General features: G+C 40.0%; 1 protein-coding gene and 1 long non-coding RNA gene across 3 annotated transcripts in view; one reads left to right on the forward strand and one right to left on the reverse strand.

Annotated features, from left to right (window-relative positions):
- Nucleotides 1–16,184: 16,184 nt before the first annotated feature.
- On the forward strand, nucleotides 16,185–36,482 carry LOC148132219 (uncharacterized). Its single transcript, XR_015747730.1, has 3 exons — nucleotides 16,185–16,283; nucleotides 19,678–19,803; nucleotides 33,085–36,482. It is a non-coding gene; the product is annotated as an uncharacterized LOC148132219 (long non-coding RNA).
- A 16,277-nt stretch (nucleotides 36,483–52,759) lies between these two features.
- Nucleotides 52,760–72,089, reverse strand: part of SOX9 (SRY-box transcription factor 9) — a 25,212-nt gene continuing 5,882 nt past the window's right edge. The window contains exons 2-4 of one of the 2 annotated variants that reach the window (XM_026675804.2): nucleotides 58,845–59,248; nucleotides 57,068–57,321; nucleotides 52,760–55,850 (exon numbers count right to left, since the gene is read on the reverse strand). In XM_026675804.2, coding sequence (XP_026531589.1) covers nucleotides 55,042–55,850; nucleotides 57,068–57,321; nucleotides 58,845–59,248 — 1,467 coding nt within the window. In that variant the 3' untranslated portion in view covers nucleotides 52,760–55,041. Of the gene's footprint in view, nucleotides 55,851–57,067; nucleotides 57,322–58,844; nucleotides 59,894–72,089 lie in introns of those variants that run through there. The other variant, XM_026675805.2, reaches the window with a different exon arrangement.

Genomic DNA, 72,089 nt, shown 5'->3' on the forward strand with positions numbered 1-72,089 from the left:
GAGACAGGGAGAGTGCAGGAGTGCGTAAAGCACACCCACCAAGTCACGCCCACCGAACCACTGGTAAACCAATTTCAATCCCACCACTGGCTATGTATGTACCATATACTGCGTATTAGAATAAGTGAGCATGTGTAGGTGGAAATTGAAAGTTGTTAACGAAAACCTGTCCATAGAAAAGCCTGGGGCTTGGTATTGTTTATTTACTTGTTTGAGGTAACAAACAGATCTCTAAAAACTTGACTGTTTTGCAGTATACAGTTTATAGTCTTTGCCTAGCAACAGAAAGGACTGTGTTCAGATCTTCACTCTGTGTTGAAAGATCTGCTTAAGTGACTATGGACCAGCCACTTTTTATACTGAGGATAAAGGCAAAGGGAAGGATGAAGTATGGTGCCTTGAACTCCTTGCAGAAAGACAGGCTTCAATAGAATTGATGAATGAACTATGAATTAATGAACTGATCCAATAATCTAGCAGTGAGTCATAGAGATCTTAATCAGTGCTCTTCAAAAAAAAAATCACGGGCTTTGAATCTCCATCAAATTCAGGCTTTCTTTTGAATACAAGGGGTAAAGAAAGGCCAATGTAAGTACTTTCAATAGGGTTTATCTCCAGTCCAAGTTCCATTCACCTGCTGAGGATTGTTGCATAACATAGTTGAGGCATGATGCTGCCCTAAGTGTATGTATCCTGCCTAAGCTATTTTTCCACATTCCTCAGTTTATAAGAACTTTTTGGCCATTTTTCTCTATACAAAACCTGCAATCTCTGTCCCTTCTGGGGTAAGGGTTGTTAGAATATCTATATTTTCAATAGGAGGATTTCTGTAACTCAGGATTGGAATCCATGGTGCTCTCTGAGCTTGGTTGTTTGTTTGCTGATGTGCCATTACCCAACTAGGGTAGGTGAGGTGTGATCTAGTCAGGTAATGAAGTATCTGCAAGCAACCAACTAAGCTCAGATGACTCCATAAGTATATCTACATTTATGTCCATCAGCAGCATAGTTCACTAAGGCCTTGATGACCATAAACCATGGGTGTTAAACTTGTGGTGTCACGTTGCCGTCACATGATGTATCACATTTTTCCCCTTTGTGGAGCTGGGGTGGGCATGGCCTGTGTGTGCCACATCGGGCCCCTAGGCCGCCAGTTTGACACCCCGGCCATAGACTATTTCCTATAATTGTGAGGACAGCATGGATGGGGATTGAGTTTTTTGAAAAAAACCTTTGAAGATTGCATGACATGATAAAAAGTAGCTGGGGAAAGGAGTTCTTGTGGAAACTGCGTTTGCAATTTTGAATGGATTACCTGACTCCATTGGATTGCAGACTCCAGTATGAGGTTGAATTTGTGACAATAATACATGAGATGCAATGTAAATGTACCATCAAAGGCTCAGAGTTACATTCTATAGAATGAGCAGGAAGATGCTTTATATTTTGAGGAAGGATAAAAACACAGGACTATCTAAAGCAAGGGTCTTCAAACTTGGCAAGTTCAAGACTTGTAGAGTTCAACTCCCAGAATTCCTGAGATAACACGACTGGAGGAGAAATTTTGGGAGTTGAAGTCCACAAGTCTTAAAGCTGTCAAGTTTGAAGACCCCTGATCTAAAGAATCTGCAATACAGTTGTGCCACCTGAAGTTACTGAACAACATAACAGTTGGAATTAATCATAGAATCACAGTTGTGGAAGGGACCTTGAAGATCTTCTAGTCCAACCACTGCTCAAGGCAGGAGTCCTTATATCATCCCAGACAAATGGATATCTAATCTACATAGCTTTTCCAGGATTGGATTCAAACCTTAGAAATGGAAGAGGGAAAACTTAACCACAGAAGTACCTAGAGTCAGAATTCAAGCAACTCAGAACTTTGTTTTGACTTGGGTGACCTAAGAAATCTGGAGTTTTCCTTGGGAACAGATGGGAGGAGGAGGAGGAAGAAGGAGAGCAGACTTGTACGAATTTAGCCAGCTTTTTGTTCTATGGCTTTTATTCACTCAGACCTCGATGGGGCTGATTTAGAAATCCTAATCAGGGAACAGTCTCAAGGCTTCCTCAGAGAGCCACAACTTGAACTGATCCTGGGCTGCTTTTGTTCTCCAGTGACAGCTGAGTTCATGCAGCACTGGGAACAGTTTGAACAGAGCTCCACACTGCAGGAGCCAGCAGCTGCAGACTTAACTCTTGCTTGTCCAGCTGTTAGTTGGAGCTTGCAGGCAGGAGTTGCAATGGGAGGAAAGCATCCGACCAATCACAGCCCAGCTTTGGTGGGAAAGATGCTTAAATGCTTCAACGGAGGATCAGGTTCTCTCACACTAATGAGAAGAGAAGAGAATTGGGGGAAGGGGGGACTGCAGAGACAAGACATGGCACGGGGAAAAAAGCAGAGCAATGTTTTCTGTCAGGATGGAACCAGATGATTGTATTAAGAATGTGGCACCTTTTCTCATTTTGGTTCCAGAAAGTGAAGTCTTAATGAGAAAACCTATTTTGCATTCAGTTGTTGCTGTGAAGATAAAGAAGGTGTGTGTCTATAAGAGATCAAGCAAGATAAAGAAGGTGTGTGTCTATGAGAGATCAATCAATCTCACCAGACAAAAGAAAACAGATAATTCAAAATTCTCCGAGCAGCTTGTTCACACATTTGACTCCTCGTAAGTCACAGTCATGTGCAGCAGGGCTCTTCTGCAGTTGTGAAAAAGTAGCACACCTGTGATAAGTGCATAAGCGCACCAACGTGCCTACCGTCCCTGTCCTATTGTTTCTCCTATTCTTTTATTTTTCTTGTATGTAACCATTTCATGTATTCACAACTATGTATACATTTATACTTATTATCTTGTAAACAATTGGCAAATCAAATAAATAAATAAAATAATCATGATCAGTCTTGCTTTCTTTAGAATTCCCACTGGTTACAGATTCCATTTTTTTTAGCCCATCAGTGTTAAAAAAAAACAGTCTTAGCATCATTTGGATATCTTCACTGGCCTTCTAGAGTTCCTAAAATAGAATAAAGAACATTTCATTGCAACTGAGTCATCGCTACAAATATGAGTATAATTATGTATCACCACAACTGTATATCACCTTAGAATCACTGTGTGGAAGCTGGTGAAAGTCACCTGGGACCTGTATAATGGAACAACATTTCAAAGATCCTGGTGCCCCACATCCTTATTACTAAAATTATTCAACATGTAACACATAATTGCATCCTATTTGAACATTTACTTACTATGCCAGCTGTTTGAACAGCACCTAAATGTTTCCATAATTATGTAATATTTGCTTCTAGTCAGAGTATATATACGTGTGCGCGCGCGCACACACACACACACACACACATATATATATATACATATATCACACATTCAAGCATGAATAAAAGACAGAATAACCTAGAGCTAAACTTCAGATTTATCTATAAAATTGCTGAAAGTAGTAGTCCTTAATTGACTATCTAAGAGTGCTAAAAATTATAAATTAATACTACTGCTATTTCTTATGCCTCTCTTCTTCACATGCGATTTGCAGGGGGAGAAATCTTTTAACATGCCTGCTGTCAATTAACCAGTCACATCTAATTAGTAAACCCCACCATGTTGATGTCTTAGCACCTGTGTCTGTTGTATCCCCCTTTCCTACTGAAGTTTTCTGGTTGCCCAATCATGCTTGGCTGATATCTCCATGGCAATGGAAACAGAGTCCATGGTACACAGTCCATTTGTCACCAATTGTCACTGGTTTGTTCTCCTTGCATAAGAACTAGACTGTGTGACAGGGGGAAAGACAGAGGTTTCTCAGCCATCCTTAGGCAGGAAATCTTGCAGTCAGAGGTGAGGTAGGTAAACTAGACATTGGGATTCAGGATTCTTATGTTTCTGATAAACTGTAATAAACCAACATATCATGACATATGTCATTGTGAGAGAAGCTATCTAACCAACCTGAATGAATCTTATATGGATTTACTAATTATAAGGAATCAGAGTGAATAGGGGCAAAAAAAAAAAGAACAAACAGCAATAGCGTAGCAGGAATATTTATGTGAGAATGGCCAACTAGACAAAAATTGCTGTGCCATCTTTCTTCCTGCCTTTCTTTCCCATGCTCTGCTGGCCTAGCAAGACCATTATCAAAGAACAGCATGAAGGAGGAGGAGGGAAAAAGAAATGTGGATGACAAGCAATGGAGCATTTCATGTGAGCAAATAGAGCAGCTGTGTAGAGGGAGCCATGATTAGGAGAAGATTTGGAGCAGGAGTTCCCAAACTGGTTTTTTTTTTTTAAGACATGTGGACTTCAATTCCCAGAATTCCCCAGCCACCATGAGAATTTCTGAGAACTGAAGCCCACACATCTTAAAGTTGTCAAGTTTGGGAACCCCTACTTTGGAAAGCAGTTTGAGTTCTGCTTTCCTGCCTCCACCCTCCCAAGAGTTGGTCTTGCAGTACTCTTGAGCAGAGGTGTCAAACATGATTTCATAGAAGGCTGCATCAGGTTGTGTTTGACCTGGGGGGGGGCAGGGGGGGCGTGGCCAGCTCAACATCACTCATGTCGGGGTGCCTGTGGTGGCCTGAGCACTCTGCCAGCAAAAACAGGCACCCAAGCTCCGTTTTCGGCTGCAATGGCCTCCTGCAACCCTCTGCCAGCAAAAATGGAGCTCAGGTCTATTTTCACTGGCAGAGGCACTGCAGGCCACTCCTTCACTGTTTCCAGGGTGGCCCCGCGGGCCAGATCTAAGCACCCTGCGGGCTGGATCTGGGCCCTGGGCCTTGAGTTTGACATCCCTGCTCTTGAGAATGGGAGAATAAGACTAATGAATTCCTGGGCAACAATTTACAATCCATTGTTACTGTGCAAGGCAACATCCATCTGAACATCTGAAACATCCATACCCCAATAAGGATTTCCTTGATTTTGTAGATATAACTCTAGGGTGAAAAGAAAATAGGAAGGAACTGGGGGATGATAGAAAGGACTTGAAAAGATTGACATTCTTGTGACTAACCATAAACCCATCCATTTAAAAAAGGCTAGTGCAGTGTAGTTTGGCTACTTTAGAATGAATTCTGATTCTCTTCCTAGGAAGGAGTTGCAAATCATCTTCATCCTTATCTGAAAGTGACCTTGAACCATACAAACTTCTATTACTATTACACCACCAGTGGGAAATCTGTGGCCTTCCCACAATTTTTGTTCTTGGCAAAAATGGCATAGGGTGAAAGACCAGGCTACTCAGAAAATTGCCAGCACCTCTGCTGCTTTCTGCCCTTCTCTGTAAGCCCTCTGCCCAGCTGCAGCATGGGGAAATTGGCTATAAAAGCTTTGCTGTGAAATAGCTTAGGGTGAGATAGTGAGTTGTGTGGTTGCTTTCTGTCTTTCATATGAGTAGTAGTAGTAGTAGCAGCAGCAGCAGCTGTGGGGAAGAATGGAGAAGAGTGGGTAATAGTACATGAGTATGTAAGGGCTTGTGGGTGCCAGTGTGGGTGGAGAAATGCCGAGTTAAAAACTAATAGCAGAATCTAAACACCCATAGTGTTCAGTTGAGCTTACTCCTAGGGAAGTGGGGATGAGCCTGCAGCTTGAATCAATATTAAACCATCTAAATAAAATGATTGTCAGTGGATAATTGCACAGGATTTGAGAATACATATTTGAAACAAGGAAATGCCAATTTTAAAGATTTAAAAGGAATTTATTGAGGATGTAAGTGACCAGTTTATCAACTTTTGGATAAGATATGACCTAATCCGCTTTGCCTTTCCGGGCATGTACTTTTCCATATTGTTTTACTTGGCATCAGTCAGTCGGAACCTCTCATTTTACAAAAGGCCCCCACCTTTTCTAGAAGTTTATCTGCCTAATTTGGTTTGGATTTTCCAAGAGGTGGGAGAAGAACTATAAATGTCTGTCCTGATAGAGTATTGCATGTCTTCCGTGCCTTCCTGAGTTTTCTATCAATGTGTTCAACTCAGGAGTCTGAAGTTCTACTTTTAAGCAGCATTATTTGAATTTATTTAATGATGGAGTAGGAATTCTAAGAGAACTACTGCATACAAAAAAGGTTGGTCTCTCCAGGTAACAAGAGAAAATTAGAACTAAGCAGCCCTTTATTTCTATTTCAGCAAACACCTGATGACTGAAATCACAAGGACGTGAACATAGTCATTTGTTAGCCATAGTTAGTTGATTAAGCTACAATTGACTGTACATCATACATTTTGCTAAGCCATAGTTTACAGATTCCTGGGAAAGGACTTGCGTTATAATCTAGTTAAAGTTTTAGGGGTCTGTGTAATATCTGAATCGAGTCAATGAACTTGCTAGGGAAGAGGATGAGAGAAGGATGCAAGGCCCTGAAAATCTTATTAAACTTCAGGACTTGAGCATGTTGGTTGACTGAATCTTTTAAAATCAAAGGCTCTTCCAAAAGTGCTTCCAAATGGATCTCAAATACCACTTTTGTGCATATTCTGCTAGCATTCATTAGATATATAAGCATCTAAAAAAACTAATGGATCATAACACCACCTTGTCAGCAATCAGCAACCAAATAAATCAAGATTAACACCAAGATTAATAGATCAACAATCAAGTAGTAAAAAAAATCCCCCAATCAAAGAACTACCAACTCAGAAACAAATGGTAAACAACAACCTAACAAGGGAACCACCAAGAAAACTCTCACCAGCACTGACTGGGCAAGTCACTTGAATATAAATGGGGTCAGCAAACCCCATTCTGTTCTAGAACTATGTTACCTAATTGGGTAATTAAACAACTGCAAGGGAAAAAAATCAAATTCTGAGAGCACCAAACATTCCTTGGACTAACATGTTTTATGGCATCTAGCTCTGTTTTGCTATCCATGTCAGTTCTGAATTATATGCTTCAGATTAACTTTTAGATTTGGAATACTATGATATGGTGATTAGATGCTCTAAATCCAGATTCCTCTTTTGCTATCAAGCAAATAGCTATATCAGCAAAGACAGGATTTCAGAAGCCAATCCCCACCCCTTTGAGACACAGTTGCTCCTGAAATCAAAGCAAAATCCCCTAATCTTTGGCTACATTCAGAAAGAGACATGTGATTTGGATTCAGCCTGGAAAGCTGGAGAGTAAAGTTCATTTGTATTTTCCCCTGACTATTTTCTATGGGTTTTCCCCCCTTAAAACAATAGCAGCTTTGGTGAGCAGAGTAATTGTACTGACACTTGTTAAAAATCTTCCGGGTTCAATTTTGAACTTGAGTTTTCTAGAATGAAACTTTTCTGGCAATGAAAGTTAGTATATGGCAGCTACCTGAAAGGTAGATGAGACTAGGAAACCATGTTAATGCATACTAATACTATCTTTAGTATAAGGTTATAGTAACAAAATATTGCAAATCTGAATGTGCTTTCCCTCTTTTATCTTTATGAAAATTAAGGAGAATCTCGTCTGAGATGCTTTCTCAAATTACAGTTCTGTCTCAGACTGTTTTATCTGACCCATCGTCTTGGTTGCAACTCTTTCTTCTGTTCCTCAAGGCTATTCCTTCTGCCTATTGCAGCATAAAGTTGAACCTTGTAAAAGAAATCAATGGGCCTTTCCTTCCTCACAGAATAAAATCAAGGCTATCAGCTGCTTAGGCCGAATGGGCATATTAAGAATTTTCAGTACTTATTGTGGACAAGCTCATAAAATTGTCAGGTGCAAGGAACCAGAACTACTTTGTAAGTAGGACAAAGTAGTTTATTGTTGTTCACCTACAGTATTTATAAGAATCTTTTTAGACTGCCTTCTCTAGGGAACAGGCAGATAAAGTCTTCAAGAGTCTGGCCTCTGTCATTTCCTCCCATGGAGCAACTCCAAGCTAACAGCCCCCCCCATTACTCCGTCTCTACTCTAGCAAGAGATTCCACCTCAGAATGGCTGCCATGGAGCCTCTGAGCAATCAGTCACTAATTTAATACCCTTCTCCCCAAATAATCTCTCCTATTTCTACTTGCCTTTGCCCTGGAAGAGGAGAACACATTTGGAAACATAACAACGGTTGTAGGCAGCTATCATGCTTAATTTTAATCATGCTTAATTAATTAGGGGGCATGAATAAGTGCACCAACGTGCCTACCATCCCTGTCCTGTTGTTTCTTTCTTTTTTCTTATATGTATCCATTTCATATATTCATAACCTTCTTATACTTATACCTGTTATCTTATAATTGCTTGACAAAATAAAATAAATAAATAAAAATAAATAAATAAATAAATTTCTCAATATGCATCTGAAATGGAGATCAGGAAATATTTTTGGAAATAATTCTAACATTTCATGCCTTACAGTGTTCTAGCCTTTGATTCTTTAACCAAAGTGTAATGAAACTTTTCTGGCAATGAAAGTTAGTATATGGCAGCTACCTGAAAGGTAGATGAGACTAGGAAACCATGTTAATGCATGCTAAGAAAGAAAGCAATATTATCCGGAGCCAAGGAAGGCATCACTGGGCATCTTAATGCCCACAGAATTCAAACAGAGAATTCTCCTCTTGGTTTATATGTCCCTAAGCTATATGCGACTATTATAAATCTGAAAAGGATATCTGGCTTCAGGGTTTGAAATTAAGTCAAATGAATTTTAATAGGAAATTAAGGAGGCAGAAAAGGCCTAGAAAACCTCAAACTCTTTGGACTGGTGGCAGGAGCATAAAAACCCAAGCTGGTGTTGACAGGCAGAGCTTCAAACCTATGTGTCTGGGATGGGTTGAGAGGTACTATAAAATAAGAATTTCAAGATCATATCTGACAGGTATACTTTGTTGATACTCAGGCCTTTGTTCCTGTTGGGCCCCATTTCCAGAAGGCAAATCACTGACTCCTGAGGCACTTATCTCAGTTTTGGCTAAAAGCTACAAATGGTTAAAATGGTTAGTACCTAGATTATACTTCACCAGACTTGACCCTATGGTAGTAGGTAGGACTGGCAAGAAAACAAAAACCTTCTAAAAAAAGCAACAGCACATCACTCCTTTATTTATATGTTTATCAATAGTTTGCTCATTACTATGAAATTAGAAACATGAGAAAGAATGTCTCCTGAACTGGTTGTAGGATTAATGATAGCATATATATCCCTCTAGAGGTATTGATCCAAACCATTTCTTAGACTTCAACAGTGATTTTCTGTAAGTTTTGCTGAAAAGCAAAGGCCTGGTGCCAAGGATTAGGAAGGCCATTTTGAGCAATAAGGGAAAATAGACTTGTTTTGTCTTTTGCAGTTCCTGGCCAATTCAGCCAATGATTTATTATTTTCTGGGTTTTTTTTCTTTCTTTATTTAACTTCCCTTGTGATTTCCTGTAGTTTAATTTCAAGCTATGACCATTTCCACAAGAGTAGAAGATTTGGTATCCTATACATTGAATAAATAATGAATGGCAAATTCAACCTCCCTTTAATGGATTATTCCTGTCTGAAGGCTCCTTTTTGAGGTCTGATCTCCCATCTTTCTTTAGCTAGGCAATCCAGATAGCATTGTCCTTTGTTTTCCTTTGTTTCAAATCAAGATGGACCCCACTGTGGTTAATAGGAGTTATCCCAGAGAAGTTGGAATAGGATTGTCAATTTAAGAAGGTTAGGGGTTGTGCCCCATTCCTCCAGTATTACCAGCAAAATAAAATTAACTTATAGATATGCTGCCACATAGCAAATAACCAAAGGAGTGAAATTCTTAAGCCTCTCTGAACATAATGCCTTACTTGGTTACCAAGGTACAGGCCTGCCAGTTTCCAGCCTCTGGCCAGCAAACGGTAGAGGGTTAGCCTCTTGCTTTGCAATAGAGGATTAAGAAACTATTGAAGAGTGAGATTAGGCAAGTTATTTAGAATTCCCTGGAATCGCAACTCACCAAATGTTAATCAAACAGCAGGTTTATTAGAAGGGTCTCAAAGGACACTGGAATTTATTTGATGACAGGAATACACAATAGCTCAGATGCCTAATATTCACTAGCAATCTTGAATAGTATCTTAACTTATATATTGCCAAGTTTCCAAGAGTTAAATCAGGAATTTCTCTCTGCTCTGCTGTCGTGGCTTTCTGGAATTAAAGCTAGTTAATTTTACCTGAAGATGGCCAGCACCAAGTTTACCAAAAGAAGAACATTGTCTGCAAAATTGATTCATGTTAGGAGCTGTTATTCCAGGTAGTGGACAGGAATAAAATAAAGGCCAGTCTTTTCAACATTACTTTCACTTCAAGGCATTTAGGCTAAGCAATTCTGTGAGATCCAAAGATTCAGCAAGAGAAATTGCCTTTCAGATAGGAAATATATACCATTCACAGTGGCTGTGACATCTTCTGCTTCCCTTCTTAATGATGAGAGAATAAATTTCATTCTGCTCCCATCATGAAACTCAGTATCGGAGGGATTTTCGCTAATGTATTAGATCTGGGTAACATTGTGCTAGACTTCATGTTATTTCATGCTAAACATGAATGTTTAGTCCCATGAATGTTCTCTTCTTGTGGCTTCTAAGAAAGGAGAGGAGCAAAAAAAACTTCCAAGGCAAATTATAATTTATCTCTTACCAGAAGGAAGTGACTTAAAGTTTTGTTCTGGCACTAGCATTATATTTATGTAAATGTGGTGAAAGAAACAAAGAAAACACTGTCAACCAGTCTGTCCTAGTTGATGGCAATTGGGGAAGAACACAAGATTGGGAGAAGCTTTCTTAACCACTTGCGTGAAGTAGATATCCAGTTGCAAAACTCAAAGGAAAAATTAAAAATCTACATTACCAATACAAGTAATGTTGTGTACTTTGTTTGAAAATGTAAAAGCTGAACATGACTGAAGCAAATAGATTTTCTGTGGAAGATAGTAGGAATACAGCTAGTCTATCAGATATCCAAAATTATAGCATTAATCCTGGTGGTTCCCAACTTCCCTCCTAGCTTAATTCCAAGTGAAAAGTCATAGATCTGTCTTCATTTTTCTTCTATATTCAGAGGTGTCTAATTATTTCTGCTAATTCTTTCTTCCTCTTTCCGGACCTTCAACTGTGGTAGATATTAGGATCCCAAAGCTGAAAAGAGATTTCAGACCATTGAGGAGCATTTAAAACCCTCTTATTATACCCATTATGCTTATTCATGAATGAAGTAGCTAAATTCATAGGTACATATTAACATACAAGTTATATATGGCTCTAGTCCTGCTTTTGAATTGTTCCTTAAAGGACAAAAATTAGATAATGCAACATTCGCTTGAGAAACCACACTTATTTCAACGAGTGATGATGCAACATATCTGGCAAGGAATGCTCCAAAGGCTGTTTATATCAAACTTGCATACACAACTCATTTATTAATCTTTTCCTTTGTATCTCTAGCATGGAAGCCCAGAAAGGCCAGATGGCAAAATTTCTGAATAAACACTCCCCCGGAGCTTAAAAATCCAGGGAAGACTTTGCTCTAGACTTTTGTGCTTTTGAATTTTCAAAAAGAGAAGTGTAGCTGTGAGGAAAAGAGGGGGAAAGCCTACTTCAGGATTATGGGATACATATTTTCTAGGATGTAGGAAAAAATGAGTCACAAGTTGATTTAGGGGGTGGTGGTATCTAAATCAGATTGTTTTGGATACGTTAAACATTCATTTGGAGCTACTGCATCTAAGGCTCTTTTGAGCCTTTCCGCTGTTCTTTATAAAAAGCAGAAAGATGAAAGTATTTGACTTCTTTTTGTCTTGCCTCTATTTCCCTGATGAGGTGGGGCAGAGAAAAGGGAAGAGTGAAAAGTAGTATCACTTTGAGCAACAACAGGTGCATCTTGCTGAATTATCTAGATTTAGTGGGAGGGCAGGCCTTGTGATGAGAGAAATAATACCTGATAATCAGATCAATTAAAAAAATACCAGAATGCATCCATAAAGCCTTAAAGGAACTTTAAGTTTAATACTAAACCTACATTGTGTGTATACTTGCCATGCTAAATATTCAAATCACATGGATTCAAATGCAACGAGCAAAAATGACCAATGGAGTAATACTTAGAATTTAAAACTACACAAAGGAGATAAAGTGCTTGGAAGTATATAGCTTATAAGGAATGAATGATGTTATAAGAATCGTATTGTTTTCAAATAAATGTGTTACTGTCACAGATCTCTGGCATAATTTGCTATAGTACTTGAAAATACTGGTTTGCTAGCTATAATGGCTACTGTTAGGAATATGAGTCACCTAACAGCTATTTGGGTTAGAAATATATAAACCAGGATAAACATTTTAAAACTGTATTTTTAAGAAAATGCAAAACTGTAATTAGGTGTGGTTTCTCAAACGGCCATAAGATGGAGCCAGAAACCTGGGTTGTTTAGCCTGAGTCTCAGAAGAGAGTGTGAGTAAGTCTCTCTGTTTCCTTCTGTTGGAAAGTATTGCCGTTGCTCCATTTTTCCTAATTGACTGATATTCATGGATTTAATGTAAGTCTGATACTGAACTGTTTTTGACACTGGACTTTGATATTTGGATTATCCCTGGATTGAAAACTGACTGATTTAACCTGTGAATGATTTTGGATTGCTTATTTGGACTTTGCTTAACGTTTCTGGAAGTAAAAACCTACATTTACTGTACGGTGTATCTGTGTGCTGTATGTGTATTATTCAAACACCACTCTCAGATACGTCTCCCTGTATGCGCTCATTCTCCTAACGGGGAATTACCTCGACAGCTACCACTGACTGCATTTTCTCTCTTGATTCAGTAGGAAGCAAAGAAAAAAAATGGAATGGAGCCATTGGTGGATGAAGCGAAAAATATACTACATCTTGGGAAAAAAGGAAGAGAATACCTAAGAAGGCTCCAAAAATATCTTTTTGCTTATATTGGGGAAATGATGCTGCTTCAGCGATGAGCTGTTCTTAATTTTAGGATTGGGCAAATCACGAACAGAATTGGCAAAATGCATGGCTAACCACACAGCAGTGGTGGGATTCAAATTGTTTTTACTACTGGTTCTGTGGGCGTGGCTTGGTGGGCATGGCAGGGGAAGGAGACTGTAAAATCTCCAGTTAGTGGTATTTGCCAGTTCTCCAAACTACTCAAAATTTCCACTACCGGTTCTCCAGAACTGGTCAGAACCTGTTGAATACCACCTCTGCCCCGCCTCTTCCCCCCTCTTTTTTTTTTCTCTCTCTCTCTCCAGAGGCTGTGAAGAAAGTTAGCTGTTTCTTCTATCATTTTCTCAGATTGATAATGCAGGTAAATGAGACCTTTATATAAACTAGATGTGAAAGCAGTGAGGAATTAATTGTTTCCAATTGCATCTCAAAAGGAGCCAAGCAGAGTTGCATTCAATTTCCATATTAATCATATTATTTGCTAAACTTAAATTCTATTCCCCAGCCCTCCTCCATTGGGTCATTTCTATTCCGCTCTATGAAGAGATTGCTGCCGTTCTATCTACTCTATATCCTAAGGTGGCTTCATAGATGCCTAGAGCAGTAGAATTCCTTTTGTTCTAGGGAAATCCTATCAATTCATTATACAGGTTCTATTTTTAAGTAATAAGCATTTTAACATTTCCTATCATTGCAAAAGCAGTGATAAGCTTACTGAGCAAGTCAACCTCAAAATATTTAGGCACTCATTTCCAGAAGTAGTATTCAGCAGGTTCTGACCAGTTCTGGAGAACCAGTAGCAGAAATTTTGAGTAGTCCAGGGAACCGGCAAATACAATTTCTGACTGGAGATTTTACAGTATCCTTCTCCTGCCACGCCCACAGAACCAGTAGTAAAAAAAAAATTTGAATCCTATCACTGCTCATTTATCACTATCTACCTCCTGGAGTCACCAAATAAACTGAGGTCACATCAAGAGCACAAAAAGCTCTTAACGATCAGATTGCCACAGGGAGAAAAATATTGCTTGTCAAGCACATTATATGAAAGGAAAGTCTTACATTTGCTGCCTTACAGTGCACAACTCTGTGAGGACAAGGATACTTAAATTACAAGGTAATTTAATCACAGGTCTTTATGTATCTTGATCAACCATAGATACAGGTTCTCAATTGGAACTTGGCTGCATCTCCTTTGAGGACCATTTAAGACGTTACAGACTTAAATTCTAGCTAGAACAAACATCCTGGGGCATGCCCTTGGCCCAGCTTTGGGATAGTTAACACCTCCTCCTTTAAAAAGCAAATACTTTTGGATTTGTCTTCTGGCAAGCTATCCCTCCTATCTGTATGTGTTATGAGTCCAGATAAAGCTTAGGCAGAGATCTCAGAGTATTTTGAATCTTGAAATCCAAAAATATAGATTAAATATTTCATTTCACTACCATAAGCTGGAGGGTGCTCTTTTTCTCATACCTAGATATTTTTCTCATATTGTTCATGCTCCACATAGAAGGCATTTACATTGGTGCAACTTGATACCCTGTCTTCAATGGTGTTATTATAGGCAGGTAGAACAATCTATTTACCAGTATCACCTTTGCATGTGCTCATGCAGGGATCTTCAAACTTAAGAGCTTTAAGACTTGTGGACTTCAACTCCCAGAATTCCTCCTCCAGTCATGTTAGCTCAAGAATTCTGGGAGTTGAAGTCCACAAGTCTTAAACTTGCCAAGTTTGAAGACCCTTGTGCTCATGCAACAAGGCAGAACATGTGTTTCTCGATTGCTTCCTGCAATACACATTGTGCCTTGATCTCCCACTTATTAGTGTGCTCTTTCCAACCTATCATAATCCATGATTGTAGATCAGCTGCTGCAAGATCAGCATGCCGAAAGCATCTAAGGACAGGAAATTTGTAGCTTGTTAATAGCAAGTGAAGCCCTACCTTTTCTGCTGATTTTTAGATCTACATTTACTGGGTTTTGCTATGCAATAAATGCTGCTGTTTATATAATTTTAACTCTTCCTATTTATTATATTATATATTTTTTTATCTATTTAGTCTGTCGGTTACATAGATACATGGACAATTTTAAAAAAGGACATTATCTCTGGAATGAAGGAAGACACTCTTGAACCTGTTTTCTTGCCTGTAATGAAAGCACATGTTGGCCTATATGAATTTGTTGGCACTGCTGGATTAGTGACAGCAGCTGTCCCACCAGAGAGGAAATATCAAGTACATGAAGCAACAACTTCATGGTAACAGGATTTCATAAGCACAAATCCTCTCTTGGCTGAAGTGTTTCCTCGTCAAGGAGATGACTAAAGCATTCCCACTTCTTCCCTTCCTCCCATCTCCTTTTTTCCTAAGGAATAAAAATTCAGGTTATTTGTGCCAATATTATTTTAGATTGTGGCTGGGGGTGAGAGGGTGGTGGCAGGGGACTGAATTGTCTTTGTCGCCTTTTCATCCTTAATGCCACCTGCAATGAGCTAATCAAGTGCCAGTCTTCAAATTCTGGTCATGTGCACAAACTCAGTGCAGCTGTCTGATGTGTGCTGCTCATTAACACAAGTATTAGGGAGATTCTTCTTATTTGGAAAGGTTAGAAGAAGGATGAGTGGGGATCGGTTATAGGACTTTCTGTTGTCATTTCTCTCAGGGGTGGGATTCTACTGGTTCTGTCCACTTCTGCAGAACCAGTTGCTCTGAAAAGCAGCAAACAGAGAGCATACATAGAACTGGTTCTATGTCTGCTGCTGTTTTGGCCCACCCGCCCGGGCTCTTACCTGACTTTTATTTCCTGTGTTTTCAACCGCAGCTGCTTTGCGCACCACAGCTGCAGTTTAAAAAAGCAGGAAAAAGGTGCTTTTTCAACCGCTGCGCACCCGCGCATAGCGCTGCTCAGCTGTCCAGGCAGCTAGATGACAACGATATACACGCGCACGCAGCAAAATGTAAAATCACCGAACCGGTAGTTACACCGGTCGGATCCCACCTCTGATTTCTCTAGATAGTTTTTCAATCCTGTTTTTCTATCAAACTTGATAATCCTTCACTCACTACATACCTATAGAGGATTTAAATAATTCCTTCAAACTTGACTGTGTAAGTTTGTACAAACACCAAGGGTTGTCATCCTGAATGTAAATACAGCTCTTGGAAAACAGGACTTTGACATCTTTCTTGCAGAGCATGATTTTTTGTTTGTAAACAAAATGGCCTTGGTCAATTTTTATTTGTATTTGTATTGTTGCTGCTCCCATGGTGCACCAAGTGTTCTGTTCTGGCTAAGTGAAATAACTGATCGGGACTAAACCTATTTCAATTTGAAGAACTAATATGGCAATTGTCAACTTTCCCAAGGGAAATGAGGTAAGGGTTGGAGAACATTCTTGACATTCATGTCCATCAGGTTTTTGACCATCTCAGTGTATAATTTGACTTTACTTCATATTATGACCCTAATCCCATTAGGAGAGTTATAAAGATGAGATAGGACTCTTCATATCATTCCCAGCTTACATAGCCTGTATTAACTTCCCTTTAATTCAAGGGTCTTCAAACTTGGCAAGTTTAAGACTTGTGGACTTCAACTCCCAGAATTCCTGAGCTAACATGATTGGAGGAAGAATTCTGGGAGTTGAAGTCCACAAGTCTTAAAGCTGTCAAGTTTGAAGACCCCCTGCTTTAATTCATTATTTTTATGGGCAATTCAATTTATTTTCAATTTTCAATTTATTTTCAAGAGCAAATTTGATCAAATGTGTTCCATTTGAGCCAATGTTTCTCTAAACCAGACCTTAATGAAATCCAAAGTTTCTTTCATTGTTTAACAGGGGTCTTCAAACTTGGCAAGCTTTAAGACTTGTGGACTTCAACTCCCAGAATTCCTCCTGCAGTCATGTTAGCTCAGGAATTCTGGGAGTTGAAGTCCACAAGTCTTAAACTTGTCAAGTTTGAACACCCTTGGTTTATTATATTACACTGATGCTGCTGGGTCTCAATCCTTCACTAGTTGCTGTCATGGATCCACCCCCAAACCCTTCTCCAGAGGCAAGGTTCAGAGGAGGAAGGATGCATCTGCAGAGGAAAGTGTGGAGCTGAATATTGGTCAGCTTTTTCTATTGAAAAAGAATATTGGTCAGGATTGGGGCTCAGAATGCTAGCCTCATGGAGCAGCCTCAGCTGGGTTGATCGGACCAATGACAGGCTGAGGCTGAAGGAGCCAAGCTGCAGCAAGTTGGTCAGGAGACTCCAGGTGAGGACTGGGAGCAGCTGCCACTTGTTTGCAATGAGGAGGAGAAGGTGAAGTCTACACCCCTCCTCCTGATCCAAGGACATGTGAAGCAGAGAGGAGACAGACACAATGCCAGTCAGTTAGATTACTTGTGGGGAGGCAACCTTGCCTACTTAAGGAGGACTTGAGTCAAGTCCCTGAGGACTGGAGTGTTGTTGGAGCAATGTGCCCAGTTCTGTGCCTTGTGTGATCATGCTGTGTAGCCTGGCTCATTTGACTCCTGGACTTTGTGACTTAAGTTATCTGTACTGAGCTTGAAATCTAGACCTGTGCAACAGGATTGCTTTCCGATGAACTGTCTGTAGGTTTGAATAAACACCTGTAGAAGTTATATAAAAGTTTATATAGAAGTTATATAAAAAGAAGCCATAGTTGAGTGGGGGAGGAACAGGGCAGCACAGTTGCTGAGGTTATCAAAATGCCCTTATAAATGCTTGGGGAATTGAATGAGAACATTCAATGTTAAAATTAGTTTAAGTTAGTTTTCTTTCAGTTTATGTAGATATGTGTGAATGTAACTATGAATATGGCTAATTTATTAAAATTAATTAAGTTAAAATGCAGGTCAAGCTCCAATGTCACATTGTTGTGGTTAGCCGGCAGCAGGTGTGGACAGCTCAGAAGAGCGAGGACTCAGATAAGGGGCCAGAACCATTAGGGAGTGGACTGCTGCCTTCAGAGATTGTGGGGGCTGGCAGCAGCGATGAGGAGGTTCCCGATGAGCCTGTGCCAAGTGCGTGTGCGCGCAGGGTTGCTCGCAGGAAAGAGCAGTTGCAGCAGCATGGGCGACTCGGGAGTAAGGCTGCAAGGTAATGGCCCCTCCTTCAAGAAGATAAAAGCCAGCTGTGAAGCGAACATTCTTTGTAGGAAGGAAAGATGTTTTGAAACTCAGCCTCGTGGACATTGCAATATCTTAAGTTGGTATTTGAAGACTCTTGTGTTGTGAAATATTTCTTATCTGTTATTCTTGCAGTCTTGCACAGTTTTGGCGAGGCTTGTGCTTATCAGAGTTAATTAGTTTGCAGAAGATTTTTAACTGGGGATTCATAAGAATCGTTAAAAGGTTTCTGTTCCCTTTGGTTCGTGTTTGTTTTATTGGAAAAGGGTTTGGGTCAGAACAGACATTTTGATCTATTTGGATATCACTTTCCTGCAAGTGCCAAGTATTAGTTACTTCTCACAACTGCAATCGGTTTAGAGTAGTTAAATTCGTGTGTCACGGTGGCATCACTTATCGGGACTTTCCCCCCCTTTGCTAAACCAGGCGGGGGCAGGGCCAGCACATGATGCATCTGGCCCACGGGCTGTGAGCTTGACACCACAGCTTTAGAGTATCAACCAACTGAAAACATGTATCAAAATAATATCAATAATACAATATATTTAACAGATAAATGATCAAGCCAGCAAAATAATATTCTACAATGGGACAACTGGTTTTCTTTAAAATGTTTGGGGAAAAGTTTAAAAGTACTAACCTGGCACAAAGTAAGCACCAGGAGAGTTTGATTAGGGAAGACAGATGGAACATTTCTATTGACAAGGCTCTTTCAGTTTTAAGAATCCCATAAATATTTGGGCATGGGGTAGACAAAGTGATAAATTTAATAAACTTTTTGAAAAATAGAAAAACAACTCTACTGATTCATTTGTGTGATAGGAGAAATAGCAGAAAAGCTAGAAGTCTATTGCTTCGGATTCCCTCCCGTGCTTCCTTCTTTTTCTTTCTGGTCTCGTACTTCTTTAGCATCTTCCAAGCGCAAGATATACTTGCCCTTCCCACCAATTGATATATTTTTTTTTGCTTGCCTTTATAGACAGCCAAGGATTTCAGGCAAATTATCTTTCTTTGAACAGCATTTGGGAGAGAGCTGAAAAATGAACAGCCAAGATAATGTACTTCATCATCTCTTTTGCAGAGCTAGAGTGGGAAGAATTAAAATGTCATATCCTTCTTCAAGATCTGATCCTTCTGAAGGCTAGGATTATGTCGTGCCTTGCAGTTTTCAAATATCTGACAACATTTAAAGGGAAATGTTAGATATTTCCCTCTACAAATTGGGTTTCCTTTTGGAGTGTGGTTTAAACATGCTGCACACACAAACGTCAATGCATCTCATTCCTATTCTAGGACAAAGTATGAAACATGCTTCAAAGTAGTCTTATCTGTGATCCAGGGCATGTTTTGAAGGCATGTAATGCTTTTAGTGAGCTCAGAGTCTGGTCCATGCTTTGAAAGGGGCTAGATCCAGTCATAATAACTCAACATACAAGGGCTCATTTCTCATTTTCTACCTATGGATAATCTACTGTATGTTTCTTTAAAGTCTGTGAATTCCCTTATCAATTGCCTTTAATCAAAAGGCAAACCAATACATTCTTGGCACCTCTATGTACGCATGTCCGCTCCCATTCTCATTCAGTTTGATAGAGATGAATTTGCTTTTAAATTTAGATATTTTTTTCCAGGCAGGAAACAATTCCAATGGATTTCTCATGGATCTGGTGGGGAGTTTTAGCTATGCAACTCCCAATGTGTTTGTGGAAAGAGCGAGAGAGAATACGTGCATGTATGCTTCATTGCACAATAATCTGGTAAATTGCAGCCTCTCTGACTTTCCATAATACAAATGTACCACAAACGAACTTAGAACATATTCAGATGACTCAGAAATGTGGGCAGCCATGGAGGCCACAAAAAGATGGAGAGAGTGTAATTAAGACACAGGCAACCCCCTCCTCCTTCCCATTAGTTCACAACAATAAAGGAAGCTCAAGATGACTGCAAAAAGAAATTGAGAGTAAAGCAGAAAAAACATTGTCTTGCAAACTTTCAAGGCATTTGAAAGACCAATCTTGGCCTTGCAGTTCTATAGCCTGCACAGCAAGAGAGAACTCCTCACCACTGAAATCACCCTGAAAAGATAAGTGCATCCCAGTTTACTGGGTAAAACTCGGAGTGACATTTTAACCAATTAGTTTCTCAAAGGACTCTCCCAACTTATGTGTCTACCTGTTTATGGAATTCAGAATTTGACACAGCTTCTCCTTCACTCCCTCCTTTCATCCTACTGTGAAATTGGTCTCTGTCTCTCTCTCTCTCTCTCACACACACACACAGACTAACACAGAGAGACTCAGATACAGATGTGTATACACACACACATACCCAAGGATAGGCAAAGAACTTGAACAAAACTGATACCTTAACTGCTCTAAGGGTAAATGAGCAAGATATATAGATGTTAGCTATGGATCTTCCTTATTAATAACAAAGTTTGACACATCACTGGCTTAAAGGCAGCCAGATGCATTTCCTCCCCCCTCCTTATTTTCACATGTTGCACCCGCACAGGTCAGCCAGATTTTTTTTTTTTGCTGTCCAAAACAGTAGGGGAGTTAAGTGCGGGGAGGGGAGGGGAGAGAAAGCTCTGCTATTGTTTAATTTTGGGAAAGAAGAGGGGAGGGGATGCTAAGGCTTAAAGTCAGTCTAAATGTCTGAGGCAGCGAAAGGGTTTCCATGATTTTAAACCGGTCCTTCCAAAAGATACAACATACATTGCAACATTCCTAGTAGAAATTCCTGCACTTGGGTGGCAGGCTGAAGAACAGCTGCAGGTAGCTGATTCATTGCCCAAATCTCTACTAGGGGGAGGAAAGTTGCAGGGCCCCCTGCCAAAAATGAGCAATAGTTTTTCAAGCTGGAAAAGGCCTCCTGAATAAGATGGATAAGGGAGTGAGGTTGGGAGTGGGGAAGCAAAGTTCTGGAAGCCGGTGCACATATAATCGGATTAAAGTCCATGAGTTTCCTCAGAAAGTTCTTAAATAGTTGAGCTGTCAGCTCCTGAAACAAGGACAAGGGGAGGGAGGGGAGTTGGGAGTTGGAATGGCATTGTAAAGAAGGGAAGAAAGAAATCTGATTCAGAGTTGAAACACTGCATGGAATTTTCAGACATCCCACTTTCCCCCCTATTTTTCTATCACTTTCCTTGATGGGTTAGGCAATAGGCAGAGCCAAGATTCCCAGGTTCTAGAGCTAAAGAATTCCGTATGGCGAAGAAGGTCTGAGGACAGGACAACATCACTGCCTATATGACAATGTGAAACACTGTCACAAATTCATATTTCATCCCACAAGTCCAAAAACAAGGCGCACAAGTGGATTGCAAAGCCAGAGAGTAAGAGTTCTTCTGACACGTTGAGATAAAATATCCTTCAGAATCAAACCCCTCCCTCCCAAGAGCAATCTTCAGAACAATGATGCCTATGCTGTAGCTCTAAAAAAATAATAATCAATGAAGCTGATTGACAGGTTGGTTAGTTTATTGATGTAATATAAAATATGGCTTCTTTTTTACTCATTCAAGGAGAAGGGCTGTGCAGTTCACTGCAGCAATTAATTTATAGAAATCTTCATCTTCACCATCATCATTATTGTTATAATCATTGTCATCTTCACCATCAAAAACAATATTAGCTGCAGCCAGGAGTAGGTTCCAGTGACCTGCCTGGACAGGATAGCTCCTATGCAGTTTCTCTGTGGGCTGATCCTAGGGTGCAGCTTTCTGAGGAACTCCATGAGATGAAACCAAGAAGTGATGCTCTGAGCATAGAATGAATGAAAACATGACAAGAGCCCATATTTGGGCCTACATCCTGGCAATAAGGGAGGACAAAGGTTATTTCTCTGTATCTGCCAATAGCCCTCCAGCAGTCCTATTTTGGAAGGAGATGAATGGTGGAACTGTCCTTTGACTTCTTGATCGTTGAGCAACTTTTAATATGGTTGACCACAGTTCCTTCTGAGGTGGCAAAAGAGGCTAGGAGTGAAAGGCAGTAGGTTGCAGTAGTTCATTTCCTTTCTCAGTCGTCATTTCAAGCTGGTATTGATAGGAGGGCTACAGTCAAGGCTACAGTCCCTTACTTGTGGAGTGCCTAAAGCTTCAACATCCCTCCCCCAACATCTTCAAGAAATCATTAGGTAAGGTCACCGATAAGTTCAAAGTTCAGTATGCATCAGTATATCAATTATATCCAGGTTTATATTTCAGCACTGGGATGTGAAAGTGAAGTTCTCAAAATGCTGCAATGGACACAAGTGTGAAAAATGGTCATCTGTCATTTTTTTTCAGTGCCATTGTAACTTTGAACGGTCACTAAAGATTGGTTGCAAGTGTACTACTTCCTGTAATTGGCACTCCCCCCACTCAGGTGTGTGTGGAAATGCTACAATCCTCTTGACAATTGTTATATCACCCTCTTGGTTAAAAAAAATCCAAAACTACAAAAAGTTGCTGGCTGCAAAAAGATGGCCAACTTTTGTTTAACTCAAGAAAAACAAGATATTAAGAAAAATGACAACAAATAAATAAATAAATAAAAATAAAATAAAAATAAAAATAAACAGGCAGTATTACAGAATCTGACAAAACTGGTTTGACCAGAGCAGGACTTCAACAAGTGTCCATACTGCAGTCAGAGAGAGTTCCACAATGCTGGCTTTGTGTCTCTGTAAAGCTAATCTCCAATATAGCCTAAAATTGAAGGCATGCAATAAAAGGGGGAGGGAGAATGGAAGAGGCGATGTGCAGGGTACTAAGGGAATTATGACAAAATTATTACCATTCCTTCTCCTTCCACCGTTCCTGTGTTTTTGGCCTAATGCAGAGAATAAATGGATTTTGACATGCTCACTTCATTGGAATGGAGAAAGAAATCTGTCTGCAGCCTGATGATATCACTCACAGGATGATATTGTATATGTCACACGAAGTTCAAGTAGAAGCAATGTACAACAGAGGCACAATGGCTGCTGTTTTTATCTTGTAATCACCTAAAATTTCGCTCTCTCCATTAAGTTAATGACCAATAGAAATAATCTGAGAAAGTACATTAGGCCAATTTTGGGATTTTACATTCCAGTGAACCCCTTAAACCTTTGATCGCTTCAGAATTTTTTAAAAAAACACTGAGCTGAGCTAAGTTCACAAAATAAATAATGCAAACTTGTTCTTGTGAATCTGAAACTTAGTTATTTTGTTGTGGAACTAAAGTTCCTTGTCCTATTTACTGTAGCTGCCACCATTACTTTCAGCAAACAAACTATATTTAAAGCTAATTTGGAACATTGGCTGTCTACAGCTCACTTCACATCGATGTTTAAATATGATATATGTTAGCCTTTCTTTGTCATGCTATCTGAGAAGGAAAATTCTGTAGATATTGCATACTAGTTGAGCACGCCTCTAGAATGCAACAAAGTGGACATGTTACCATTTCACTTTCCTCAGACAGTATTGCTGAAGGATTCTGGGAATCGAAGTCCACAAGTCTTAAAAAGTTGCCAAGTTTGGAGACCTCACGATTAAAGCAAACTCTTTCCCGCATGGTCACTGATTGAAAATGGATTTATTGATTCTGATCAACAAACATTTTCATGTCCTTGGATATGGGAGCATAGTTCAGACTAATGTAGCTGAAGTTAACTGATGTTCAGTTCCCCTTTTAAAGATTAAAGATGCCGCAAGTGATTGAACCTCATTAAAATACAAAAAGGTATTGGAAGCAGTACTTGAGTTGAAATTCACATCTCTTAAAGTTGTTGAAGTTGAGAACTGCAGCACTAGAGGAATATCAACAATTTTTCTAGCAACATTATACATGCCCACCATATGTTATAATCTGCATGTAAGAAATGACGAGAATCTCATGACATGAATCTTGGGATGCAACACATCTTAGAGGAGGTACTCTTAAACCTAATACTTAATCCTATCCCCCTTTTTATGAATCCCCCTTGCCAAGGTCCCTATTTTTAGTTACCTTTTCCTAGATCAGGCTTTCAGATTGAAAGAGGACAAGGGGTCCTCTTAACAAAGAGGACAAGGTCCCAATGACCTTGGTGCCCTCTGATCTTGTATTAGGTTCTCACCACAAACCTGTATTTTGGCTTTCTGGCTTATCATCTACATTTTACATCTATGTAAAATGGTGGCTTGCAGGTTTGCATCTGTGATTTCATCTGCATGTAGACAGTTTTTAAAAATATGCCATATTTCCTTTAGGGGAAAAATTACAGGCTGGGCTGCCTGCTTGACTTCTCTCTAGGAACTCATTATAGAAGGGGAACTTGAAGACTCTTGCTCCATTTCATACCAGAGTTGGACTGAATCGCTCTTCAAACAGGGGGCTATTCTATAAAATAAGATCTACAGTCACCCAAATGTTTCCTTTTCTCCCTGTCTAAGGTGCCTCCACATTCCTTCTTTTGAGATGGAGAAGGAACACCAATCCTGTCTTAATGAAGTTGTCTTTCTGTGAAGTCACTGCTTTTTTCCCTTTTATTTCAATTTCTTCTGTTCCAAAAGCCAAATTCTGGAAGTGATTAATGGCACCTTTTCTGTTCCTCTTAGTTGATGAAGAACCTGAGTCTCTCTGTCTTTGTCTCTCTCTGTTTCTGTCTCATCCAGAGGTGTTATTCAGCAGGTTCTGACCAGTTCTGGAGAACCAGTAGCAGAAATTTTGAATAGTTCGGAGAACCGGCAAACACCACCTCTGACTGGAGATTTTACAGTATCCTTCCCCTGCCATGCCCACCAAGCCACGCCCACAGAACCCGTAGTACAAAAAAATTGAATCCCACCACTGGCCTTGTCCTACCACATGACTGTGGCTACTAATTCCTTTCTGATGTTGCCACTGCCTTCTAAAACACACACAGGTTTGGTGGATTTTCCAGGCGCTTCTTCTGTTCTATAGCTGAAGCAGAAGGTTCATCCGCTTCCTGTGCCTACTGGCATAAATAGAAAGGCTGCATGGAGCTATTTTCATTCACCAGCTGCCTGACAGGGCCTCGCTCTCAGTCTCTGGACAAATATGGGCTTGAAATATACTAAAACCTTTGCTATACTGAAGTATTCTCTTTGCACACTAAACATTGTATGATGTTTGTTTCTAATTTATGTGAGTTAAACCATTATGGACTCTGTTAAGTAAGAAACAAGTGAAATATAGCTTGTTCAGAATAGCTAACTGGCAACATCTAATTAACTTTGGCCTTGAAAATGAAAACAAAGTCAGATCTGGTTAATACTTCAGTGGGAGATCATTAGGAAGCAATAGATTGTAGGCTGGGCTAAAAAATAAATAAGAAATTTTGGAAGAAGATAATTCCATACTGTTGCCCAGAAAACTATACAGATGCATTCATGAATTCACCAAGAGTGAAGCTTGAATTTTTAAAAACCTTTATTAGCCTATAAAACAGAGAGCTACCAGATGGGGGCAAAGATTTGCTGTTCTAGTAATCCTCTAGATCAGTGTTTGTTAAGATTGAGAAACAATGAACTAGATTTTTTTTCAACCCAGGTAGGGTATCCTTCCTTTATAGCTCATTCAATCATATAGTTAAAACTTTGTGACCTTGCTTCATGTATAAATCAATTAGTTCAAGTCTGAAAGTAATCTGTTCTAAGAAAACATAATTTATCAAGATGTTTGGAAATTAATTTAAGTAATGGACATGAATAAATGATACTATGTGTACTGATAAAGTGCTATTTCTCCAAAAGCAGCAAAAATGATTGTGATCTGAAACTCATATCTAAATTTTGTGGCAAAAGGGTAGAGGTCTGAAGAGGGAGGAAGTATGTAGAATCATAGGAAATTCCTAATTTTACCTGTTACAAATCACTTCCTCTCCCACAGTTCCTTTTAATTTTAAATTAGTTCATCAAACACTAAAATTAAATTTCAATTTACTGGGAGCTTTGCATGCTATATTTAATGGATTGCCTGACATTTCATTTAGCCATTATTTTATTTCAGGGTGATACTTATATAAGGCTTTTAAAATTAGCACCGCCTTTCAAGCTGAGAGGGTCAGAACAGAGTTTGCATGTCATAAAAAGCTTCTTATCAAAGCTTATTTCCTCAGACCTACCTTTCATCTTTTATAATATTTACTTTGCAAATCCTTGAACTTAAAAGCGTTAAACAGGTTAAGGGAGGGAGACAGAGTGAGGGAGCAAGAGAGCAGAAGTAGGAGCTATGATACATTGAATTTAGATTGTCAGTGGCCTGTAAAAAGTTGTAGATAAGGATAAAACAATTTAGGGCATTTTCAGAATGGTAAAAACATGTAGCAACCTGTTAATATCAGAGGAGAGAAGGTGTTCTTTCCTTAAGGCTCAGGCATGAACAGGGAAAGGCAAAGATTTCTAACTTCTTCTCCTTTCTACATAAACATATGGCAGAGGGGAAAAATCCATCTCCTGGAGAAACCACCACCACTACATGAACATAGACAGTACTGAGTTAGATAGATCAGTATACTGTATTGGTATAAGGCAGTTCATATATTTTCATGAGACCATTTAGTCGGTTTGTTTGAATTGTTCAGGGGAGTACTGGATTGTAAAATTTCCAGCAGGTTTTCAGATTTCAATTTTACTACCATTAGCTTTCCAATGGTTACAATTAAGATCCTTTAAGTCACCCTCAGTTGGGCCTTCCAACCTCTTGCTAACATACTGGATCATGCGGGTTGCAATAATCCTCCAATTGCCTCTCAGATAGAACCCATTTTCGGCCACACCCCTTTGGCTAAGCAGCTGCCATTCCATCCAGCTGTTCTTTTGATATGTATCAATTTACTTTATTTTGACATTCCTGCAAACCCAATTGTGTTCTATCTTGCTATGCTTCTTCCTTGCATGCCTATGGGTTTGAAGTTAGACAATATGGTTTATTTAAGATAGCCTCTTCCTACTAAAATTCGGCCTATTAGTGCTTGACCACTTTCCATTGTGCCAATGTTTCCCATAAAGTTTTTACTATTGTTTTATTCAAATTGGCTAAGGATGCTGTATGAGGTGGATTCTTGCCACCACCACCACCACAAAAAAATCTTGTTTGTTTGAGCCATGGTGCCTGCTTGTCCTACAGGTAAAACTCGAAAAATTAGAGTATCGTGCAAAAGTTCATTTATTTCAGTAATGCAACTTAAAAGGTGAAACTAATATATGAGATAGTCTCATTACATGCAAAGCAAGATAGTTCAAGCCATGATGTGTCATAATTTAGATGATTATGGCTTACAGCTCATGAAAATCCCAAATCCACAATCTCAGAAAATTAGAATATTGTGAAAAGGGTCAATATTCTAGGCTCAAAGTGTCCCACTCTAATCAGCTAATTAAGCCATAACACCTGCAAAGGGTTCCTGAGTCTTTAAATGGTCTCTCAGTCTGGTTCAGTAGGAAGCACAATCATGGGAAAGACTGCTGATCTGACAGTTGTACAGAAAACCATCATTGACACCCTCCATAAGGAGGGAAAGCCTCAAAAGGTAATTGCAAAAGAAGTTGGATGTTCCCAAAGTGCTGTATCAAAGCACATTAATAGAAAGTTATGTGGAAGGGAAAAGTGTGGAAGAAAAAGGTGCACAAGCAGCAGGGATGACCGCAGCCTGGAGAGGATTGTCAGGAAAAGGCTATTCAAAAGTGTTGGGGACTTTCACAAGGAGTGGACTGAGGCTGGAGTCAGTGCATCAAGAGCCACTACACACAGATGGATCCTGGACATGGGCTTCAAATATCGTATTCCTCTTGTCAAGCTGCTCCTGAACAACAAACAACATCAGAAGCGTCTTACTTGAGCTAAATAAAAATAGAACTGATCTGTTGCTTCTCTTCTGATGAGAGCAACTTTTGCATCTCATTTGGAAACCAAGGACCTAGAGTCTGGAGGAAGAATGGAAAGGCACACACTGCAAGATGCTTGAAGTCCAGTGTGGAGTTTCCATAGTCTGTGTTGATTTGGGGAGCCATGTCATCTGCTGGTGTTGGTCCACTGTGCTTAATTAAGTCCAGGGTCAATGCAGCCGTCTACCAGGAGATTTTGGAGCACTTCATGCTTCCTTCCACAGATGAGCTTTATGGGGATGCTGACTTCATTTTCCAGCAGGATGTGGCACCTGCCCACACCGCCAAAAGCACCAAAACCTGGTTCAATGACCATGGGATTACTGTGCTTGGTTGGCCAGCAAACTCGCCTGACCTGAACCCCATAGAGAATCTATGGGGCATTGCCAAGAGAAAGATGAGAGACATGAGACCGAACAATGCAGAAGAGCTGAAGGCCGCTATTGAAGCATCCTGGTCTTCCATAACAACTCAGCAGTGCCACAGGCTGATAGCTTCCATGCCATGCCACATTGAGGCAGTAATTGCTGCAAAAGGGGCCCAAACCAAGTAGTGAGTACATATGCATGCTTACACTTTTCAGAGGTCCAATATTGTTCTATGTACAATCCTTGTTTTATTGATTGCATGTAATATTCTAATTTTCCGAGATTGTGGATTTGGAGTTTTCATGAGCTGTAAGCCATAATCATCACAATTATGACAAATCACGGCTTGAACTATCTTGCTTTGCATGTAATGAGTCTATCCCATATATTAGTTTCACCTTTTAAGTTGCATTACTGAAAGAAATGAACTTTTGCATGATATTCTAATTTTTCAAGTTTCACCTGTATAATTATGTTCTCTTTCATTCTTTTAAAAAAGATTTGCATCACCACTTGCAATCCTTAAGACTGGCATAATGCAAAGGTGCATGAACTGATGTATATGACACTGAAATTTGCTATAATTGAATTATATATTTGCAGTAGGCCAAAATCTGCCTGTAAATTGCTGTTACTTCCAAATACTTGGTGTCTTCAGATTTCACAAGGAAAAAACACTCCAGATACATCTCTTCTGGTACAGGAGAGTTGAAAGCTACATGTTTGTGAAAACAGGATTTGAGATTGGCTAATTTTTAAGAAAATAGTATTTGTTTCCCTGAGTTTGGGAAACACCATGCAGTGACACTACATGAATTAATGTACTTGTACTTGTCTTTCATTAAACTCTAAACACCTAGACATCTAGATTACTGAAGCTGAAGCTCAAATACTTTGGCCACCAAATAAAAAGAGAAGACTCATTGGAAAAGACCTTGATGCTGGGAAGGGTTGAAGGCAAAAAGAAAAGGGGATGGCAGAGAATGAGATTGTTAAATAGTGTCATTAACACAATGAACATGAATCTGGGCAAATTCCAAGAGACAATGGAGGACAGGGAAGCCTGGCATGCAATGGTCCAGAAGATTGCAAGAGTTGGACATGACTTAGCAACTGAACAACATCAAGACATCTAGACACCTGAACCTACCAGAATCATACATATCCAAAAATATTTGAAAGTTGGGGATCATCCTACTCTAACAATGGCTCTTTATATTAGTTAATATATATACAAATTGATCTAAATACTCTTTTATTTTGGATCACTGCCTCAGAGAACTTGGGACAAGCATGATGTTCCTTTCCCTTAAAAACATCAACAAAAATTCTTTTTTATTGAGCACTTTAGTCTAAAAATCCTTCCACCATCATCTTTTCTGCAACAACAGGTGTGATAGCTGACCTATATTTGTTTACAGACACGGGTGGAGGAAGCTAATTCTAGAGAGCTTGGCAAGGTGCTCTGGATTAATCATTAATCACAAACTCTATTCTTCAGCTTCTCTGTGGATTTATCTTCTCCTTAAAGAATGTTTTGAAGTAGCCGCATTTATAATAACGGGGCCAAGTGTGGATGAAGAGCAGACAGAGTACAATTACACAACAGTGATAGGACATGTTACTCACTGCACGTGGGTGGTCAGGAATCACTTTAGACATATGCACAACTGTCAATCACACATGTGTTATTGATCAGACTCCCACCCCCTCAAAGAAGGGTAGACATTAGCCTGGACATTCCTGTTAATACATGATATTTGGCCGTGCAACTGGTTGTGCCCTGTTGAAATGAAAATGTGCACAGCTGCTGTCACATGGTCCCATGGCGCCTTTGATCAAGACTTTTTCACTCACCAGGCATAGTCTCTTAACAGCTCTTCCCATTTAGTAAACCATGGCAGTATATTTATCTTATCATAGTATTTCTATTCTGCCCTTATAATTTAATAAAATGCCTGAATCAGCAAACATAGTAATGGTGAAACACTCACATTAAAAGAAAAAAGAAAAACAAGTTGAAAATAAATAGCAGCAGCAGGTAGAAAGCTAGCCACCAAATCAATCAATCAATCAAACTCCAGGGCTATCAGAAGGCTGAGGAGCAAAACCATCAACAGAAGATACTGAATTATCATCAGGGAAAGGAATGCATCTCTGAGAGGCTAGAAATAATTGTAACAGAGAAGGTCCTTCCATGTCGCAGGATATGCAGAAGGCCTTGGCTTACTTTGGTAGACTGAAAAACTCATGTAGTCCAACTTGCCAAGTTGTTGAATGCTGATTTACATTGTCAGTGGCACTTTGGAGCAGAAAGCCAAAGGGTGAGAGGTTAAGCCAGGGTCATCTTCTGTATAATGAAGAATTGCTTATTTTATAGACAGTCCTCCTTGAGGTTTTCTTCAAGAAAACTGAGCAACGCTTTCCCTGTCCATAATAAAATTAACAAAGGAACAGTGAGATAAAAAGTAACCCAACCTTAATAATTCTGCGCAAGCTCACTGTAGGTTTAAAAACGGTTAACTTACTTTGTTTTCCAAAATGACTCATCCAGCTACAGTTATCTAGAGAAAGAAAAGTGAATGAGATTGTGGTCTAGACAAAGATCCTCTCCCCTTCAGAAAGTCATTGGCTGAAAGCAACGCTTCTGGTTCTTAACTGACTGTGGGGATGTACTTTCCGAGCAGAATGGTCATTTGAATGAATTATCGTGAAAAACTCTTCGGTGCTCTAATGCTGATTGATTGGTCAATTGATTAGCTGACAGAGGAAACAGATCCATCAGTTCGTGTATTAGTTACGGTTACTAAAAATATCCATCTAGTAGCTGTTAAATGCAAGGGTGAAAAATGAGGGGCTGCTTTGAAGTGAACTGCCTTTCTGCCCAGCCCTTGTTGATGCACAAGTGTTTTCTTCTCCCAGCCTGTTCAGACAGAGAACAAGCACTTCCTATGTCCTATTGCCCTCCTCCCAGATTTCTGAAGTCGTATCCCTAGGCAAAACACAGGAAGTTGTGATCACCATGGACATCCAAGGCCAAAAAAGGTCAAAACCCAATTCTGGCTGGAGTTCCTCAGTGTGTTTGCTTTGCCTGCCCCATGGACCTTCTGACCAAAGGAAAGTCAGGCACTGACCTTTCTAGTGACCCAGAGCTGGCTCATCGAAGGTCCTGATTGTAACCTTCTGGGTGACATAAGCAATTTTAATAAAATCCTGTGGAGATCAGACACTTAATATGACACGTCCAGAATGCCCCGGTTCTCCAGAAGAACTCTGTTCCTTCCCTGAACCAATCAATCAGCCTATTTAATTAAATGTTTCAAACCTACTGGTGTGCTCTAAAAAGCCAAATACTTTGGTTGCAATTCTTCTGTAGCATATTCTTCTTTAAGCTGGAGTTGAAGCCAGAATCATTTGTAGAGTTAAAGGAAAGGGCACCTTGATCTGAGCTTGACCCATGGGGACCTTGTAGATTCCTCATGTTGTTTTCATGGCAATAATTTGAAAGTGGGTTGCTATTGTGGTGTTCTTCTGGATTTCCCCCCATTTTTTTAAAATTATAGCTGTGTTATTTCTGGGCAGTATCCATCCAAATGCTATTCAGTTTTGACTCTGTTTATATTTTTCAGCTCAGATAAGATTGAAAATTCAAATAACTTGCAGGTATATATTTCAATTTTTACAATAGACAATATTCTTATATTCACAGAATTTTACCAACATGTCACATCTCAGTATTTTCTATGTTTACTGAAACTGAATGATTGTAAATTGAGGACTACCTGTATTGGATTGCAGCACTTAGAAGTACAAGAAGCTAACAATTTTTCTTGTAGATGTTTAGTGTATCTGGATAAAGAAAGAGAGGATGGGGAAGCACAAGGTATCAAAAACAAGCTGAAAACTCCAATTCATCCCTTCCAATAAGGCCGTTGCCTAACTGTATCAGTCTCTGTCAAATAACAACAACCATAACACCAATTGGTTGTTTTGAAGCCTCCAACCTTCCTAAGTGGATAGAGGAGGCAAATATGATAATTGGTGAAATGTTCCTTTGTTTGTGAATTTGTCCTCTCTTTCTCACCTGGTGACTGTTGAAGAAATCTGTAAGGTCAATGTCTATAGTCTGCTGATATAGAGCATGTTTGCATGGTGAAAGTCCCAGGTTTAGTCTTCACCATCTTTAAGGAAGTTCTTAAAAGATTCTTTTGAAAGTTACATACAGGGAGTGTAGTCAATACTGAATTAAATGAGTCTGAGGCCTAGAAGTCTCCTCTATTCCACAACAGGACACTAATAATGTGCTAATCTATTCCAGTCAAAGATAGGCTTCTGTGTGGCCTTTTCATCTGGAATAGTCTCATGGGTGAACTTTCTTCCTCTTTGTAGGTGGGCCACATAGGATATTCCCAAGCAGCTTCAGGGCTGACAGCGGTCTTTGGTTTGTATATGCATATTTAAGACTGCAAGCATCAAAAATAACCCAAAGAGAAAAGGAATTGAATACAGCTCTAGCAGATAAGAGAATAAGGAAAAGCAGACTGATTCATTCCCTACTATCTGCATCTACCTTAGGTTGTGGACTCTTCAGCCTTTCATGAAGTCTCAAGCAGGTTAAGTGGGAGTACTAAAAGCTATGGGTTCAAACAATATGTAGCTTCATGCTGGGCTGATTGGCACGTGTTGCAATACAGATTGTGTGCCCTGCGGAAGAATCAAAGGCAGGGATGCTCCTAAAGGTCACTATCAAAGTTTTCTTTCCTCTCTGCACTAGCCCCTAATGTCCTTTTTCTGTTATTCCACAGGATGGATGGAGAGAGGAAGAAAGCAGGCTTCCTGGTGTGCCTTCTTCCTGGTTTGCAGCCTTAGTGGAGTGCACCTGTTTACCTCTGAACTCAGACTTCATAGTTGGTGGCCCATATTCTTCAGTAGGATGGAAATATGGCTGGGGGAGGAGTTCTATTCCAAATTTGCCTTTCTCATTACTTTAACAGTTGGCTGATTAATAGACAGATGGAGGAAATGGGCCTGTCACTCTCATGCTGATAAGGATCTTCAGAGTATACATCTCTATTGCAAATAGCCGTTTCAAAGAAAATGCAAGCTTTTCAGGAAATGTCTTACATCAGATTCTTTTATATATTGCATATGCAGATTTCCATGGATGCAGTGGCAATTGACTGCACTGCTTAAGAGAGCTACATTACCATTCTCCAGAGATGAATGGGGGAAAAGCTAGCAATTTCTGCACACCCTTAATGGGGAAAACATTTATCTCCTATCATAAGAAATGAGCATCTTTAGGAATCTAACACTCAATGAGTTAAGGACATTACTTCCTTCATTATACAGTCTAACAGTGTGTTAAATCAGATATGGTCTGCAATGTTTAGCCCATAATGACCTTAAGGCAACAAACAGTTGTTCTAGCAGCAGCAGTGTAACACTAGTAGATGCATAAAACACAAATATGAAACCAGAGTGACTAAATGAAGAGTTCAGAAAGTAATAGCTAAATATAGCACTATATATAGAACATCCATTAATGTCATCTGGGAATAGAATATTTTTCAAGGTTTGCTTAATTGGGAAATGATATTTGTTGGAATGGCCTGGCAACACAAAATGATATGTCTAGAACATCCAATGTTGATATTTTTAAGGATGAGACCACTTCAGAACTTGTGGTACACTTGGATGGATGCAAGTGGTCAAAAGTACTAGGCCTTTAAAAGTAACCATCAGCACTGGATATTAAGATCAGGAAGTACTAAGAAATGGTATAGTAGTAAGTACAATGATGTTTAAGTGCTTGACCATCAAAAGCATCTGGACTATTGTGTTTTTTGTATTTTAAAATGTGTTGAGCAATAACTCATGTAGATCTATTCCACTAATCCAGCCTGGAAGTGAGCAAACTATGTATAATCATTGTAAGACTGACTCCTTCTAGCTGCTCATGAGGCTTTGCAGAGGAAAGCCAAGGGCAAAGATACCATGTGCACCATGAATTCATCACACAAATTATGTGAATTATATCTTGTACTTTATTTGCATCAAGATATGATTGATGAAGATTGCATCATCTGTGACATTTATGTGATGATGTCATGATGGTTTCTATTGAACATCCGTGCTTTCATTTCTCTTTGTGATAGTTCTGGATGTTGAACAGAAGGAATGGAAAAAATGGCAATAGACATTTGCAGAAAAATCAGGGACTTGTAGCAAAAGCAGTGGCAGTGTCACATTTGTGAATCATTGTTGGTAGCAAAGGTAGCTTTAACTTCGATTATTTAGCTTCTGGATGGAGGCTGAGGCTCCTGGACATTGAGGTTGTTGGATGGAATGGAGTACTTTAATTTCCCATCTGCTCTGATCACCATACAGCTGAGACAGGGAGAGGTTAGTAAGGAGAAGTTTTGAGCACTTGCATATAAATGTCTTTGTGTGCATGTATGGATGGGTAGACCATAAACATTTCTCCAGCTTGGTCCCACAGCATCCCAAAGGCCATCCATTCTTATTGCATTTATTGAATAGAATCAGAGGAAGGATCAGAAGTTTCTTTCTCCTAAAAGTTCAGGGGGCTTGCTCTACTTAGCTTGCATATTGTGTTTGATTGTGGTTTTGAGTACCTTGGAGAGTAAAGAAATCAAGACATGGTTGTCTCATAATGTATCCCCTCTCAAGTGTTTGCCGTTCCTTTAAGCAGAACATTGAAATTCAATATTGCCTGCCTGAGGTTCTCTCTAATAGGAAAGTCGGTAGCAACTACGTTTCAACCAGATGTCATTCAACTTAGCGTAACTCAATGTTGCAATCATAGTTATTTGCATTGTCCTGACCTGGAGGGAACTCCTCTAAATCTCGTGATTCATCATCATCCATCAGAAATTACCAAGAGGTTTTTGAGGCAAACCTCTCTCACCCCTATGGTTTTGGCAGCAGAGGCCAGCACATGGAGCTCTTCATATTCAGCAGTGAAACAATGTCATGTTTTGAGCAGAGTAAGTTTGGCCCAAAACGTATTTAATCTATTTTTGAACTACAACTCTCTTTTGTTAACCACTTTGTGGAAGATGTATTAGAAGAATGCCATTCCTATGATTGTCAATATTTAAGCACAAATCCCCAAAATATTCTCTTCAGAAGCACGCACATTCCTGCAAAATTGGGTCAAGCCAATTTGCATTTGCTCTGGTCTTCCATCAGGTTTAAGAAGATGCCAGACAAGATGTTTTTATGGGCACCACTGGGGCCATTTGTCTACTTTCTTTTCCTCACATCCCATGTTGCTGCTTTCTCTGACAGTGGAAAGAAAAGAAGCTGGCTTAATACATATTTAGATCATACAGGACACTACAAAGGAGCAACTTAACCGCAGGAGGAAATTTTTGTATTTCCACTGTGTTCTGGATTTCAGGGGCAGTTACGAATTCTACCTCAGCTAAGTAGCAGCATGTAGCTGATCTCGGCTGATTTTGAAAAAACTAAGCAGGATTAAATCTCATTGATACTTGGATGGGAGACCAAAACCAGTCCCCAAAACATCAATGGAAAACAACTTTGCCCATAAAATAACAGGAAATCAATAGGAGTCAAGCTTCACTCATGGAAGAAGCTTCCCAAGAATTCTAAATTCTGATGCAACGTTGTTGGAAAAAACATTAATTTGGACAAGTGGCTATTCCTCTGTGGTTAGGTTTTGGCTTCTGACTAGTATGGGTTGGATTTGGGGTGTCCTTTTGTGTTGGTTGAAGTTTGCTACATTATATGTTGGTGGAGTCTAGAATCCTGCCAATATTGGTAAAGATCAGCTGTGAATTAATGTGTCATCTAAAATGAATGGATAAGAAATAAAAGCTTTATGGTTTGAATAGAAATAAAACACCTGCTATTCACCATGACTTTTAGTATTATAATGGTTCTATATTTTAGATCCATAACTTCACTATTCTTTTGTTCCAAATAATCATTTAATTGCCTTATATAAAATGTGTAATACTTTAGTTGTATTAATTTCATGCCCAAAATTCTTAAATTTACAATTTTACTTTGTATTCTACAGCTTGTTTTACTTTAGTCAATTTCTATGCTATATGGGCTGTATTCATATTCATATTCAGCAAGTTAAATGTGACTCTTGTTTTGCTTTGCTGGTGAATGACTGAAATAAAATGTCTGATGGTCTGCTAGAGGCAAAAAAAAAGTCTTGAGTTGAAGTCTCTAATGAAAAGAAAGCAAACTTGTCTGTGTCTTGGAAGCTTTCTATGCCAATTCAAATAATAATTTTCCAGGATCCCAAATTGCAAGGGGAGAATTCACAGAGAGAAGGTGCTTTCCATTGGAGAAAAAACCTTTTTACCTGAAGAAGGGGATCTAGGTGGTTCAAATTAGTATCCTTCTCCTATTTCTCTTCTCCAAATGTCAAATTGAACTTTGTGAGTTAGAACTGGGGATAACCATGTGTAAATTCTTGCTGAAATTCACTGCTAACATTGACCCAATCTGACTGAAGGCAGAAGTGGGCAGATCTGCCCACTTCTGCCAGATCCCTTCAAAGTTTGGCCAGTGCTCAGACCAGGACCTCACAAAAGATTGGAGCTTTGGGAGTGCTTCTTTCTCATTTCTTCCTTTCAAGATGTCAACCGTATCCATGCCATGGTTGCATGCTGCATGCATGCAACTTCAATTGCAGCTGTGGTCACTCCCCGCTTTCCACAGATGCCCCTGTGGAAAACAAAGTTAAGCTATGGTCCAATCACTATCTTAACCTTGATTGGTTAATCATAAATCACTAAGGACAAGTAATGCTTTGTCAGCCTCCTTACTGTGACTGAGTGGGGAGATCTGGCCATTAGGCCAGCGCTGTCTATGCCAGCAAAGTTTTCTGCTGGCTTAAGAACTGGTGTGTAATACTTGAATGTGGCTATCTGGAAAGGCCTTCAAACCCTCAGAAGCTTGGCTTTTCCTCCCATGGGGTAGAGGGTTCCTTTATTCTGGACTTGATAGACAAATAGCATAATTTGCATAAGGCAGCTTCTTCTGATTTTTGTTTTAAGACAACGATTCTTTCTTTCTTGCAAGATCTTTATTCGTTTGAGACAGAACACAGGATAAAAAAAATGAGGACTTTTTTTTAAAAAAAGTTTTTATTCTCTTCACACGCAAAGAGACATGCACAGTAGCACACACTGATCTGTAAAGAGAGTCCTTTTCAGCAGCTGGGATCGGAAGCGTGCCACGAGTGGGTGCAAGAGGATCCAACTGTCCCCAATTAATTAATTTTGAAACTATGCAGAGTGCCAGTTTGCATTGGCTAAAACTGTGTGAGAAAGTGTCTCCCAGATTTCTGTAGTTGTCCAGGATGCAGTTTTGTCATCTGAGGCTGCTTTGCATAACAGTGCATCGACCTCTAATTATGCACAAGGGATGCTAATGGGCCCCAGGCATGTTGGAGCACCCTGGGAAAAGTATCTTGAGGGAGGGAGGGGGAAGGAGGAAGGGACCAAAAGAAAAGAAAAAAGATAGAGAAAAAGATAAAAGAGAAGAAAAAAGACACAAAAGACACAAAGAAGAGAAAGAGGGGGAGGAAGGGAGAGAACAGAGTGCTATAAATGTAACAAAGCAAAACATTATTATTTAATGATAGTCTATATGATGATAAATATAAGGTATTATAGCAGTCTATGGCTCCCTTCAACATCAGACCCCCTCAAACTCCTCCTTTCACAACCCTGTTTTATCTGAATTGCCTCTATAAGAATCAACTGTGGAACAAGATTGAGGAAATGGTATTTTTAGTAAGAGATGAGCAGGAAGACAGATAGTAAGGGAGATATGAGCTAACTGGTTTTGTTGGTAAGATTACATTAACCACAATAGGATCCTTCAAAATGAGCTCAATTCCTGGTTACTTTATGTAATTCACTTGGCAGCAATCTGGAAATGGTTTGGCATGATCTTCTTCCATGACGTTCTTTAGAGTTTTAGCCTGTGGCTGTGGTGTTCCCTGGATCTTCCAGCTAGGTACTAAACCACACCCAACCCCACCTGTATTCTGAACCCAGACCAAGTGACAGGGGCTGCTTCTTGATGAAGCTGAAACCACACATAGTGCAGAATGCTGTTTCATCGAGAGGAGTATTTCCTGATCTTAGAAACTTTAAAATACAAGATGTAGACTTCCCCAACCAGGAATTCTTGGAGATGAAGTCCGCATATCCAAAAGTGTCCAAAGTTGAGAGTGATCTAGAGCAACAAGGGATTGGTGTAAGCAATTCTGTGTCATAGTCCCATCCTGAGCAGATCCATGGACATTAAAGTGTCACTCTCCACCCACACATTACAGTTATGCAACAGAATCAGCTGTGCTTCAACCCATGAGTGCTTGGAAACCTCTCCTCTGTCGGAGCCCTAGGGATATGCCAATTTTTCCACAAAGCCATCCTGTGATTAATCTAGTGATTAAAATTTGGCAGTCCAGCAGCTATCAACATGGGCCATTTCTTTGGGCCAGTGAAAGGATTTCATCATCTTTGACTGCTTAATAATACGATTGGCTCTCTCTGCTTGGTAGCCTCCAAAGGATTACAAAGGCTGTGGTGAAACCGTGGCACTTGAAGTCTGGTATGGGAAGAAGGAGGGAGAGAAAAGCCAACAGTGAGGATTTGAGAAACCGTTGAATGTGGGGATGCTGACTTATTTCTTCTTGGAAAAACAACAGCCCAAGTCTGTATCCCCTCCAGCCTCTTCTGCCAAAAGATGCTTATTGTTTGATTGGGCTGGGAGACAGATTAGAGGCCCCAGGTAGAAAGTCATCACAATCTGCATTTAAATGGGCCAGTTATAAAAGGTAGGGAGCCCAGGAGCCCACACCATTATTCTGCCTTCTCTAAGCTCAGTAATCGCTCTTTATTTTCCCTGTAGTCTGACCTGGGAACAGAGTTTCTAATTGCCAGGTCACTGCCGCTAATATTGTCATTTCCAGCCAGTGAGGGTGAAACCATGGCAACGCCACATTTTGTTCCAAGTATTTTGAAGAAAGAAATTTCCCTCCTCATCTTAGAAAATAGCAGGGCATTGTTTTTTTGTTTTTTTTTAATGTGCATTAATTTTACTGGGTTTGAGGGGTTTTTTTCAACGTACCTTCCAGTCTTCCTATCTCAGTTTTGCCTTTTATTAAATCTACCCTTGATTAATTATTTTCATCTTCAGAGACCAAAGAAATTCTAAGAGAAGTAATTTTCCCTCTTTATAATTAATCTAATTAACAAACAACCCCCAAAAAAAAAAAAAAAAAAAAAAAAAAAAAAAAAAAAAAAAAAAAAAAAAAAAAAAAAAAAAAAGAAAAACATCACCAAAAAAAAACCCCCCCAAAAACCCCCCCCGGGCCCCCCCGGGGGGGTCAAACACCTTGAGATCCAGAATATTGATTATGGCTTGGATCTGAGCATTGAGGCCAGCCAAAGAGAACCCTCCTTGGCAAATGTAATTAAACTATTGGATTTAAATTCTAAAATTTACCTAGTGCACCAGTGGAATGAACTGCCCTGGCCGCCAAAACCCCCCTTCAAGATAACTATGGCTTTTATTTTGTGCCTATAATATCACTTTTTTGACAGTAATAGCTGCTTCATACATTTGTCAGGATATGGACTTTGTTATAAGTGACAACATAAACCAGAAGCCTTTGCTAAACCTTTGCCTAGACTGGATATTAAACATAGTCGTTCAAATGGAAACACAGGGAATCTGGTAAGATTACGTATATTAGGGTTTTTTAAAATTCATCCTTTCTTACTTTTATAAGCAACCAGAGGTGGTATTCAGCAGGTTCTGACTAGTTCTGGAGAACTGGTAGTGGAAATTTTGAGTGGTTCGGAGAACCAGCAAATACCACCCCTGACTAGACCCGCTCCCATCTATTCTCTGCCTCCCGAGTCCCAGCTGATCAGCTGGGTCTTCTTTTGTTGCCATGCACAGGAGAACGGAGCTGGAAAGCAGGTTAGTGAGGTGGGGAGGGAATGGGGATTTTGCAGTATCCTTCCCCTGCCATGCCCACCAAGCTACACCCACCAAGCCACACTCACAGAACCGGTAGTAAAATGAATCCCACCACTGTAAGCAACTCAAGGTGGCAAACATACCTATAACTCCTTCCCATTTGTCTTTTCCCCACAACAACAACCCTGTGAGATGGATTAGGCTGAAAGAGTGATTGGCCCAAAGTCATTCATGCCTCAGGCAGGACTAGGCCAGCACCTAAACCACTACATCAAACATGACAGATACCCCTCCATTTATTAGGAAAAGAAAAAGAGAAAATTGGGATGAATTGAAAATTTATCCCTTGAACAAGGAGCAGAAGTAGAACAAGCACATTAATTCTGTCCCTTGCCCAGTCTCTCACATGTAGGAAGCAATTATTTATAATAGATCTTCTATAGTTGGGAATTCTGCATATGTTAATATGAATATGCATATTAAGAACCCTTAAAGCCACAGATACCAAATATATATGGGTATACATTTTTCTTTAAAATTACTTGTTATCTTTTTGACACTGTAATTTTAAGATGAACTTTTATTCATTCTGCTTTTTTAATATTTAAAAAACCATTTAAACAAATCGCATAAAATAAAATTGCTTTCCCCCAGAAAATAGAACTTACAAGTTGATCCTATAATGCCTCAAGAAAGTTATAGGAGAAAGGCGAAGGCCCCTGGCCTAGCCTTGGAAAAATGACTTCAGTAGATGGCAACTGTGTTTGAAGAAGCAGATGGCTTTAGGTCCCACCAAATACTACCCCCAAAAAATCAGGGAATGGGCTGGTCTTACAGAATCCATATAAGTGGAATTTCTGAAAATAAAGAGGGGAAACCATTTCTGTCCTCGGCTTTCCCCCATTTCCCCATTTGGTATAATATTTTAGTGAGTGGGGAATCTGCTGAATAACATATGCCTAAAAGCTGAAGGCATGTAACTTCCCCTTCCTTTAAAAACTTGTTCTTCCAGTAATGTAAGTGGCAAGTTGCAGGGGAATCCATAGTTCTGAACAGAACTGTTAAGAGTTCAAACACTTTCATAGCAGCAGTCACATTAGGAGACAAGGAATTTGGGTCAGGTTACACAATGCACTGGGACATCTGTAACCAATTTTTCCAGCAGCAGCTACAGTTGCTGGGTTTAAATAATGGGCAATAATGTGATTTGTTTGGTTTGGGCTTAGTGTGATGTCTGAAACGCGGGCATTATGATTTAAACCAAGGGCCTTCAAACTTGGCAAGTTTAAGACTTGTGGACTTCAACTCCCAGAATTCCTGAGCTAACATGACTGGAGGAGGAATTCTGGGAGTTGAAGTCCACAAGTCTTAAAGCTGTCAAGTTTGAAGACCCCTGGTTTAAACTATAAGAGCAGTACAACCTGAGGCCACTGAATTTTTTGTTATGGCCTTAGAAATCTTCAAAATGTAATATAAGAGAAATTATTGAGAGTCATCTTTCTGTAATATGTAATTTAAATTTCATTTCTATGTAAAAGAAAATTGTGGGTTTTTTTTTCATTTAAATCTCCTCCTACTTTTGGGATTTTGGCCCTGGCATGCCACTCAAAAGCCAACCATGCTAACCAGCCTAATAAAAGTTGTGCATCAAGAATTATAGCTTTGCCTTATATGTGAAATAAGTCATTGTACATCATTTAGCAGATGATATCGAGTGTAATTATGAACTAGTAAGAGCCAAGCATGTCGGAGTACTGTTGATTGAGTTAAGAAGCAGTATGGTAGCTAAGAGTGGTCAACTTTCAACATTACCTTCTCACCTAAAAAAGTAGTGTTATTTGCTCCATACAGGGGGAAAAAAAGGATCATGCAATCAACTATATTTCTCACTCCCATTAGCACATAAGGCCATGAGCACTGAAGACAGCAATTCAGATCAGGAAAGTACCACCAAGCAAAATTTAAATTCAGCAAACCCCTCTTACTGTTTTCTTCATCAAATCAGCTATCCCTATTTCTCATGACTGCATCAATTGAGAAATCTGTCATGATCTCCCAGCATAACATGGACTCACTGGGTTGAGCTCATAATATGGATCACTTCATGGAGATTCTGCCATGCCCTTTTCAAGGGGTGCCATGGGAATCTAAGCGATTTAAGAAACAGAGCTGGAATCACATTGGTTGATTTTTTTCCACTGAAAGGGAGTAAGTTAATTTTAAACTGCCCACTGAAGCTTTAAAACTTCTGTCCAGTCCTGTTATTAGCAGCTTAAAATTTATGAAGTGAGACTGTGTGTTGATAGCAGTTGATGGTCAAGCAACTTGGTGTAATTAGTCCCCATATCAAGGGGAAAAGCCCAATTTCACACTTATACCATCTGTTTCTTAACATTTTCCCTGTATCCAGAATGAGCACAGCCCTAGGTCTACTATAAAATATCAAGGAATGATGGGAACTAAATTATATTGAATAGAATATACTGGGGAGACCCAAGATCAAATTCCTTGTATGGCCAACCACATGTTCATGGAAGATGCACAGAGCAAGTTCCCTTTTTTTAAAAAAAAATAGAAACTCACCGTGGAAGGTTGTCTGAGGAAGAAAGCAGTGGCTATCAAGAGTTAAAACATTTGACTCGTATCCCAGAGATAAGCCTACAGGTATTTAATAATCAGCTACCATTATCCCCTTTGAATTTGATCTTAAAACAATATATAGAGAGACCTGAAGGTTTGTATAAAGTGTTTTCATCAGCAGGAACAAGGATGCTAGGTAGGCAATCTAATGGCACAAAGTTATTTTGGGCTGCTGCTGAAAACTAGAACATGAATACAAAAGGTAGGAAGGTCATAGGAAGGCTATCTCTGCAATGAATGTATTATTTAGTGGTAATGGTAGCTTTGTACTCAGGTCTACTTTGGTATAGATGTGTACTAGAACAGTCAGTGGAGCATGCTTACAACATACAGTAAGCATTAGCATAGGCCTCATTTCACTCTGATTTTGTCCTTATGAATCCATTGTACTCTTTATATCTCATCAGAGTCCCCTCCCAGTTACATCAAATGGGATCAGTCTACAGTATTATTCAGAAGAATAAACCAAGCCAAAATACTCAGAACTAAATTGGGACTGGGGTTGATTCTTCTTCCCATTTGTCACTTCCTGTTTTAGGCAGCTTGCTTGTCTCTGAAGGCTCATACATACCCCTTCTTCTTCTTCTTCAAAAAAAAAAACACCTTTGAACAATCATCTGAAATTGAATAAGAGATATCATTTTATAGATTGGCAGGGGAACCAAGATTAGCATTTGTTACACCTGGCTGACTTTGTCTGTGACAGGAAGCTAAGTGAAGAGTGGCCTATTTAGGACCAGGTGGCAGATAAACTAAAGAGCTCCAAAGCTTTAGATCAAGGAGTCAATAAATTTCTTAGCAAAAGTCACTAACAACCAATTATGTACTGCCATCTAGAAAACTGAATAGTTATAGCCATTCTCACCAGGAGTTGAGCTTGACTTGATATCATTTTATCTGCTTATTCCAAGATTCGAAAGAAACTTATGATTCTGTAGATCATGTCAGAATGTGAAGCATACTAGGGCTAATAATTGAGCTATGTGTGTGCATTTTCAAGTCAACATTAATTTCTGGTGATTTCCTGGACGACTCCATGAAGTTTTCTTGGCAACATTTTCAGAAGTGCTTGCTACTGCTGTGAGAGAGTGACTTGCTCAAGGTCACCTGGCTGGCTTCATGCCAGAGGTGGTAGTCAGTAGGTTCTGACCAGTTCTGGAGAATCAATAGTGGAAATTTTGAGTAGTTCAGAGCAGCGGTCATCAACCGGTGGGCTGCAGCCCACTGGTGGGCCATGAGAAAATTTTGGTGGGCCGCAGAGAAATCTCACCCCCAGAGCACCCCCCAAAAGCAATTAATCCAGGCTGCACAGAAACACAAGGCTGCTCAGCCCACATGGCCCGTGGGAACCCTCCCCACCCACTCACTCCTTACCCGGCAAACTTGTCTGCTAATTTGCTATTTTTCCTTTTTCTGACCATCATCTGTTCTGCTGTGCTGGGAGATTTAGATTAGCTAGGAAGCAGGAAATGGTTGGATTTGTTGCTTTCTAGCTAAGCACAGCCGAACCTCCCTTAGGACTGAAGGTTTGCTTGCAAGCAAATTCAGTGCAGACTCACAACAAGCAAATTTGAGAGGCTGAGCTAGCCGATGGCAGATAGATAGATCACTCAATGATTCTGTGAGCAACTCAATCTGCCTGCCTGCTTTGCCTGATTTGGGGTAAAAGTTGCTCTTTTTTATAAAAAAATTAATATTTATATAAATATTTATAATATTTACATACAACCCATGCCCAGCCAGTCACATGACCACCAAGCCACACCCACAAATTAGGCCATGCCCACAGAATCAGTTAATGGTCCCTGGGATCTAAAATTATGAGTTTGGTGGTCCCCGAGGTCCAAAAGGTTGGCGACCCCTGGTCCAGAGAACCAGCAAATACCACCTATGACTGGTCCCACCCCCATCTATTTTCTGCCTCCCGAGTCCCAGCTGATCCGCAGGGTCTTTTGTTGCCCTGCACAGGAGAACAAAGCTGGAAAGCAGGTTAGTGGGGTAGGGAGGAAATGGGGATTTTGCAGTAACCTTCACTGCCACACCCACCAAGCCATGCCCACCAAGCCATGCCCACCAAGCTACACTCACAGAACCGGTAGTAAACATTTTTTTTAATCCCACCACTACTTCATGCCTAAGAAAAACTAGAACAAGATCTAGCTTGATGTCTTTAATCACTACAATAAAATGACATTAAAGGGTATGTTAGATTATCTGTTCATTTTTTTAGAAGCCTTTATAATAAATTTAGGGATGCTGTAATTATTGAATTTGAAAAATCAAAAGTGATACAATCTAGGAAAGGGAGTGAGAGAATGAGACATATCGTCCCATAGCTATTTAACTTGAACAAATAGGTAATTAGAAAAGCAGGATTGGAAGAAATGACAGCTGGAATGAAAACTGGAGTGTGTGGTGTCATCTACATATGACTTGGCTACTGGAAAATAAGTCCTAGAAGCAATCATGAAAGTAAATTAATTTTAATATTAAATACATATGAAATGCCAATCAGCCTACTTAGTGAATTTACAGTTGACAGCAAAAATATGAAAGTGGTAGCTAGTTGTTTTGGGAGCTTAAAAATAGATTTGGAGAATGCTTGGAGAATAAAGATATCAATTCCAGGGAGGAAGCATTGGTAAATATACAAAAGATCATGAACAACAATGATATGATAGAGCCTCGGTGGTGCAGTGGTTAGAGTGCAGTACTGCAGGCTACTTCTGCTGACTGCCGGCTGCCTGCAATTTGGCAGATCGAATCCCACCAGGCTCAAGATTGACTCAGCCTTCCATCATTCTGAGGTGGGTAAAATGAGGACCCAGATTGTTGGGGGCAATATGCAGACTCTGTAAACTGCTTAGAGAGAGCTGTAAAGCACTATAAAGTGGTACATAAGTCTAAATGCTATTCCTATTGCTATATGTCTATGACAACAAAGGTAGTAATACTAGTGAAAACTGGATGTTCAAGATCATTGCACATTTGCAGGGATAATTTGAAATAATTGATATTTGTTCATAGAGTTGCTGGTCCAACTCAATGTGCCTAACTAATTCATAAATGGGTTGCTCTGACAAAGGAAGGATGAAGATTGCAATTCTGTTTGAGCAATTGAGGCATATGATTAAGATAGACAGTCTCTGTGGCAAGTTGTAGTAATTGATTAAGAAAAGGATTAAGGAGAGATTGTGGACAACTGTGGGCAACAGCTGTAAAAAAGTTATTTCTATGGTGGTATCTTTGGGAAAAGAAATCAATGAAGGACAATATCATAACACTTTCATATAGATCACTGATGGAATTTTATCATTGTGTATAATTCTTGCTAGTGCTTCCCACTTTGAGACTTTTTTAAAAAACAAAAATAAATATAAATACAAAAATATAACTAGTCTTGGAAAGTGCAGAAAAGAACTGCAAATAGGATCAAGGAAATAATGCATGGATGTGCAAATTGTGGTTCAACACCTATTGTGAGCTTCTCAAATTATCTCTAGAGGTTCAGAGAAGAGCAAACAGGATGATTAATGTGCTAGAAACTGTATTTGATATTCATTGAAGTATCTGAGTAAGTCTGAGAAAAGAAGACAAAGGGCATATAGGGTAGCATTCTTCAAATACAGTGAAACCGCATTTTAGTAAACTAACTTGATGTTTGGTATTTTTTATGACTATCCATTAAATATAATAGTACAACATTGTGGCAACATATTGTACATCGTTGCATTCTTTGGTATCAAGGACTGATAAACCGAGGGTTTACTGTCCCTGAAAGAATGTTAGATAGAAGGAGGTAAAGCCTGCTCCCACTAGTTCCAGACTGCAAGTTATGGAATAGTGGATTTAAGTTTCAGGATGGCAGGTTCTGACTGAATGTTAATAGAAACTTGTTAACACTAAGAGCAGTTCAGTTGTGGAACCAATTGTCCAGACAGGTGGTGAGCTTCCTTCCTTACATAAGTTGCAACGAAAGCAGACAGCCATCTGTCTGGGATATTTTAAGTTGGATTCGTGCACTGAGCAAGCAATTGAAATGGTTAGCCTAAATGCCCCCATCCCACTCTAGCATTCTGTCATACTGTTGGGCAAACCTTGGTGTTGTATACTTCCCCGCTTCTCCTCTCTCATTTTTTTCAATATATCCCCTCTTTTAGAACAAGGTTCCCAAAATAATTTTTCTTAAAAACAAATTCTTTGTACGAGTTGCAAATTAAAATGCAATGAGCTCATAAGCTATCAAAGCAATAAAAGTCTTAGCCAAACAGGTTCTGAGGAGGGTCTGTGACAATTCATTGTGGCCAACTTGCTGCAGGACAAGAGTTACATTAATATCAAAGAAACAGTAGAATAAAATTATTAAAGAAAGGATGCAAAAGGAGGGACAGTATGATGTGTGAATGGCCAAAATTAAAATAATTATTTATTTTAAATAATTAAATAGAATTGTTAAATTGCCCCCACACCGAATTGTCCCATGGTGAGTTGGCCATGGCAAGTTGTCCTGCAGTGAGTTAGCCATGATGAGTTGACTACAGCGAGTTGGCTGTGGCATGTTGTCCCATTCTGTATGAAGGATGTGCTCAAAAGCTGTAGGAAAGGAACTTCCTGAAGTTTTCACTGTCATGAGACACCTGTACCATGGTATCTTAAGAGTGACTTAAAGACAGGGCAGAGGACAGGTTCTCTGAGGACCATTTAAAGATATGAATAAGTACATAGTAAGCAACGGTGCCCTTGATTCATTTAAAATAATTTATAAATCCTTGTCTGATTCCATAATATGTTAACTCTTCTCTATATATCTGTACCTACATCTCCAATAATCTGTGATCATTTTTGTTTTGTTTTGAAGATTGCTTTCCTTCATGAAAATAAACCAGGATATGGAAATAGCCAGAAAATTATAATGTTTGCTATTGGTGATATTTAGAAGTGGATTCTGTCAAGAAACGTAACAGCAGCAGCACTGATTCACTCACTCATAAGGCTGCTGTATTTTGCATGGGTGATTTGGATTTGGAAATATTTAAGAGTCACCATAAGGTAGATGTTGCTGAAGATTTATGGTAGTTGAACCAGCTCTGCCTTTTAAGCTTCATTTTCATTTCATTGGTTCATATGGTTGATCTTTCCCCTTAGACTTTTGCTGACTATATATGTGGAAGCTATTTTTCTTTAATGGAATATCTGCAGTGGAACTATTAGTCTTTAAAAGCAATGAGCAACACAGCGGTCACTGCACCAGCAAGGAAATATGTAGGTGAGAGATATTATGACACAGATGTTTGTTTCGGAATTTATGAGAGTTGAAAACTGTCTTGGTTCACACCTTTGAACTGATTTGGGTTTCCCAAACTATCCTAAAAATTGATAAAGGATACCAAGTGCCTTAGCTTATAAACAAATATGAATTCGAAACATCATTTTGAAAGAGACGTTAGTGTAAAAGCACTCCTTTTCTGTAAATCAGAATATACATTTCTCAAGAGAACATCTGTGAGGGTCACATCATTCAAACTCCCAAAATAGACAATCTTTAGAACAGAGCTAAGATGAAAAGAACAATTTGTGCTTCTGGCTTGGCCCTTAAATGTTATTTGCAAAACAGGATTTGACACAACAAGCAGCACAAAGATCAATGATTCCAGTTTGAATCTCTGGCATATTATTTTGACCAGAAGGTTTCAAAAATCATTCTGAACACACCAAATCAAATTCCTGATGGTGGGTTTAGTTAAAAATCTGATTGTATGAATATAAGGAATTTTTTTAAACAGGAAAGTGCTGTATTTGCCCAATTAACTGAATTTGGCTGATTAGGCTCCCCACCTAGCCATTCCCTGAAGCCCGGCCCTTTCAGAGTACAGTAATGAGCTGGTAGTGAAGAAAAGAGATAAATATGGATGGCCAGACATTCTAATTTTGTTGGGAGAGATCAGAATTATTCCTCTATGTCTGTCACTCTCCATTTTTGTGTGCATGGAAACATACAAGGTGCAATCTGGATGCAAAATGGTCCCTGAATAGATTTCACACTGGATGCAAACTGGTCCCTGAATTAAATTTCAGATCAGTAAATTGGTTTTCTAATAACAGTGAGTGTTTTTTTCTTTTCAACCAGAGCAGTAAAGAATATGTATTTTACTACCTATGTGGAATAAGTCACTTTAAAAATATTTAAATGTATTTAATAACAATGTGTGTTTGCATATTCAATGTACAAGTTTAATTAATTATAATATAACTGCTTATCTAGCTGTAAGTAACCATGTAATAATAATTATTCAATTCTGCAAGAGAGAAAAAGAAGAAAAATATTCTTTATGAAACTTTGGACTTAGTGGGACCAACTTCTTATTTAATGGGACCAAGAATGGACCAATCATCTGATTTATGGGACCACTTCCTTCATGGCAATTAACACTTATTTCTTTGCACCATTCAGTGCAGTCAGGGTTGTAAAATACAGCATTTTATTCTATCTTTTTCTAGCTGAGTTAGAACTTACAATAGACTTTGAGTTGGATAGGGAATCAAAAACAAGGAGTTACAAAAGAGAAGGGAGGCAGAGTTGGAAGCAAAGTGTTATGTGGCAAAATGAAAAGGTTTCAGAAGTTGTTTGTTCTTAAATTGGAGTCATAGATGGTACAAAGTTAAAGGACTATGACAGATAGTGAGAGGATTTAATCAAGTTCTTGGATTATTATTTGAAATATGGAAATAGCTAGAATATATTTATCTCTCTCTCTCTCTCCCTCCCTCCCTCCCTCCCTCCCTCCCTCTCCCTCTCCCCCTCCCCCTCTCTCTCAGGGCTTAAGAATTTAAATAATAAAATCTGATTTCTTTCTTTCCAGATACATTGGCCAAATTAAAAGGAGCTGGGATTTCTTTTCAATGTTTTCTAGCAAATGAAAGTAAAATAATGGAACAGCAGCTTATGTCCGAATAGTTCCTGGGCATTTTGTAGGAGAGGTTTGGAAGGGTGGAAAATGACAATAGATGCATGTCATTGTCATGCTGCTGGTACAATTTACCTGTGAAAAAGAAAGGACACAAATATATAATGTGAGATTTGTCTGATGGCATCATGAGCATGTTGTCATTTTGGCCTGACCATGCTTTGCTACAGCTGCTGCTAAGGAATATTTTTGCATCCTGATAACTTCTCCAAGACATAGTTCCCCTCAATGTTTGCTTGTTGAGACTTATCTGTCCTCCTTGTCTTTAAAATGAAATTAAGGCAGCTGACTATCAGACCTCAAAAAACACAAAATATTTTTCCCCTTAACAACTGAAACAAAACTAAGCAGTGTGGTTAACAGTCTTCAAAAGTTGGCACCAAATCTAGGTCAGTGATTAGTTGACTTGATAAAACAGATGATATTGTTGTTGTTTTCTCCTTAAACTGTTTATCGACATCTCTGGCTGGAAAAGACCACCATTGTGCTGGCTTTACTGCAGCTCTTAGATGGAATTGTATCTTGCTTTCCATGGGCAGCTAACTTTCTCTGTTGTTCATGCCACAAGAAAGATCTGTGGGGAGAAATTCCACCAATGCTTTGAGAGCAAGAAAATCACTAAGCAGCAGCAGTTTAGATTAAAACCCAGAAGTTCAAGGAATGACCTCATATGTTTGTTTTGCTGGAGAGGATTTGCAAGCTGGTATGATCCTGTGAACTCCCTAGGTGATTCATGCCAAAGCAAGCAGTCTACCTTGTATCCTTCCATCGTCATTACCTTCAACAAGGCAATGTGTTTCTTAGCCAGGGTTCTGTTCCAGGAAGCCACCCAACCTAAAGCTGGAAAGTGCAAGTCTTTTTGAGATTTGTGAGGCCAGATATGGGCTTGTACTGCATTAAGCACAGAGCTAGGCAAAGGAAGGTCAAATTTCAATCAGCTCCAGGCAGAATAGTCAAAGACAGATGTTATGGAGGTTAAACTCCAAAAGCATCTGAAAGGCACCCTGCTGTTTTCTTCTGACTGGCTCAGCCACCAGCACCATTCATATCTGATCATTTTTTTCTGAATGTGATAGAAGGGGACTTGCCCAATGGGTGTGGCCAGTGGTTCCTATGAATTACAGATGGAAGCAGGAGCTCATGCATGCACTTTAGCATCCTTTGCTCATAAATTGGATGCCTTTATCCATTTTTAAATGATATTTTTAATTGAACGTTTTAAAGGAAAAAAGAAAGGCAGAAACAGAAGAATAAAAACACAAAGCAAATAAACATGAGATTTACAAGCATCACATGAGTAAATAAAGTATACATCCTGAGGATAAAGTTTAATTCTAAATATTTATATTTCCTATTCTAAATTGCTCCTCTCCGTATCCTATGTCATTTTGAAAATATCATTATTCAAATTGATGAAATTAATGTGAAAAATTAGTCCTATCTTGTAAAAAATCTATTTTGATTTACAAAATCATTTATGCCTTAAATAAGACGAGCCTAGACTTCAGATATGGTATGTGTCCATGGGTGGAATTATAGTCCAAACCTAGTTTCTACATTAAATTCTGGGTCAGATTTATTTTTAAAATGTGAAGTTACCTTAGACAATGAAACCTCCTCTATTTGCTCTTTATCTGCCATAGGAATTGTATGTATTTTCTAATGAGAAATGTAAGGTATCCTACTACATGCTGTTGGCATGTACAAAAGTAATTTGATATGCTCTGTAGAAATAAGTTTTAGTAATATTTAATAAAAAGATTGCAAGTTGGAAAGGAAATTCAGCTTTTAGAATCAATTTCATTCTGTTATAGATCTTCTTTCAAATTTCCTGGGATTTACTACATTGCCATTAATATGAGGACAAGATCTAACCTGATAGTTACATTTCCCAGACATTTTTTAGAAAATGTATTACCATTTAATAACCCATACTGGAGTGGTATATTATTTGCGATACATTTTATACCAGTTTTCTGTAAGTGTGATATTTAGCACTAATTTTTTGATTCCACTGAAATTCCCACTGTTGTGCATATTGTTTTCAGTGCTACATCCATTTAGTTATACAATTTTTAAATTATGTTTCCAAATCATATTTCCTTAGCCATTTTAAATAAGGCCCAACAAATGTTTCAAATTTTGTATTGCATGGTTTTCAAATTCAGCTGAGTCTTGAAGCATTCAGGCTTGTTTTTGTAATTCCTTTAGAAAAATACTGTTTGGTAGAAGGTATTTCTGTGCATTCTGAAGGCAACAAAACTAAGTTAATCTATGTAACATTGCCCAGCACATGTAAACATATGCTGAAAAGAAAATGGTATTTTCAGGTTGTGTAAGAAATAATATGCTAGAATGTTAAAACTATGGGAAGTTTTATTTTCCCTGTTTAAATGTTGGGACATCCATCATTCCTTCCATTTATTTTGCAAGAGAATTAGCAAGCAACACAACTAAACAGACTGTCAATCCTGAAAAGTTGGTTAGCTAATTTTGTGATAATTTGTAAATTGATTTGAGTCTGATAGCTATGTTATTATAGAATAGGGTTGTACAAGACTCTAGACCCAGTTCCAAGACTACTATGAAGAATATAACACCTGTTTCTACTTTTTAAACCACTTGTGACTTTTCCAAACCATGTGTTCCCAGGAAAAGATGCAGTTGTTTTAGAGTTGTAGATAGGTGATGCTGTACACTCCAAATTCAACTTTGGTCAGAACAGTATACACTACATTTTTCAGTACACTGTATATAGGTTAGGTCACCAGTAGATGTAATTGCATCAAAGAAAAACAATGCATCTTCACTAAGATAGTTAGGATCACTTCCGGAATTACAGCTAAAATAGCTCTTTCATTCCAAGTTTCATACAATGTATATTTATTGCAAACAATAATATACAAAAAGGTAAGTTTTACAGAGACCCAAAGGGTTTGCAAACAAAATGACTGAAAAAAGTGTTCTTTTATCTAAAACTAATCTTTTTGAAAGGACATTAAATTACAGAAATACTTTCAACAGATCTGCTTTTTTAATATAGAAGTAGAAAAGATACCATATGATAAGAGTGCTTTAAGCTTTTCTTCTACTGAATTCCCTACAAAATAATTAGCAAATATAACATTTTAAAATAAAAAGAAGTTGGCTAACTTTTTCCAAAAGCAATATTTTAACTGTTTGGCGACAAGTTCACCAGTGTTGCTTTCTCTAATTTTCCTCCCAAATGAAGTGAAAAGCACATTGAGAAGCATCCATTGTCTGGAGGTTCCAGCAGCATCCATTTCTATGGCACCTTCAAGAGACAGATAAAGCCCTAATGGAAATGTGCCACTCCCTGCTTTGTTGGTTTACATTCAATGTTGCTTTGCTTCACTTGGGCAGAATAATAGGCCTACCCAGAGAAAAGAGGTGGAACCTTAAGACGATACAGTGGATTGGACCACTTTGGATAGCAATTTAGGGAATTGGTTGAATGTTCCTTCATGAAAAATGAAACCCCTGCAAGTCAGACATCCGCATGCAAAGGAAGGTTTGCTGATTGGCTTTAACCTGGGAGATTTTTCACGAACGAAAGAGTGATTCAAGCCCACTCTTACCTTCTGTGCTCTCCATACTGTTCCATTAATTTAGTCCGGATCCAAATCATAAGTCCAAAAGTATTCAGTCAGAAATAACTCAGTGATACATTAATTAGCCATGGTTTGTTTGTACAATGAGAAAAACAACAAAAAAGCTTTCCAGTTTATTCTTACCAAAGCATAGAAAAGATAGAAAGACAAACAGAAGCAGGTATTTGTACAAACCTAAGACACATTCCGAAGGAATAATAAAATACAAAAACAAAGACTGAGAGATAAATAAAGGGTTATTGATTTAGACCATAATTTAACAATTAGGCACCATATACCCTCTGAGTAAGATGCTGGTATTTCTGTTTACATTACAAAGATTTCTAATGTGGAAGGGGGAAATTGGAAAAAACAACCCTCTTGATTAAAAACATCTTTTTCACAAAATAAATATATATAATTTTAAAAGAAGAAAAACCACCTACTACTGTCATCCATGAACCTTGCTAAAGCTGGTGTCCCTGTGTCATTCCCATCTTCTTTTGTAAGCTGTCTTCATGGAATAAAGCATTTTAGCTTTTCATGCAATTTACAGGGAAGACTCTTGGTTTTTTGAGTGACCGCAATTTGTCTTACAAATGTTGGTCTGGTGTTGGAAGCTGAAGAAAAAGGATCAAGGCAGAGAATGCTGGTTCTGGCTTTATAACTTGGTGCTTGTAGTTGCAAATAAAATATTAATTAAAAATCTTCATGTAAAACTGAGCTCTCTTCTTGGGAGTTCCATATTTTTCCTTGGTAGGACGGAAGATAATTGTGCAAGTCTTTTGGAAGATTTCACAGGATTTTTCTTTAAGGCGTCTGATAGTGTTATTTTAAGGCTCAAGGTATCCTTGCTTTTTTATTAATCTTTTTTTCTCCCTGTATTTCATTTCCATGCTAGAAAAATAAAAGTCTATTTCCAAATTCCCACAATCATGTTAATGGGCACTTCTTTCATTTCCTCAAAATTTCCTTTTCCTTGATTTTTAATGCACACATTTTAGTCTCTAAAAGTGACTGTTAACTATAGAAAAATACCTCTGACAGCAGGGAAAAAAGCTAAGGCATATTCTTTTGCTAAGTGTGGTTCAACTGTACCCCCCCACCCCCCAAAAAGGAAAAATAAGTTTTTTAAAGTTTCTCTAAAAACAAGTACGTATAAATTCCATCATATCGGTAACAAATCATACACAATACATACTAGAAAATATTTAAAATAGAGAGTATTCCTCACAGAGGAATACTTTTGAGTGTATATTTTTTTCATTTTTTTGTTCTTAGTTATTGTTAAAAAAATAATTAACAAGTTCATACCTATGCAAGCTAAGATGGCTGTTCGGAAAAAAAATAAAAAACTGCCTTCAAATCAAAGGAAGTCCACCATGGAATGTTTCTTGACTGAGAATAATCTGGTCAGTTTTGAAGGGGTGCTGTAGTGCACAATGCATTCTGGGATATTTTTTTTCCTCTCTTCCATTCACTTTTAGCTTAAAAATATATTTGTAAGTCTGGGGAATTGACACCATCCTTCAGAACTCTATGGTCTGGTGAGCTGTGTATAGACTGGCTGTTCCCAGTGCTGTGGGCTATGGGTTTGAGGAATGGAAGGTACCCCCGTAGTGTCTGCAATTGGGGTGTACATGGGCCTCTGGGTGGGGTTCATGTAAGTGAATGTAGAATAAAGGCTGGAACTCTGGCTGGCAGCATGGCTGTAGTAGGTATTGGAGCTCTGATGGTCTGTGTAGTCATACTGGGAGCGAGTGATGGTCGGGTAGGAAGAGCCATAGTGCTGGAGATTGAAGGAACTGTAGCTGATCTGCTGAGGTGAATGCTGCTGTTGGTCAGTGTAATGGCTGGGACTGAGCTGCTCGGTCTTAATGTGTGTCCTCTGCTGAGGCTGGCCTGGTTCACTACTCAGAGTAGTGAGTGTGTGCTGCGGCGGCGGCGGTGGTTGTGGCTGAGCTTGGGAAGGTGGCTGCTGAGAAGGCGGTGGCTGCTGCTGCTGCTTGGACATCCAGACGTGCCCAGTGCCTGCTGGGGTAGCTGTGGTGCTACTGATCCCGTAGCTGCCTGTGTAGGTGACCTGGCCAGGCTGGCCATGGGTGACCGGAACTCCTGGGTGGCCATTGGGGGGGAGATACTGGTCAAACTCATTAACATCAAAAGTCTCAATGTTAGAGATGACATCACTGCTGAGTTCCCCAATGTCCACGTCTCGGAAGTCAATATGAGGTGGCTGTCTTGCTCCTTCTTGCAGAGGGCGACCTTCACGCTTCAGGTCCTGCTTGCCAGGCTGGACATCTGTTTTAGGAGTGGTAGGAGGAGTAGGTGGCCCTTGAGATTGCCCTGTAAGGAATACAAAGTAGATAGTAGTTGTTACCAAAGGGGGCAGGTTCTCTTTGATGCCTTTGAAGTCACAGGGCAAGCAAGCCACACCTGGGTCTCTTTCCCTTCTGATAACAGGCACAGCCAGAGGGCCATAAAGCTCCCACCAGTGGCCACTTTTAATGAGCAGAAGGTGTTGCATGGCAGTGATAACTTAGCTAAAGATTAACTCTGGCTGGATGCAAAGGAGACGATGGAGAACTTGCCAATAAGAATGAAGTACCAGTGCAGATTGTTGCATGTAGTTGAAAACTGGCTGCTTTATACAATAACAGATGTTTATAGTTTACAAGGGGTGGTAATACACTGAGATGAAAACTAAGACTTAGTACTACTGGTGGAATAGCTTAGCAAAGCAATGAAGCTGACATTTATTTATTTATTTATTTGTCAATTGCTTACAAGATAATCAGCATAAGTAAAAATATTGTTATGAATACATGGATACATATTTTATATATATATATATATATATATATATATATATATATATATATATATATATACACACACACACACACACACACACACACACACACACACAATACGACAAGGATAGTAGGCACGTTGGTGCGCTTATGCACGCCCCCTACAGACCTCTTAGGAAAGGGGTGAGGTCAATAGTAGACAGTCTAAGGTTAAAGTTTTTGGGGTTTGGGGAAGAAACCACCAAGTCAGGTAGAGTATTCCAAACATTGACCACTCTGTTGCTGAAGTCATATTTCCTGCAATCGTTTGGTGCGATTAACCTTGAGTTTGTATCTATTGTGTGCTCTTGTATAGTTATGGTTGAAGCTGAAGTATTCATTTGCAGGTAGGACACTGCAATGTATGATTTTATATACTGTACTTAGATCGGACCGAAGGTGATTGAACCATTGAAGGATCACCTATGACTATCTAATTCCCCATTGAAGGATCACCTATGACTATCTAATTCCCCATTGAAGGATCACCTATGACCATCTAATTCCCATGGATATGATGGGAAATTTTATTTGAAGACCTGCCTTGTAGGTACACAAAAGCTATTGCTTTTTGCCAATAGCTATCTAGCTCTTTTAGGTTTCTTTGGCAGACTGCTAACTGGACTGCCTTACTGACGCTCCTTTAGAAGCCCTGTCTACATGGGATGTTCTTCCTCATCTTCAACAAGGAAGGGAAGATGGCACACTCACCAGAATGCTCTCCAGGTGAATGTACTTCACTCATGCTGGATGAAGACTGGGGCGAATCTGCCTGCAGGGCCTTGAAGATAGCATTCGGAGAGATGTGGGTCTGCTCCGATCCTTCCTCTTGCTCAGCCTGTCCGTTCTTTACTGACTTTCTCCTCCGTGGCTGGTACTTGTAGTCTGGATGGTCTTTTTTATGTTGCACTCTCAAGCGTTCAGCCTCCTCCACGAATGGGCGCTTCTCACTCTCATTCAATAACCTGAGCAATTAAACAAAGCCATGATTAAGTTCTACCCAGAGTTTAAGCTTCTTGATTTTACTACTCAGAGCAACCTTTGATTTGCTAGAAATGTACTCTACATTCTGCCGCTGCACCACTAGGCCAGCATCGCTGCAGGCAGCTGTCAGAGGCCCCAAACTTGGGTAGAATGAACTTCTGATAATACAGAGGACAAAACATAAAGTGTATAAAATCCACCATGAAATGACAGGCACCAGGAAAGGCAGATTTCAGCATTCTGCTATTCCTGCATTCCTCTCTGGGTAGAAACGCACTGCAAACTTCCCCAGAGACTCTTGCAAGAAAGAAAGAAAAAAAGAAAGGGGGGGAAGACTCAAACCACTCCTGTCATTTTTTTTTCTCAGCAATTCTTTCAATTACTCTGGGACCTTATTCTCTTCCTTCCAAGACGACCCAAGATAGCAACCAGTCCCTTTTTCTCATCCCACTCAAGCACTATGGACACATGCACATAAGCAGCTTCAGCCACGGCTCAGACACCAGGATTCCTCTAGGCGTTTGGGGAATTAACTCACCCCAAGCGTTCTACATCCACAAAAGTGGCTCCCTTAGCCTTTTTTTCTTTCTTTTTGCAAGTCATTAAGCTCATGCCTCAGCCAGGTGACTCACTTTCTCTTCTCTCCTGCCTCCCCACCCCAAGTGCCTCTTGCTAGTCATCCTTCTGAGCCAACTTCTTATTGGTTGGCACTTGCCAACTTGTGCCAATCATCATTACACCCAAGATGTGCTACTCCTGTTTTTCTGCAGAGCAGGGCTCAAGTTATTAACTTTGTCGGGTTTTTTTTTTTTCCCAACAGGTAGGCCAAATATCTAAACAGAGAAGCCTTGCTGGGCACATACAACATGCTTTTCAGAGTATTTCTTCCTATATTTTAAGGAATATTTTTATATGTTTTCAGTTTTATATGTATAAAAAGGCAAGCTTTTATGAAGCCCCGATCTTCTTGTCTTTCTAATGAGGATTCCACAACGTTCGTCTGTAAAGCATTCCCATCTTTTCCCTCAGTGGTTTCTATTCTAACTAGTGGTTTCTTTTCTCCCCCCCCCCCACCCTCCGTTCTTAAACTGAAACTAGACTGGAGGAGGAGGGTGGAGGGACAAGATGCGCTTTTCGGAAGCGAGTCCACCCCCCCCCCACTTGCAAAGGCCAACTTTGGTCTCCCATCTGTGCGCCCAGGCCTTCCTGCCCAGTTCCAGTCTCCCGCCATCGGACCAGAAGGTCGGCCTCCACGCTCAAGTCCCGCACGATTTGGGCTGTTGCTCCTGAGAGGTGGATCCCAAGCCGTGCGCCCCCCGCCCCAAAGGGGTGCCGAGCGAGCCGTCCGACCACCCAAGCCAGCCGCCCTAGCGCTCCTTCTCCCCCCACAATTCTCCCTCGCTGTCCCCGCCCTCCGGCGCTCGCGCCCTTTCCCGGGAGCAGTCCCGAGCCGCTTCCTCCTCGCCCCAGCGCGGCTTTCCTTCCCTCCCCTCGCCCACTTTACCTCCAGAGCTTCCCCAGCGTCTTGCTCAGCTCGGCGTTGTGCAGGTGGGGATACTGGTCGGCCAGCTTCCTCCGCGCCGCTTGAGCCCACACCATAAAGGCGTTCATGGGGCGCTTGACGTGGGGCTTGTTCTTACTGGATCCGTTCACCCGGACGGGCATGGGCACCAGGGTCCAGTCGTAGCCCTTGAGGACCTGGCTGACGGCTTCTCGGATGCACACCGGGAACTTGTCCTCGTCGCTCTCCTTCTTCAGGTCCTGGTCGCTCTTGGGGAAGGTGTTCTCTTGGGGTCTCGTGTTCTCAGTGTCCGAGCCGGAGCCCGAAGGGCAGGGAGACCCCGCGGAATCCTCCGACATGGTCGGGCTGGGAGCGCCGGAGAGACACTTTTCCTGCTCTTCGGTCATCTTCACGAAAGGGTCGAGGAGATTCATGCGAGAAAAGGGCGAAGGCAAAAGAAGAGCGGGCGGAAAGAATAAAACACAATAAAAATCGAGGCAGAGGGGAGAAAGGGGTGGGGGAAGAGAACGAGGAAGGGAGGGAGGGAGGGAGGGAGGGAGCGGGCTAAGCAATCGGCAAGAGCGGCGTCTCTTTTAAGACAGCCGGGCAAGAAGAGAGGAAAAGCCCGCGCGCGCCCCACAGGCGAAGCGTCTCGCTCTCCTCGCTCGCGCCCCCCCCACCCCCCAGAAAATAAATAAAAAATAAAAATAAAAATAAAAAAGCCGCGGCCGGCTTTGCTGAAAAACTCGACTGGCGCGAAGTCGCCGCTCGAAGGAAAACCCGCTCTCTCTTAAGAAACGCGCATGTGGACTGGCTGCCGCTCCGTCCGGTGAGAGGGAAAGTTGAACGAGGTGTGGAGAGAGAGAGAGAGAGAGATAAAGAAAAATTCCCCCACCCCTATTGAAAGAAGGGAGACGAATTCCTCGGCTGGAGGGGCGGGGGTGGGTGGGAAGGAGGAGGAGGTGGTGGTGGTGGTGGTAGCGGTAGCGGGGCGCGCGAAAAGTCGGAAGGCTCCCGGAGTCGTCTGGCGAGGCTCAACCTCGGCTCTCCCTAACGTTCACTTGCGACTCTCTTTAATAAATACCTCGCCTCTGCTCTATTTCGCCGTAGAAACGCCAATGGCAGCCCGGGCTGGGAAGGGCTGGCGCGGCGTTGATTGGCTAAAAAAGTTTTTTCCTCCCTCTGGAGAGGGAGGGGGCGCCGAGGCGAAGGGAGGTGGTGGTGGTGGTGAGGGGGGGAATAAGAGGTGGAAGAGAGAGAGAGAGAGAGAGAGTGAGTTGGTCGCCCGCTGCAGTTGGCTCTTTGTACTTCCCAACTGTTGCGGTAGTTGTGATACCTCCCAGTAAATTTCTCCTTGCTTTCCCCCCCCCCTCTCCACCCGCTTTTCTATCGATCGAAGCAGATCTTCGGGGTTGCTTGCAGGGGGAAAGGAAGGGCTTGACATCTCGCCGGCAGAAAGTAGCGCTTCTGCGAAAACGGCGCAGGAAAACCAGCCTCCCGTTTGCTCGGAGAAAGGACTTGGTTCTTTCTGTCTCTCACCCACCTCCTCCTCCTCCTCCTCTTCCTCTTCCACCCCCCCCCCAAAGCCAGTGTTTTTCTGACTCATTCTCCTATGGGAGGGTTTTGTTTTGATTTTGCTCATCTTAATGCTTCGCTCGTGCTGAAAAGTTTCAAGGCGAAGACGGGCACAACGCGCTAAGCTGCCCGTTCGCGGGACAGGAGGGAGGACTATGGTGGAGAGGCGGGGGTGGGGGTGGGGGGCTGGAGAGGAAGAAAATCGGCCTCGATACTTCTTAAGTAAGGCGGCGTTTTTCTAATTATTTAGAATTTCTTTTCGAAACACTCGGTTAGTACTTAAAGCCTCCTATCACTCTTTGTGCAAGTAAGGCTAATGGCCTCTTTTTCTTTATTTTTTTATTTTTCAAAGTGTTTAAATGACAGCTCAACCCTCCCCTAAACGATGTTATCAAAAAGATTCCCTTATAGAAGCATATATGACCAGAGTTGCCTTTCAGATTGTGTTGACTAAGCATTTGTAAAGTAAATAAATAAGTAAATAGCAGGTATATCTAGGTTAGACTTCCGATTTAACTTGGGAATTAACCTTCCTTTGGATCCAGTAGGACTGAGTTAAACCGCGCAGAGCTCGGACTGCCTACTTTTAGGAAATGGGAACAGACTATGTTTGCAGAGGGGAATATATACCATAATCAGAGACGCAGCTTTTTCTCCTTTAAGCTAAGCCCTTTCCATTAAAGATTAGAGTTTTCTTATTGAACATATTGACAAACTTCAGACCAGAGTATATCTCTCTCGTACTGACCTCCTTCCCTCAGAGAGGCGAACAATTTTACTAAATTAGTTTTAAAGGCCACGACAGTCGTCGCTGATTTCAGAGTGCCTGACTTTGTGAGCTTTTAAAATTAAGGGCTAATCCCCGGAATATTTTTTTCTTCTAAAGTTAATTGAGGCAGAGGAGGAAAAGTATGCCACTGACCAGACGATTAAGTTGTCAGTGCAGCGCCCGGGAAAGTGAGGCGGAAGAGTAAAACCAAGCAATCTGGCCTCCCAGTCAAGATGGCTCAAAAAGAAACCGGGCGCACTTGGTTGCGAATTGGCCTCTTGGTATAAAATCGCCCTTTCATCGAGGCTGGAAAGACAACCCGGGCATCCTCTGCAAACACAAGATTTCTTAGGGAGCCCGTCGACGATGGGCGCTTCTCGCATTGTCAATTCTTTAAATCATTAGCTGTCATGTTGCTTTGCCTGGGAGGACAGGCGCCTTCCCTTTGGCTTGGCTTGACTTGCGCTTTTTCCACTCTCTTTTCAGCTTCGGTTTTTGTTTTTTTTAAACTTGGAATTTAACAGTTATTTCTATATAAACAAATCACCTTTGCGGCAGATAAAGTGTAACTCCCACTTCCATCCAGAGGGGGCGCCATAGGCTCAGAAACTAACCGCCTTGGTGCTTTAAGTTAGAGATGTTTCTTGAAGGTTGTTAAAACGCGCGCACACTCGCACGCTCGTATGCATGCAGAACACGCCCCCTCCCCACCACGCACACTAAAACACGGATTAGGTCTCGGGCGATTTCATCAGTCAGCCTCTAATGTCATATATTTTCCTTTGCCCCGTTTGTGAATCAAGGATGAAATTAATGAAATCTGCTTGATGAAATCTCATTAAAGTCAATGCAAGTGATAAACTTATCAAAGGGCTTTAGAATAACGGGGCAGTTCTTGCTTTCAAAGAGGTTTATAAAGGTGGCGGTGGCGCTGATGCAGAGAGCAGAACTTCCCCCTCGCTCTGACTACTACTCCGCGCCCACCACCCAGAATTTTTTCAGATGTGCAACAGCGACTTCTTTTGCTCTGTCATCCATTTACCACGCATCCGCCTTGCATTTAAGGCTGCAACGTAGGTATGTGCAACATTGATGCACAGTCCCGCATCAGTAGGAAGCATAAGGAGACACGAGGGGTCCCCGGTGGAGACGGCCATGGTTACCTCGGAGTAAATCTCAGGGGAAAAAACTGGGGAAATGATTCTGAGGAAACGCAGGGCAATACTAAGGTGGAAAATGTTTGGCTGAGCTCAGTGGGTCTCACTTGCCAAATTAGATGGCGTCTCTCCCCTCCGAATTATTTTGAAGGAAAGCCATTTTTAAAATCCAATCCCTCCCGGTTGCCAAAAGATGCTTATTCACATTCTCCCCACTTCAATGCGCAGCCGTTTCCCGTAATCCCGAGAAAAGAGGGGCGATGGAAGTCAGCTGCCTTGCCGTCCCGAGTGAGAACGGGTAAAGCAACTGTCTGCCGCAATTTGCACGTCTTAACTTCCCCAAGCTTGAACCAACCCGCGGACGTTTTAGCGGGACGTTTCTTAAGAGAGATGCTCCGTTTCGAGACACGGCAGGCTAAACTGAGATTGCTCTGGTTTATCTAATTCCTTTGACAGACTTCAGAGGTTGGTTTCTTAGGTGCATTTAAAAAAACCGTTTCACACGATTGTATGATTAAAGTATCACAATTCCCATTGAAATGTGATCACCATTAACATCAATACAGGGAAACATGAAAGAGTGCCCTGTTTGAGATTTGATTTCGTCCTGTCCGTTTTTTGTTTTTTTTAATCTGCACTCCGCTGTTCGCTCAATGTCCATACTGGGGCGAGAGTTTCCGTAAACTCAGAGTTAAATAGAAAGAAAAAGAATCCCAGTAGAATGGGATTGCAAAGGCGATCTGCATTGACTCCGCGGCCTTTCTGATGAATCCGCGCGCAGCTCCAACTCCCAGCTGTCTGCGTCGGAACTCGGTTTGTCCTCTTCCCTCCACCCCCTAGCTTTTGTGTTGCTAGACCGTTCCTAAAGGCGACTTGTATTTAGGAGAATCAGTGGGGTTTTTTTTTTTTAATCTCACAACGGACTGAATGATCCTAATATCCGATTGGATATTCTAGAAGGAAAAAAAATGTTTTAAAAGGTTTGAGGAACAGAATATAAATCGTGAGATCTGTTTCTTTAATATCACGCCAGTATAGTCGTGTTTCCCGCCCCCAATATATTTAACAATAATTAACGGGTGGGGGACTTAACCCATTAATGAGGGGGTAGCCGAGGAAAGGGAGAAGCTTTCACAAGGAAAAAAAAACACCCATGAAGTGAATCTATCGCTTTGTACATTTTTTTTGCAACATTTAACAGTACATTTCACTCCCTAGTTCAGAGGGAAACAAACGATCAATCTGGCACCATATTTGCCAGCAGTTAATTGTTGCATTCGGTTTAAATCTTAGTCCTAAATGCCACCAAGAACTAAGAGAAGCTAACTCTCTTCTTTTGTTATGAGTTTGCGGCACAAACACTTTTCTTTAACGCAGAAGATGGTTGTGAGGCTGGAAGTAAGTAAGTTCAGGGCTTCTTCGGCGTGGCAAAAAGCTTCATTTTTGTCAAACTAAAAACATTTATTTCTTCTTTCCCCCATCCTCCGGAAAAGAAAAGAGGAAAAAAACATCAGTCTTTGTCGGAAATTAAGAGATGGGAAAACTAAGTAGTTTTGCGCGTTTATACCGAATAGGCAGGAATAAACAAAAACAAATTGTTTCGTTGAATGGCGCTATGAGAAGCAAGCAACTAAGGCTTCGTTCTAAAATATCAATTGCCCCAAAGCAATATTAGCCTGATCACATCTCCATCCCTGACTATGGATTTCTACCCACCCATAAACTTCATTTTAATAAGATTGAGCGATAATAATAATAATAATAATAATAATAATAATAATAATAATAATAATAATAATAATAATAATAATAATATAATAAGGTATTGGAATCATACCCTATACCAATTCGAGAGAGAGAAAGAGAGAGAGAGAGAGAGAGGTCGTGTCGACCGTGCCATTATCAATGCTTTATATTTGGATTTCCCGATGGGTGCGGAGATTGATCGTAACGGCTGTTCTCTTTTGAGCCTCCCTCTTTTATCCCTATGTTTTTGGAGCCAGTTTGGAAATAAAAGGAAAGTATCAAGAGTTTTCTGACAAGTTGCGTTTTCAAAAAAGCGGCGCGGGGGGGAGGGAGGGAGGGGAGGGCGGCTTTATCCTCGCCAGCATTGCTACCCTAAAGTTTTCGGAGCGCTTCTCTGCACCGCTAGGGGGGTCGGGGGTCGGGCTGGATGGTTAGGGTACAGACCAGGCGAACCAAGCTCCAAGCGGGTTCACTGTCGCTAGAGGCAAACCCGACACCCTCATGAGGGTCCTTGCGAAGCGCTATAAGTTGGCATCCCCGGGCTAGGTTACCAACTCCTTTCTGGAGTTACTTGCAGGGTTTGCAAATAAAGCGTCCTCCTCTCCCCCCCCCCCCCGTCGCCACCTTCCCTCCCCCGCGCTTCCCAAAAACTTTTTTTGGTAACACGTCCCGTTCTTTCCCTTGGGCTCGCTGAGCCTTTGGGGGCCGCCCGAGCTGCTGCTGTTTGCAAAGCGTGATGTCACCCTCAAACCTGCGGTGACGAAGCGGCGAGAAGGTTTGAAGCAAAAAAAAAAAAAAAAGAGCCAGACAGCCGGCCGGCCGGCGCTGGGAAGGGGGTGGTGGTGGAGGAGGAGGTGGGTGGGTGGGGGAACACAACCGTGGAGAGAGACGCGAGGAAAGTTTTTGGTGGGGCGATGCCGGTGGGGAGCTGGGGTCTCTCTGAGCCGCCGCGGAAGGAAACTCGATTTTTCTAATGACTGTAGTAGCCACTGCTCTCGAGACATCAAAGGCATCTATTTTAGAGACGCACTCGGGAAGCCGTTGCGAAACACAAGCAGGCACACAATTGGGGAGAGGTCCCTGGATTTTGCTTTATGCACATTTCGCCTAACTAATGAATTTCACCACCAACCCCACCACCCCAAACACCCCAGGTTGGGATAAAATAACCCACCCACCCCCTTTCATTCCCTCCGGTGTTTGTTTCCGAACCATGCAAATCCACTTTTAAATAAAACGTATGATAGGAATAATTGTTTCTGTTTGTTATCGGAAAAGTTCACTTTTAATCCGTTCAATTGCTTTTATCAAATATGTCAGTTCCTCTTATAATGTTTTATTTATTCCACCCGCCTACCCTAGGGAAGATCCCTGGAAATACTATACGTTGGGTGAAAATCCAAAGGCTCTGATTTACTTGTGCGCAGAGGAAAGTTTTTAAATGTATCCAAGAAGGGGATAGTATTTCTATTAGATACTTTTAATTGTTCCAATTTCAGAAGGCTGCAAGGAGGAATATATTGTACAGCCTAATCTATCTCGTCCCCCTGTTTCTTAATAAAAAGAAGGGCAAATATTTGTTCCAGGCTCTCTGAAAAAGGGACAAAAGCTTAATGTCGTTCTTAAAACTGAGGAATCACTTTTATGCCTTTCGCAGTTGACACCCCTACAAACAGAATTGACTCGTTTTGGTAGGCAATGTCAAGAAGCTCAGCCTTACATCTTGTCAGCCATCGGAGAGACAGACAGTGAAGTGAGCAAGTGCTCTTTTGTGCTTTACTATAGTGAAGAAAACTTGGTTGGCTGGTGTTGCTAGACTTGTAGAAACGACCTATCATGGAATGGTTTCTTTTTTGGGCTGAGCTTCAGGTAAAGTTCCTTCCTTAAGTTCAGCTCTAGCTAATCAAAAAGGTAAAGATACCCTCAAGTCAAGTTTTACCCCTGGTGACTTGCTGCACAAAGTTATAGGTTAATTGTGGGAGAAATCAAAGGGTGATCAAAGAGACACCTGAAATCAACTGGAAGATGGGCAGTAGGCTTTTAGTAGAGTTTTTGACTACCCATAGTTTAACATTGAATAGTTATTAGGAAGTCATTTAATTGTAGGAATTATTTTAAAATTGATATTAAAAAAACATTACAATGCCTTATGTTCACTGTCATCTCCTACTCTTGGTATTTCCCTTTCTCCCACTTTTTAAAATGATTGTCTTTGACTAGGCCTGGCTTTAATAGCCATTTTGAGAGTTTAGTGTTCAAATCCTGAATCAAGGGCAATAATTTCTTTGACCACCATCTGTATAATAAGCCCATTGCTAGAGTAGGGTGAGCCATTGACTCATCTGCCCTCTGTTGTTGTTGTTCCATTTAACTTTACTTGGAGCTTAACTTGGAGTTTCTACCTGGTTTTGATTAATGGTCTAGTGATGAGGAGCTAATAGGAAATGTCTCAAATCCCCAAATCTGCACTCCGTTATCCATTTCTGCTTTAAACTTTCAAATTCCACTATGCAGAGTGTCTGCTCCCCATCTGAACATCCGAACTGGACTGTGCTGTTTCTCTGTGTTATATAACATATGTGGGTATGTGCATAATTTTGTGTATTTATTTTTTCATGTTTATGTAGCGTACATTGGAGGTGGTGACCCTTTGAGAGCTGGATGCAACGAAAGTCCATTTTAATGTACGCCGATTAGTATACATTCAAAGGGACAATAACGTTAGTCTAAATCTAACCCTAAGTCATTCAATGTGGCTATTTGTCCTGCAAGGCCCTGTAAGTCATAATATCCATTACCACAAGTTTGCCAATATAGCAAAAGAGATTTTTGTTTTGTTTATTTTGCATTTTGGTGCAGAAAGGAGTAGTGATTTATCATTACCTGATTCATACATGTGCATGTGCATATACATGTACATGTACATACATATACGTATATACGTATACATATACACATGTGTGCCTGTCTATGCAATAAATACTATGTTTAGGTATACAAAGAAGCTGCCCAAGGAGGCAGATTCTGAACGTAAGAAAATTAGCGAAGTGGAATAATTTAGGATTATGGAGAGAAAGATTTTATAGAAGTAAATTATTCTACAAGAAATTCTAGTATGCATCAATTAATCCCTATAAAAAACAACTTCTGGAAATTATTTCTTTGATACATTTTCTTAGCCATTTTGGCAATTTAAGATATGATTTAGTTAAAAGAAAGATTAAGGAAGACTTTTGCATTACAATAATTTCACTAGGATGATGAATCGCAAGCTAAACATTTTACTACTGCTGCACTGAAAGATACTTAATTTGCATTGTAGTATAATTACAATTTCCAACAATTTCTAACCCCATTAAAATTGTGCTTCCAAAAGCCTGATCCTCTCACTACCTTTGTCTGTATTTATTTTTAAGAGATATAAATAAGGTTGCAGTTGCACTTCTGTGGATGTAGAATGGTATACAAATAAAACAGCAAATAAAAAATCTCTTGATTTTATACATTTAGAGAAAAGAGTCACAATCCTTGATTCATTCATTATAAACACTACTTTGTATTTCCATCTCCCAATTTGCTAACCTCCAAAATTCCCAGCCATATTGAGAAGTTTGCATTCTATGCATAATATCAATCCCCCAAATTATTCTATTCTTTGTTTTGTTATATTCAATTATATTAAATAAACATATTTTTTAAAACCTTCTCTTTTAAAATTAAGGATCAAATTTAATAAGAGGACATCGTTACATATTTATTATATCAATTTCACATGGCCACCAATTTGATTTGCACTTCTGCAAAAATAGATTTTGAAATATTGAAAAAATTTTTTACAACATAGTTATAATTCAAAAGAAACAACTTCACCATTTAATAGTAAATGGAGTAATGCATTCTATTTAAATAGGTGGTTTTTTTTTGAAAATTTATGAAATAATCCTGTATTTTCTTACCTGGGAGAAATTTCCCTTGACTTCTTAGGAATTTACTTGTGAGTAGGTACACTTAAGTTTTTTTCTGTAAGGAGGGATCTCAGCATGAAACAGACATAGTCAATAGAATGGTAAATAAAGAGCTAGTGAGGGATTTTTAATCAACTGTTTGTAAGCAAATCAGAACTCTCGTAAGACTGATGTATAAACTCAGAGTTATAACATCACACCGATTCTATCACAAAACTTTCCTATTGAAGATTTTTGAATAGTTCTATTGCCTTTTTGTCAGAGTGTATAGGAGCTGTACGTTATCTGAATGGTTTAAAGGATATCTAGAACAGCAAAATTATCAGACATCGAGATAAACCAATGTGCTTTCTCCAGGGTTTCTTGTTTTTACATGTGGTGGCAATATACACTGTGAAACTGAATAACTAACTTATGAAGGTTTAGTAAAATGTATCTATCAGTTTATCCTATTTTCTGCTTCTTTCCTGCTTATAAATAATCTATTCGTCAGATATTTGAAATTTGTAAAGATGTTTAATACAGATAAGTTATTCCACACTATATATGACCTATATATATATATATATATATATATATATATATATATATATATATATATATATATATATATATATATATATATATATATATATATATATATATATATATATATAGTACTAAATAGTACGAATATATATATAGTACTAAAACTGAACTGAAAGGAAATCACTCATTTTTATGAGCACCTTTGCTGGATTTGGAACTATGTTTCTTGAATCAAAGGCTTATATTGTACCTATCAGTACCGTGAGTTTACTACAGTAGTTTCAGCCAGTGGCCTTGAGAACTTCTTGATGAGCAGAGCAAACTGGGAATATTGTGATGAAATTTAATGAAGGAAAGAACAAATCAAAAGCCTGGATATTAAGGCAAAAACAGCAGGAACTTGCTAGTTGCTAGGTATGATTGTTTTCTTCCCAGAAGAATATCCTAAATCACCAGGGTCAACCTCGATTTCATTGAGGGTCACATCAGGGTTGTTTGACATCAGGTGGGGTGGCGGGGGGCCTGGCCAGGGTGTGCACAGCTAATTTGACATCATGCATATAGGGGGCACCAGTGGTAGCATGTTTAGCACAGGGGTGTCAAACTCAAGGCCTGGGGGATGGATCTGGCCCACGGGGTGCTTAGATCTGGTCCAGGGGGCCACCCTGAAGGACTGGCCCACAGTGCCTCTTCCAGCGAAAATGGGCTCCCGAGCTCCATTTTTGACTGTGACGGCCTCCTGCAACCCTCTGACAGCAAAAACGGAGCTCCGTTTTCACTGGCAGAGGCATTGTGGGCCAGTCCTTCACTGTTTCCAGGGCAGCCCTGCAGGCCAGATCTAAGCACCCCGCAGGCCAGATCCAGGCCTTGAGTTTGACACCCCTGTCCTAAACCAAATGTACCTATTGCAACACAGGCTTGATTCCTTACTGGAAGAGAAGATGAAAGGACCAGAGACCAGTCTTTCTTCTTTAGGTCTCAGTTAGAAAGATGGAAGAGCCCACAGTTATTGCATAGAGAGATTCTGTGAAAGCCCAGGAAAAAAATGAGCCTTCTGAGAAGAACAGGGCACATAAAGTTATATAGAAACTGAGAAAATAGGAGAACGGTATCAACAGGTAAAAAGGTGTCAGCAAGAATAATAGGATCCTTGGAAGAGGCCTGAAAGTGTAATAGAAGGGATTCCTGGGAAGCTCATAAGGAAAGGGGAAAAATATTTTGGCAAGAGCCATGCAAACCTGGCTTGGAGGGATTTAAACTAAACCTGAAAAAAAAATAAGTGCTGGGTCCTAGGAATATGATCGCATGTGATAAGGAATTATGAAACAGGAAATGGTATCAGAAATCCTCAAAACATGATAGTGAAAATAATAATATTGATAGTCTCCAGTGTTTGTAAACAAATGGCCAGAGAACAAATGGGGTGGGGGTGAAGTACTGAAAGTCCTAATATGAAAAACAAACAAACCCAAATGTGATATTTATCATACAGAAATGGTAATTATCACATAAGATGATGGGATGAGGGTCAGAATTAGAAAGTAGAACTTGAAGGATACAACCTATTCAAAAGAAATAGATCCAGGAAAAAGGGAAGAGGCGAGAAACACACACACATACACAAACACCTGGTCCCTTTTGCATGTGTGTGTGCATGTGTGTGTGTGTGTGTATGTAGGTAAGATTAAAATGGGTATGAAACAAAAGATATATTAATGTGAGAACTACAGATACTTATCCAGGCAGAACATGAGGATAATAAATGCTTTTTAAAACCAACTGCCAAATTCTTAAAAGGGCAGGCTATAGCAATAATGGGAGACTTCCAACTTAAAATCTGAGGGAAACTAACTCAGCCAAGCATGGAAGGCACAAAAAAAAAATCTGATCTCTCTTGCTAACCAGTTCATTTTGCAGAAATGGAGGAAGAAATAAAAAGTCAGTAATTCTGGATTTCATCCTGACAGAGAAGTACTTATCGATAGACAAAAGGTGTTAGACATCTTCGGGAAAAGCAACAACTTCATGGAGGACTTCAAGACAATACGGTCAGAAGAAACTGATGAGGTTACCTAGTTGGGTAATAATACATTTGCAAACAAACCGCCAAGTTCAGAGAGCTTACTAGCCAGATGAACACAAATGGAAATTAGGAAGGCTAAAATTTTAAATGAGGTTAATCTGGAGAGAAAAGCAATTTAAGAAGAAAAGTTTAGGTAGGGCGTATTAATAAAATAAGTTTGAAGGAACATTTTTTCATAGAGAGATTATAAGATGTTTTACAATTGGTATATCACTCTAGATATAATAACTATTTTTTTAAAAAAAAAACTTTGGAAATTCAAGGAGTTTGGATACTTTTTTTTATATCTAGTATTTACATTATAAAGCCTAATAATATTGGGAAACTACCATTCCTGGGAACTAACATGTATTTCTGAAGAACAAATATGGTATATCAGATGAACTTTTCCTTTCCTTTCTTTTTTTAATTAAATGACAAGGTAACTAGAGTAGTCAACCAGGGTATTGATCTAGATGTACAGCTGGTCCTCAATTTACAACTGCAATTGATCCCAAAATTTCTGTTATTAAGCAAAGCAGGTGTTAAGTGAGAGGTGCCCCATTTTAAGACCTGTTTTACAATGGCTGTTAAGCGAATCACTGCAGCTGTTAAGTGAATCATGTGGTTGTTAAGCGAACCTGGTTTCTTCCATTGACTCTGCTTGTTGCAAGTTGGCTAGGATGGTTGCAAATAATGATCACATAACTGGGGACAGTGCAACCAACATAAATACATGCCACATGCCAACTCTTGAATTTTGATCATGTGACCATGGGGATGCTCTGATGGTCGAAAGTGTGAAAAACCAGTCATAAGTCACTTTTTTCAGTGCTGATGTAATTTCAAACAGTCACTAAATGAATGGTTGTAAGTCAAGGACTACCTGTAGTGTATCAATCTCATGAGATCCTTGTGGGACAAGAAGGAGAAATATAGCTAAATACTACTAGGTCAGATCCAAAGGATGCTTGTAAATAGTTCTGTATCATTTTGGAATGAAATATTTGGTGAAATCCCCAAGGCCTCCATCCTTGACTCACTACTATTCAACTTCTTTATAAATGGATTGGAGGATGAAATGGAAGGCATGTTTATCAAATCTGCTTAAGCCATTAATCTAGGATTAGTTAATGATTTAAAGAACAGCATCATAATTAAAAACGACCTTGGCGGTCTTATGGTAGTCTTAATAGGCCAAAACCAGTGTCCAACAGGATGTTTTTCATTTGTGACAAGCCTTTTGGTAGGAAACATCAAAAATGTAATTAAGGAGTGGGAAGGTTTGGTTTTTGGCAATGCAAATGAAAATCTAGGAGTACCAGTGTACTGCCAGCGGAGCATGAGCAAACCCTGTGATGCAACAGCACTCCTGGCCTGCATTAACCAAATCATTGCATTTGGTTCACCAGAGGCAATCATTCCATTATACTTGCTGCTGGCTAG

This window comes from Notechis scutatus, chromosome 2, assembly GCF_049901735.1.
Source record: "Notechis scutatus isolate UNSWTSFEM ecotype Mainland chromosome 2, rNotScu1.2, whole genome shotgun sequence".
Classification (NCBI taxonomy): domain Eukaryota; kingdom Metazoa; phylum Chordata; class Lepidosauria; order Squamata; family Elapidae; genus Notechis; species Notechis scutatus.